The sequence below is a fragment of the Mirounga leonina genome, unplaced genomic scaffold, assembly GCF_011800145.1.
Source record: "Mirounga leonina isolate KUSES-001 unplaced genomic scaffold, KU_Mleo_1.0 Mir_170, whole genome shotgun sequence".
NCBI lineage: Eukaryota > Metazoa > Chordata > Mammalia > Carnivora > Phocidae > Mirounga > Mirounga leonina.
This window is the reverse complement of record NW_023270433.1, coordinates 3,431,968-3,493,053: the sequence shown is the minus strand read 5'-3', so window position 1 is coordinate 3,493,053 and position 61,086 is coordinate 3,431,968. Positions and strand designations below refer to the sequence as shown.

Genomic DNA, 61,086 nt, shown 5'->3' with positions numbered 1-61,086 from the left:
GAGAGGTGATAGGGGGCAGTCCTCAGGGCTAACAGAGGTGATGAGCACCAGGAATCTGCTCCTGAAAACAGAGGCCAGCTGCACAAAGAAAAGAATGGAGACACCCATGCTCAGCACATCCTCTAGAAAAATCTACTCCTGAAAAGTGATAAAAAGTAAGTATATGCTAGACTTAATGCAGCGTGAGTTCTAATGGCCCATACACACTGATTCCTAGAAACAACGAAGAGTAAATCATACAATGTCACTGGGGGGTTGTGACACCACTTTTCTGACCCAATGACAGCGTTTCAGCCAATGTCTCCAGGGCCTCCAGGCTTTCCCAAGGGTCTCTGTGATCCTCTGACCCTTACTTTGTCCTCTTTGGGCAGCTCTGTCCTGTCATCTTCCTTGTCTCCTGCCTCTTCTGGGGCCCTTTGTCTAAAAGGGAGACACCTCTACTGGTCTGCATGGTCTTGTGAGTGAGGCTCCCACCAATAAATCAACGCACTTTGCTGCTTTTCTCCTGTTGACCTGTCTTTGTCAATTTCCAGACCCAGAGAGGGACCTTGAGAGGGTTGAGGAAAACTTTCTCCTCTCCTGCAGCACTGGTGGGGAGCAGGGTGGGGAAGTCAGGACAACCCATCCCATCTTCCTGGCCTTGGTTAAAACTGACCTCTGCTGGGAAGCAGCACAGGGCTGTTCATGGCTGGGGAGCCAGGGAGAGGCACGTGGAACATGTAGGAGCTCCTTGACCCGAGACGGGGGACCTGGCCCCAGTGACAAGTCCAGGGCGTGATGATGAAGATTACATTGGAAGCATCCTGACCATCAGACCTTCCCCACGCCAGGCTTCATGATTGCTGCTCCTTGTAGTTACCTACTGTTGTCTCAATGACTTTTCTGAACTACCTTTGTCAAGTCTGTGTTCTTTGCTGTGTGCGGCCACTGAATCCCTGTGCTGTTAACTCAGTGGTCCGCCAGTGGCTGGACAGAGAGGTCACCCGTGTTTCCGAGCTATGGGCTACAGATTGGAGGTCCCCACAACCTCCTCCTCAGAGTCGAATCATCTGCTCGAGTGACTCATGGAACTCAGAGAAACATGTTACTTACTAGATGACCAGTTCATTAAAAGGACAGAACTCAGGGCCAGGCGGATGGAAGCAATGAGCAGGGCAAGGTGGATAGCAGAGGCTCGGAGCTCCCCTGCTCTCTGAGTGAAAGAGGCCTTTACCCACCTCCCCTCTGACCTTTGTCTATACTTCCTAACTGCTGACGTCCTTCCTTCGGGCTCATCTGTGAACTCAAGTGAAACACCCGGCAGGCACCAAAATGACCCCTTGAGATTTCACCGCTGCCTGACGCCAGCAAGACCTGGCATGATTGACCCCAAGACAATGCTAGAAAGGAACCTACTGCCCCCTGCACAACCCACACACCCTTCTCCTAGATTTTCCTTACATAACAACCCAGGCGTGTTTTCAGCACCTGGAGATCATGCCAGTCCGCCGCCTTCCCGTGCCAGCCCCACTGAGATACATACTTTCCTGTGTCACCCCACTCGTCTCTCTGCCTTTGGATTCGGGACTCTGTGAATAGTGCAATGTAGCAAGTCAGGTACAGTTCTTTCCTCCCCAGGGGTCACTGTTGCTCCTCTCACGGCAGTTCTGTGGGCTTGGGGACTCATCTGAACTAACTTTGTCAAATCTGTAATCCTTGTCGTGTGTGGCCCTGGAAGTGTCTGTTCTGTGAATATAATGGTCTACTGTGGATTGGGCGAGATTTCCTTAAACATCTGGAAACCAACCCCCGAATAAAGCAACTTCCAGCTTTGCAGACAGGGAGCAGGGCTCTGGGTGTGTGTCAGGATCCACCTTCGGCACCAGCCAGGCTGTGTAGGACTCTGCCTTGGCCTTCACTTCCTATTCGCAGAGTCTGACAATCACCCGAGGGGAGAGCCTGGGGCCTTCTCAGGTGGGCCCCGAGCATGCACCCAGCCCGTGCATGCTGGGTGCGTGCAGTGTCCTCGGGGTTCGGGAATAGATCAGAGCTTCCAGGCCCTTCTTCCCTAAAGCTCCTCAAAACTCGGCCTTAATTCCAGTGATTCTGCTTGGTTTCTACTTGCCCCAACTGTCCTCTATTGCCCTAGGCAGCAGAGACTCAATATGCCTTTAAATGTTTTGGACATTGAATGCCCTCCAAGAGCCACCTCACTACTGGGAGAGTGGGTGGCAAGCAAGAAGTCACAGAGGACTCCAAAGGTCTGGACTTGGTGTTTCCCTCTCCTGAGATGGGGACACCTGTGGGAGGAGCAGGTGACCGGCTAGTGGGAAGAGCAGGTACCTGACGTGGACAGATGGGATAGGTGAGGCCTAAGGCCCTGGGCGGAGATGTCAGCATCTGGATTGAACAGGTCTTCAAAGCTACAGATTGGCTAGGATCAATGAGGCCCTAGGGGCAGTGTCCGGGGACCCTTCAGGCTGAGGATGAAGATGACAGGAGCAGAGGGGACTGAGGAGGCTCGGCTTAGACAGGAGAGGGTGGGCTGAGCCACTCCATTTGGGGAAAAGTGGGTCAGGTCCAGGCTAATGGGGACAAACCTTGAGGCCATTGGGTGCCACGTGAAAGAAGCCAGTCCCTAAAGGACCGATACTGGAGGATCCCACTTGCAGGACCGAGAGCACTCCGACTCTTTGAGGTGGAAGGAGTTGGTGGGTCCCAGGGCTGGGGAGGGGGAATGGGGGGTTAGTGTCTTGTGGGGAGAGGTTCAGTTTGGGATGATGAAAAAGTTATAGTGATGGATGGAGGTGGCAGGTGCAGAACAGTGAATGTACTGATTGCCACTGAATTCTACACTTCAGCGTGCTTACCTGTATCAGTCGGATGTCTATCTCCTTACAACAACAAGGAAAGTAGTGAGTCCGGAGGACGGGGCCATCGCGTGTCCCAGGAAGGCCCAGGAACAGGGATCCTGTATCTTAGCTCTCGCTCTCACGCTCTGCCCCTTGCTGGGAGACGGAGCTCACAGGAGGCACTCAGTAAATGCCTGCTGAGATGCCATGCAGGCCGATGAGAGCATAAGTGCACTGGGTGGGCACTGAGGGACCCCAACAGGACAGGCATCCAGATGAGCGAGCGCCCACATTTCACAAACACCAGCACGGGAAGAGCCACTTAAAAGCAAGGCAGGGGGTGCTTGGGTAGCTGGGTCGGTCAAGCGTCTGCCTTCCACTGAGGTCATGATCCCAGGGTCCTGGGATCGAGCCCCAAATCGGGCTCCCTGCTCAGGGGGAGCGTGCTTCTCCCTCTCCCATTCCACTGCTTGTGCTCTGTCAAATAAATAAATAAATCTTAAAAAAAATAAAATGTTTGCTCAGCATTGACACAGAAAAACATCCGACATAAGAGTTGGAGGCCTTCACAGCTGCAAATGACGCACAAGTGATCCAAACGCACCAACCACAAAGAGAGGAACTTGGACCCCCAGGCAGGCCTCCTGTGAGGGGGGGCGCTGGGGGCCCTGAACACGGCCGTGTGGGCAGTGCTGGGCTCCACCGTCTCCCTCGAGGGGACAGAGGTAGGAATCTGCTCTGACGGCTCTGCTCGGGGTGGCACCACCTGACAGAGTCGGGGTCAGCCCCTTACGAGTCCCGGATGTCTCGGTGATTCTTGGGCACAGCCACGAATCTCAGCTTTGTCATGACCCGGGGCCAGCCCAGCAGCTGCGGGTCCCACAGGTACTCTGGGGACAGCACCTTGGTGGGCTTGGAGTAGAGAAGGTACCTGTTCAGGTGGCTCTTGTCGTGCCACACGGCCTCGATCCCACTGGCCCAGTCGACCACCATCGCCTGGTGACAGGCTGAGGTCAGTCGGGAACCTCCACCACTGAACCCCCAGAAAAGCCTCCTGCGTAGTAAAAGTCACTCTGGGCCCTGGGGATGGCCCCTGGGACCACGTCCAGCACTCGTAGCTGAAGTCCTCACGGGCTGCCCTGTAGAAACCGGGGTGCAGGGTGCCGAAGAGGGGGGCAGAATCTCCACCCCCACGTGGTCGCTGAACTTCATGTCCACTACATGCACACCAGGTAGTCCAACTTGCGGAGGGAGAGCCGCTGCGAGAAGTTGCTGATCATCTCCATGCGGTGCACGGACACATCCTGCCAGCACGGGGCTCCGGGGACCTCGAAGACCACCACCCTCCGGCCCTCCCAGAGCGGCACACGGGGCACGGCAGCCGGCCAGCCGGTGAAGACGTAGTAGGTGACCCTGTGTCCCACCGTGAACTGCTTCTCCGCCATCTGCAGGAACAGCTCCAGGAAGACCACGTAGCTACAGGGACGGGGGACAGGGCGGGAGGAGGGTCACTGCCAGAGGCTGGCGGCAGGACCCCAGAGCTCGGGGCCGTGCTCGTGTGCACCTTCATCATGGGGGCAGGCCCTGGGCTGCTTTAAGCCACAGCCACCCTCCTGGCCTGTCCTGAGCATGTCTGCCGGCGGGGCCTCCCTCCCTTCCATTCCCAGAGATGGGGGCCATCAGCACCCCATCTTACAAACGGGAGCCCGAGGCTTGGGAGGGTGGAAATCCGTGCAGCCCCACAGTCAGCATGCTGGAGCCAGGAACTCTCCCCCTGTGCTGAGCTCCCGGGCAAACCCTGCAGGTGCCCTCCCCCGGCCGCCCCCTGCAGGTCCTGTCCCCACCTGCCAGGAGTGGAGCACCTTTGGGCACAGCCGTCGTTTCTGTGCCCTACAGACCGGGTAGAAGAAGCAGGGCCGGCCACCTGCCCCTCTTGCTTTGAGTGGACTGTCGCTGGTCCCTACAGCTGGCTCCACCCTCTGGAGGGTCCCCCCTTGAAGGCTACTGGGCCTCTTGCTGACAAGGTCCTCAGTCAACCACTGGTATTCCTAGGAGGGGTCACCTGGAACTCCCCCAACCAGGAATCAGGTACAGCCCGGGGGCAGGGAAGGGGAAAGAAGAGGGGGGTTGCTTAGGCCCCAGCCTTGAATCCAAGCGGGTAAGCTTCCGGATCCAGGTCTACATCTCCCCCTCCCCCAGCCCAACCCCCTCACATGGCTGGTGCCCCTGTGAGCGGTCTACCTGCCCCCCACAGTGGGGACAGCAGCTCCCCCATCGTCAGGCAAGTGTGGTGAGCCCCTCTGAGACTGGTTTTTTTGAGCGGGCACTGAGGCTACTTCCCTGGGCCTGCCCCACACCTGGCAGCTTAGTCAAGGGCTCACACGGGGAAGGCGGGCACTGCCTTGAAACGGGACAGGCACACAGCCCGCAGGCCCGAGTCAGATCACCAGGGGCAAGGCCAGGCCCAGCCGTTGTGAGTGTGGGTTCACGGCTGCTTCCCTCCGAGGATGCTGTCGGCAAGGGCTCCTTCATGCAAGCCCAGCACCTGCCCACGCCCCGGGGCCGCGGTCCCGGCCCAGAGGGGGACGCGTGAGGACCGCCTGTGCAGAGAGCGCTGGGACAGGGCTGGCCGCGGACCCTGGGCAGTGAGGGTCTGGTTGGTGATTTCAGTCCCTGGTCTCCAGGAACTGGAGGACGACTCTGAGGCGACCTGGGCCCTTCTTAGTCCCCGCACAAGGGGCCGAATGCCTCCCTCGCGATGGCCTGGGAAAAGGGTTGCACAGGCCTCAGGGCCATCCTGCGGGCCTCGGCTGAGCTCTGTGGGGGAAGGAAGCTCCGCCTGCCGCAGGCCCTGACCCCCGGGCTTTCGTGCCCCCACGGCAATCCTGAGAGCCGATGCTGTCACCAACCCCAGCTTCCAGAGACTCCGAGGGGCCAGGCCACTTGCCAGCAGAGTGCCCAGGGCACTCCCAGGTCTGCTGGAGTCCCAGGGCCTCACTGCTCAGCTCCCTCTCAGGGGCCTGGGCTCTGGCACCGAGTGCTGTCTGACCTGGCTGTGCCCTCATGAGCCTCATCTTGTAAGGGACACACAGGAGGGGCCAGCTCGACAGGCATCGCCTCGCTACCAATCCACAGCGCACACGTGTCCCCCCCTTCCACTTCTCTGGTGGGGGGGCTCCCCAGTAGCCCGGATGTTGGGGTGCTCTGCCCCTTGACTCATCAGGAGAGCGGCCTGGGGTCAGGGCTGTGTCTGTCCGAGGGTGGTGGCAGCAGGCCGGAGCTGTCACCCTCTGTGATGTGCAGCCTCCTGAGAGGGGGCCAGGGGCTGCCCCCTCACTGGGCCCACAAGAGCCCAGTAAGACTGCTGAAAGCATGCACTTTCACATTAATCCCCAGGACGGGGGTCCCCTCACTCTGTGCTCAACACACACACACACACACACACACACCTTGATGTCCCCCGTCTCTCCTGCCTCCCAGTCCCCACACTCTGTCATCTCATCTACTTACTTTTTGATAGCAAACACCGGTAGTCCGATGGTGAAGTTCCAGAGCTAGAACTGCTCATTCAGGATGTCAGTGTTGCAGGTCCCTTCCCAGATGATGGGGGCCAGCCAAGAGGTGAGGACAAGGACATCGTTCCTCCTGGGACACAAGAGAGCAGCACGGCAAATGCGAGCTGGGAGGAGGGTGAGCGCACCAAGGGCCCTGGTGCTCACCAGCCCCCCGGGACCTCCCCCTCCCCCCCATGCCTTCAGGGACCCACCAGGTGCACCCTCCTTCCAGAAGGACTTCACACTTGCAAGAAACCCAAACGCAAACCTGTGCAAATCCCTCCCAGCTCTAAGCAAACCTGGTCCCTGCTGGACCTCAGAGTGGGAGCTGGGATTTCCCAGCAAGGCCAGGGGGCCCTCCCCCGGGAGGGAGCAAGCCCCCCTTACACATTCTTTGGGGGGCAAGGGACAGAAAGCAGGAAATGCAAGGCACAGGAGAAAAGGACAGAATAATCTGTGGGCCCCAAATCCAGATCTCAGAAACAGGGAGAGGAAAAGAATCTGGCAATCGTGCACCCGCTGAGTTTTCAATCAGCCCGCCCTTCCGTGTCTACCTTAAATTTCCCTAAGTTTGAGAAAGGGAGGGGAAGAGAGGGAAGGGGAGGGGGGGAGACTTCAGTGAATGTGCTCACACGGGTGTTAGCACCTTGGGCTGGGGGTAAAGCATCCTGAAAATCACACAGCGTGATGTGAGTTTGCAGGGATGTGGCTGCGCCCAGTCAGTGGGGCTGGGGAGCTGCTGCAGGTGCCTGAGCTTCTGGGTCCTTCCAGGAGGAACCGTCCCCACAGGCTGCACCCCCGTGTCTGCACGCGCTCCTGAGCTGAGACCAAGCAGCTGCTGGTTCCAGACCGTGTTGGCACCTGAGGCCCCTCCCACCCAGGGGGGCTCCCTCCCCAGGCTCTGCACCCAGCTGCTTGCTCTTGAGGGTCTAACAAATCCTGTGCGGTGGTGCAGGTGCTGTGGGTCCTCTGAAGCCACTTCATCAAGGGCCACGCAGCCCTGTGTGTCTTGGAGACACTGATCACGGAACCGCCGAACAGGCTGAGAAAGAGCACAGGCCGAGGGCAGGCCCCAGCCGGGGTCTCAGGCCAGAGCCAGCGTCCACCCGCAAAATGGGAGGACGCCTTCAAGCTGCCCCTGAGCCCGGTACCGTCCGTCTACACTCACGGGACAGGCCTGGGCCAGAACTGCCCAGCTGAGCCTAGTCACCCCCAGGATATGGGGAGATGTGGGGGTCAGTGGCTGGGACGTCTCACACCATGAACTGGGCGGTTTGTGACCCACAGCAGGTGGCTGACTCTAGGGGAACAGACCCCAGAGGGGCTCGTAGGTTTGTCCCGGAAAGATCACTCTGGCTCCAGGAGGAGGATGGGCTCTGTGCAGCAGAGGACAGGGAGACATCTTGGAAGCTGCCGGAAAGATGGCGGGGCCTCCCCTAGAGCAGGGCAGGGAGCGCAGATACTCCATGGGGACAGACAGGTACCTAGAGGCAGGAGAGGCAGGCCTGTTCGGAGCAGTGTGGGGGGCGGGGGGGGGAGGCAAGGAGGATTGCCAGGCTTCCAGGTTGGGCTGGGGGAAGGCGAGGCCTTTCCCTAAATCAGGGACTTGAGAGAAGGAGCGGGGCAGGAGCAGGGGGTCACGGTGGGACAAACAGTTGACCCTGGAGGCAGGAGATGGGAGGTCAGAGGAGAGGTCGAGGCTGAAGCCAGACAGGTAGGGGTCCGTCCTCCCAGGGGACTCGTCATGGAAGTGGCCTGGCCACTCTGGGCAGAGTGGGGTGGAAGAGACTGAGGCTCAGATCACCGATGCGTCAGCCCAGGTGCGGGGCCAGCCCGTGAAGCAGCCCCCGCTGCCCCCCGGCACACAGCCAGTCCCCGAGGCTGTCAGGCATCGTGACCCTGCCTTCACCCCACTTACCCGGCCCCCGCTTCCCTGACCCCTAGCATCACGCTTCTCAGGCTCCGGCAGCCAGGGCTGTGGAAAGAGCCACCAAAGGCCACTGCTGAGGAGGGTGGGCCAGGGATGGCTGTCCGTCCATCCCCGTGCAAAGCAGGAGCAGGGCCCCCCGCGGGGAGCCCAGAGCTCCGTGGCGCAGCTGCAGGGGCTTGGGCAGGGCCGGGGGCAATTGTCCCCAGAGCCCGGGGACTCATCCCATCCACAGAGGTGGCAGGAGGGCGTCACTGCGAACAGTGCTCCACGTAAGCTCCCCACGCAGCCGGGGGGGCCCTGTGTGGACAGCACAGCTGAGGCTGACCCAGGGAGCGGGTCCAGCCGTGTCCCCAGCCCCCAGGAGAGCAGCCGCGGGCCTTTACTCCATAGTTCTAGAATCTTCTCCCTCTGGAAGCTAACAGCACGGCAGCTCCCCACAAGGTGGGGTTCAGTGGGAGGGTGTGTGTGGAGGGGCAGCTCATCAGTCCTGTCATGACGATGGGGGTGCTGGCGTGGGGGACAGCTCTGTTCCCTGCTGCCACGGCTGCGTGCAAGGTCCGGCCGGGGGTCCACGTTTCTTCCCCGAAGAGGACCCAGACGAGCGTTATCAGGAGGAAGGCCATGGGGCGAAGTGAGCAGCATTGTGTTCTTCCTGGAAAACAGCCGTGGGACCCGGGTCACTCCACTCTGCTCCTCCCAACCTGCCCACCTCCCTCGCGTGTGATTCACATCAGCTCCCATGGAGGCTGCCTCCCCCTGGCAGGTGCTTTGAGCATCCCGCCGGCATCTGGACGACCTGATCAACACTGGCTTCTCTCTCACTCGCAGGGAGGGGGGCAGGGCGTTCCTCCCTCGCAGCACATCGCCCGGGCGTCCCCACGGATCCTAGAGGTAGGCAGGCCTCCCCAGGGCCTCTTTCCACCGAGCACCCCCTTTCCTTGGAGTCTGAAATGACGGCGCTGAAATGAGCACTAGAGGACCGCACTGAAGATAGGACAACGTGCACAAACATGCACACACCTCGCAGCCTGGCCCCAAAACACACGAGGCAAACACGGGCACGACTGAAGGGAGAAATGGTCCATCCTACAGGTATAGTTGGAGATTTCAAAATCCTACTTCGCCGTCAATAATGGAAGTGGTACTTAGACAAGCAGCAGATACAGAAGCTTGGACAACACCGCCGACCGATGAGACCGCCTGACAGCACCCACAACACTCAGTGCAGCAAACAGCAAAATGCACACCGTCCTCAGCGGGACACGGAACATCCTGCAAGGTGCAGCAAGTGCTCGGTCACAAAACAAGGAGCGATGCATTGAAGAGGATCGCTCTCACACAAAGCGCGCCCTCCGACCACAGGGAGCGAGATAAGAAGGGCAGTGACAAGGCACTTTGGGAACCCCACAAACACGTGCGAACGAAGCAGCAGGCCTCTCAATGACCGGCGGGTCCAAGAGGTATCTTCTGAGCTGCATGGAAAGGAGAGTACCACATGCCAACATTCATGGGATGGAGCCAAAGCCATGTTTGAGGGAAACTTAGACTGTAAATGCCTGGATACGAATAGAAAAAATCTCAAGTCGGTGCTTAAGTTTTGACCCTAAGAAACTACAAGACCCAGAAAGGGGACAACACAGTGAAACCGAAGGCGAGTTCTTCAGGAAGAGCAACACAAGTGGATAAAGCTTAGCTGACTGACCAAATTTAGAAGGTGGGGGGGGACAGAGAGAGGGAAGGGGAGAGACACAAAGCCTATAAAATCAGGAATGGAAGAGGAGGACTGACACCAGAATAATACAAAGACTAAAAGCATTTTAAGGGAACACTAGTAACAACTGCTTGCCGACAGTTGAGAGAGCTTAGATACGACGCAGGCATCCTTGAAAGACACACACTGGAAAACTTTCATTTTTTAAAAAATTTTAAAAGATTTTATTTATTTATTTACTTATTTATTTGAGAGAGTGAGCACGGGTGGGAGGAGGGGCAGAGGGAGAAGCAGATTCTCTGCTGAATGGGGAGCCCAACCCTGGATTCGATCCCAGGACCCCGAGACCATGACCTGACCTGATGGCAGACACTTAACCGATGGAGCCACCCAGGCGTCCCTGGAAACCTTTTACAAAAAAACACAGGACTATGTTTTTGTGACATTAGGACAAGCAGAGATTTCTTACATATGACACCAAAAGCACAATCAATAAAAGAAAAACTGATTACGTAGAGTCCATCAAAATTAAAACTCTTGCCTTCAAAAACAGCATGAAGAAAGTTCAACGACAAGCCATAAATCAAGAAAAAATATTTGCAAATCTTGTATCTAACAGGGACCAGGAATCCCAAATTAAGGAACTCTTAATACTCAACAAAGGAGACAAATACTCCAATTTCTTAAAAGGCAAGCATTTTTTTTTAAAGATTTTATTTATTTATTTGAGACAGAGAGAATGAGAGAGAGCACATGAGAGCGGGGAGGGTCAGAGGGAGAAGCAGACTCCCTGCCGAGCAGGGAGCCCGGTGTGGGACTCGATCCAGGGACTCCAGGATCATGACCTGAGCCGAAGGCAGTCGCTTAACCAACTGAGCCACCCAGGCGCCCAAAAGGCAAGCATTTTTTACTGACCTTTCACCAAACACATTCACATGGATAATTAGCACATGGAAAGGTGCTCAACGTCTTTAGTCATTAGGTGAAGCAAATCAAAACCTCGGGGAGATACCACTTTCTATTCACAAATATGGCTAGAACAACAAGGGTTGGTGAGGATGTGGAGAAACAGAAACCCTCCTACGCTGCAGGTGGAGGCGTCAAATGGCAAAGCCACGTTGCAAGAGAGTTGGGTAGTCTGAAAATGTGAAACATACAATTACCATATGATCCAGCGACGTCACAACTAGGTGTCCACCCAAGAGAAATGAAAACATACGTCCACACAAACACTTGTACGCCACGTTCACTGCAGTGTTGTTCACAAAACTACAAAGAAGAAACGACCAAAATGTCCACCCACTGAAGAGTGGATAAGCAAACCATGGTACGTCCATACAGTGGAAATACTCAGCAAGAAAAATAAACATGGATAACACGCTCCGACATGGATGTACCTTGAAAACATTTGTTCAAAGAGAAAGGAGTCAGATGCAAGAGATCACATATTCTAAGACTCCACTGATACGAAAAGTCCAGAAGAGGTAAAGCTATGGGGACAGAAAGTGGTTGCTCCAGGTGGGTTGGAACAGGGAGGGACTGCAGATGGGCACCGGGGAATTCTGGGGAACATTCCAAGATCGATGACACAACTCTGTAAACGGACTAAAAATAATTGAGTAGTGCAATTAAAACAGGTGAATGTTATGGTATATAAGTAATACTCTCATAAAGCTATTAAAAATAAGTGTCACCAGACAAGCACCTGGATGACTCAGTAGGTTAAGTGTCTGACTCTTGGTTTCAGCTCAGGTCATGGGCTCAGTGGGGAGTTAGCTTAAGGATTCTCTCTCCCTCTCTTTCTGCCAATCCCCCCTCAAATAAATAAATCTAGAAAAAAAAAAAAAAAAAAACAGTAAGTGCCATCAATAGGAGAACACTGGCCCCTAAGCTCAAGGAAGAGAAACACTAGGTGCGTTCGGAGTCAGGCTCAGTCCAGACTGAAGGGAGGTTAGGCTCGTAATTCTGTGACCAGTCGGCTCCTGAGAGACATGCCACAAGGAGAGGAGAGCCAGAGCCTGGAGCCATGCCATTTTCCAGAACTCTTGGACATGGTTCTGTCTGTCCTCCACGGTGCAGGGTCTGAGGGTGAAGGAGTCAAGCACCTCGCGGGAGCCACCCACAGAGCAGCCCGGTCACCGCACACCCAGCTGACCGTCTGCCACCTTGACTGCCCTCTCCAAGGCCCTCCAGGACCCCTTCCTGCCTCTCTCTCAGACTGGCTCCTTTCCCAGCCCTTCTCTCCCCTAACATGCCCAGCTGATAATGGGGGTGCCTTCCCCCAAGCCGGGTCCTCTCCTGGCACGCCTGTCCCCCAGATTTTCACACACTGGGGGCTCCCCATTCGTGTCTCCGAGGTCACCTCCTCACCTGGTGTCCTCCCCAACACTAGGCCTCCTGGTACTTATCAAATCTTTAAAAATATCGGTTGAATGAATAAATGAACAGATGAAGGGATGTAGGGAATCTGAGAATGGGGATTGTTTGCCAGGTTTCTCAAAAGACCTGAACTCAATCTTCAGGTTTGCATGGGGTCAGTCATGGGCCAGATGTCACTGGAACCACAGGGGTATGGAGACCAACGACAGAGCCCCTGCTCCTCAAGAGTCCCAGAGCAGGTAGAACACTGGTCCCTGTGGCCTGAGGTCAACCAAGACAGCGCAGTACTCTGTGAAATGGGGTTCAGGAGTGAACGATCAAGAAAGAATTCTTGAGATGTGTTTGGCTCAAAAAGGGTAGTTTTATTAAAGCACGGGGGTAGGACCCGAGGGTAGAAAGAGCTGCACTGGGGTCATGAGGAGAGACTGATTCTATACGTTCAGGTTGGGGGGTGTAATGGATAGTGTAAGTCACCAAGGAATTTGGAAGCAAGGTTTCCAGGACCTTGAGGGGCTAGCTGCGGTTAGGAAAAGGTCACTTACTCCTGTCCAGTAAAACCTTAGTCGTGAGACCCTTCAGAGGTATGTCAACGGTCATATGCTTGGGGGATGACTGCTAACTCGTACTGTGGGGGGATAGAGATAAAGGAAGTTTCCAAGGGGATTTTTACAGGATCCTGGGGGTCAGACTAATGTCAAACTAAGGCTGCCTTCTGCCTCTAGCAAGTATGAACATTGGGGCAGCTAAACTCCAGAGGAAGGTCACTCTGCCTGTCTCAAGGGCTTGTCGATGGGCTATGAGTTGTAAGGAAGTTTGATTTTTTTTCTCTATTTCTTTTGCCACCGCAAGTACCAGAGGCATGAGGGACAGCCCGTGGGGAGACACGTGAGTTCTTGCCTTGACTGGAGTGCCGGATCCGCAGGTGTCCACATGGGTCACAACTTACTAAGCTGCACACTTTGTGTGTGGTTTATTGTGTCAATGCTGAGCAAGAATTTTTCGAGAAAAAAAGGAACAAACTACGATAAAGGAGGCTGAGGGCAGAACCAGGAAGGACGGGCTGCAGCTGAAGAGACCTGGATCCCAGTCTCCAGTCTGGCCCTTCCTGCCTTATGACCCGGGAGGGCGACCCTGATCTCCTTAAACCAGTTTTGCCCTGGTAAAATGAGAAGCACACTCACCACCCGGCTTTCCTGAAGGTCAGTGACAGGAGCAGAGCCCCAGCTTACAGTAAACAGGAACAAATCGGGAGTGATTTCCGGGACAGCGGGCCTGAGCACCACACCCCACAACAGCTCTTTCCAGAGACTCCCGGGGCCTCGACCTCCTCCCCCAACCTCGGTGAGGCCTCTGCTCTACCTTAAGCCCCCAAACACTTGCCTGCCCTAGGACGCAGGTGCTCGCAGTCTGGAAGTTAGAGCACCGCGAGCCCGGGGGCCACCACGCCTCGGCCACAGGCGGGCTTTCCGCATCTGAGCCCGCGTTCTCCCGTGTTCTGCGCCCAGGCTTCAGTCCTGGGGGGTGGCCCCCACTGCGCCCCCTCGCAGCTGCCCACCCCAGCCCTGGCCGCACTGCCCCTCGCCCAGCCCCGAGCACCCCAGTGCAGGGAGAGGCCGCGGCGGGTGCACAGGGGGCGTCGGCAGGGCCCCCGCCCTCCGCTGGACCGGGACGCCAACCCCAAGGATGCCCGCGGCCACCAGGCCTGCCACCCAGCACGCGGGTCCTAGCAAGCCCCCGACCTCCCACTGCAGCCTGTGGCTGGGACGCCCCCTGCAGGCCCTCAGGCGCGCTGCTCGTCATCCCCGCGGGGCCCCTCCTGCTGGGGGACCCATGGACCACCCCTCACCGGCCTGCGTCTGCGGCACGTTGGCCATGGCCCCGGGGCCCACGGAGACCTCCTCGCCTACTCTTGGTGCTGCCAGGGCCCCAGCCCCTCCGCGACCTTGCAACCTCGCGCCCTGGCTTCCCGGGGTCGGACTGGGGCGGCTCCGGCGGGCCCGACTCCCCAGCGCCCCACTGAGCGAGGGGAGCGAGAACCAGGGTCCGGAGAGGAAATCTCTGGGTGCCTGAGGACCCCACCAGGTGGAGGGAAGGGGCTTCCCGGCCCCGCCCGTGAGCACCAGCCCGGGTCCCCCGTCCCGCGCCCCATGCCGGGTCCCCTGCTCGGCCAGCGCACTGTCGGGACGTAACTCGTAACCCGGGGCCTGGGCAGACCCGCGCCCCGCGCCCCGCCCCACCGCCGCCTGCAGCAGCGCGACCCCCTGGCGGCCTGGCGATCCCGCCCGAGGTCAAGTACCTCATTCACCGCCTTGGCCCTGGGCCCCTTCGCCCCCTGGTGGAAGCTGGCTGAGCGCTCCTTGGTGCCACCAGGGCTGCACCCCAGGATGGCTGGGCTACCACATGGGGTCCCCGCCCCGGGGGGCTGGAAGGGACATTCTGAGGGCTGGCGGGATACCCACAATAACCCACTCCTCTCCAGCTAGTACCTGGCAGGCACTGTTCCAGAGGGATCTTTCTAGTCTGCAGGGCACCTGTGGTGGGTGCTATGGTGATCCTCCTTCTACAGGTGAGGAAGCTGAGGCTCAGGGAGGGGAAGCACACCTGGGGGGAGACTCACGTGCCCTCCTGCCTCGCTCAGTCCTGGAATTCCTGTTCCTTACTCCCCCGCCTCTACTCAGTTCAGCCAGATTCTTTCCTCTCGGAATGTCACTTCCCCTTTGCTCTATCAGGGAGCAGTGTCCCCCAGAAGCCCAGTATCCTGGGCTTGATGCTCCTTTTTCTCACTCTTAGGTTCCTACATCAGCCCCGCGCCCCTTCCCTGCCTCCAGGCAGATGATGACATTTCCCTTGGCTTTGGCCCCGCTGACCTTAGCAGGTGGCACATCACTAAAGCTCTCAAATTCTGTAGAGACACCTGCACACAGCCTCAGCTGATCTGCGCTGTGTCCTCAGCCCCGTCCCACCTTCCCCGGCTATGAGGTAAGGAGGGAAAATACAAATGCAGCCCTCCAGCGGTGGCTCACGAGGGAAACTGGGACACCAAAACGACTCAGACACAGTGGGACAGGGTCGCTGGTCATCTGGAGGGTATGGTGGCAAGCAGAAGCTGAGGACACTGTGGTCCAAGACTGATGGCCGCCTTGCACACGCCAGCCCAGGCTCGAGAAGACCACTGAAGAGCTCGCTCAGCATGGACACATCAGAGGGAATAAAAGGACATTCCACACCCATGTGTCAGACGAGGATTTAAGAAGAGTTCACTACAATGAGGGCTCCTAGGTGAGACACTAAAATACCCAAATGCCACCCGAGAGTGATCCCAGACCTGGAAACAAAGACCCCAAAGTCTCATTGCACGAAGAATACACAATGAGTAAAAGCAGGAAGCAGAAGAGATGGGGGCCAATGATTCAACTGGCAATGCAGGGGAAAAGAAAGAGTCACAGTGAGTGCAGGTGAGGATGCAAAGGGTCACAGCAGAAGTATTAGTATGACTGAACTAGAAAGCTCAACAGTTAAGGTGAAACAGAAAACAGGATATAAGATGGCAAGAATAAGCCTGAAATGTACTGATGATCCCAAGTGTGAAGAGGTTAAATTCCCCTGGTAAAAGATGCACAGATTGTGTGACATGCTTTTTAAAGAAAAATAACTACATGACAGCTCGAAAAACATTAGCAAGGAGTCAAAATATTATAGGAGAAGGTCAATCAAGAAAAGCAGGTGTGTGGGGACCCTGGGTGGCTCAGTCTGTTCAGCGTCCGACTCTCGATTTCCGCTCAGGTCATGATCTCGGCGTCCTGAGAGGATCTCCACACTCAGCAGGGACTCTGCTCAGTTTTTCTGTGTGCCTCAGACTGCTCTGAAAAAATAAAACCTATGAAAACAAAAAAGGCAGTAGACATGGAGCATTTGAACAGAAAGGCTGGTTTAATCCATGCTACAGTAGAATAATGTCCCCCACAAAATAGAGGTTCATGTCCTAACCCCTGGCACCAGTGAACACGACTTGGTGTGGAATAGGGTCTTTGTAGGTGCAATCAAGACACAAATTAAAGTGAGGTCAGACCGGAGGAGAGTGAGCTGTTAACCCAGTATGACTGATGGGCTCACAAGCAGAGGGGAGAGGCACAGAGGACTGCAGCCGCAGAGAGATGGAGCGGAGAAGCTGCGAGCCAAGGAAGGCTAAATGTGGGTGGTCACCACTGGATGCTGGAAGACACAGGGAGGGTTCTTGTAGAATCTCAGAAGGAGCGCGGCCCTGCCAACACCAGCATCTCTGACTTCCAGCCTCCAGGACTGGGAGAAAACAAATTTCCTTTGTTTTCAGCCACTCGCCTTCTGGTACTTGGTTATAATGGTCATCAGACACGAATCCAATCCCAATATTTAGTGTGCTGTTACTGACACACAGGGAGAGACTTGGTCCTCTTAATTGGTATCTCATCTACATCCAATAAACACACCGAATATGTTCGGCCATCGCAATACACCCTTAATCACCTATAGCTGGATGAAAACTATGTCCATCACCTCCAAAAAGTCCCCTCCTGCCCCTTGTCCAGACAACTACTGCCACCTTCCTCCGTGGCAGCCACTGTCTAGGATCAGTCACTATAGAGGGGTATTGCCCCTGCTTGGATAGGACACCCGGAATCCGACAGCCTGTGTGCTCTTGGGTCTGGTCTCCGGCTCAGCATGATGTTTTGGAGACTCATCCAAGTTCCTCATGCATCTACAGTCCATTTCTTCTCTGTGCTGAGGAGTTTTCCACTGTGTGAATGCTCTGCTTTGCTTGTCTGCTCTTCTCTTGGTAGATATCTGAATTGTTTCCAGTTTGGGGCTTTATCAACAATGCTGATAGAAATGTTCCTGTACAAGTCTTTTGTGGACATGTGTTTTCAGTTCTCTTGGGCAAATACCTGAGAGTGAAACTGAGGGTTTACAGGGTAGGTGTATATTAACTTTCTAAGAAATTGCCAAACATTCTCCAAACTTTGTACCATTTTGCATACATTCTTTGCAACTGCCCATAATAATGTTTTGAATGATCCATCAGGAAGCCATAAAAGAAGTTCAACAACTCCCTAGAGCTGAAACTGTGCACTCGCTTGATTCTTGCTACGAAACTATACATCCACAAACACACAACTAAAGGATAGCAACAGGAATCACAACCAACTATTGCAAGTTTTCAGATTTCTTCTAAATACTTTTGAGTTAAAGAGGAAATAAAAGCAGAGTATTTAGAAAGGAGTGACAATGTGGACATTGGCTAGAAACACCCAGGACCACAACTTACTTGCGCTGTACTCAGAGGGAAAGTCAAAACCACATGCTTTTCTGAGAAACAAGAAGCATTCCCAACAAACGACTCTGTTAACAGATAATCTTTGATACTCATGCAAAAAGATCAGAATGAAGGAGATAGCACAAATAAACAGCATTAGAGATAAGGCGGTCTGATTTTAGATTATGTAGATTGAAAGTTACTGTAAAGCGAAAATCCTCTTCTTTTTGCCAACAAATTTGAAAGTCAACGTGAAGTGGACAACTTTCCAAGAGAATGTAAATGATCAAACTTGACTCAAGAAGTAGAAACTTGAACATGACTCTTGAAGGAACTGCATGTACCAGAGAAAGAATGAGAAGAACCCACCAGGTATTACCGCCATAGATGACAGTAGGTTCCACAGGCTTTTTGAGCAAGAACAAAAACCTCAAGATGATTCAAATATCCCAGAGCATAGAAAATAAGGTTCTGTATCCAATCTCCCAGACTCTCTGGACCACGATGGCAAAGTCTCCCGATGAGATCCCAAACGACTGCCATAGATGGGTCATCCTGGTGACTACAGACAGAAGAAAGAAGAAACCAAGATGGTGGAGTAATGCAGCATGACCAAGCAGGGTCAATCCCAGATCTGTGAGAGTAACAAAGTCCAGAAATAAGGACTTTGCATTTATAAGTCACTTACATTAGCAGTAAGAGAAAGGTTAGATGATTCTCACAGTAGACTACAAAAAGACTTGACCCAACTCAAAATCCACTCCTGATTTAAGGGAAAAAACTACAGTTCTCATTTAGCAAGACCAGAGGGAAACAGTCTCAACGTACCAAGAGAGGGTACTGGGCAACAACTACAGGAACAGTCTCCTGCGCTGAATCTCCAGCGACATTCCACTTCAAGTAAGAAAGACAGCAGGGCCAGCCCGGGCCAGCAATGGAGACTCCGCGGGGCACTGACTGTGGGTGACTCTGGCTGGACACGGTCTGGGGAGCTAGTCTTGAATTGTTATTTCATTTAAGACCAAGGGAGTGTAAACTGTCTGCACCAGAGGGGGGGGATGCTCAAGGCAACGTGTTCCAAGGCATGAGAACAACAGACAAGAACAGGGAGAGAGAAAATGAGCCGAAAGTGAAAGAAATGGGGAAACTCCGATTGTTTGTTTTCAATCTCAAGAGCCAGTTTCTTCAACAAGCAATTTTTGAAGGAAGTGTTAAGAGTTAGTTGGACAGTTAGGTAGTCAGGCCCAGGGTCCCCAACATGAAAATACGGAGTTGGGACAGCTAAGATAAAACAGCACTAACATCCTGTTTTGCAGCTCAGATAGGACCACACTAACATTCTGCTTCGCAGCCTTTGCAGAAATGACTTCTGCAAAACGTCCTAAAATAAGGCAATTAACCACAAGGCATTTGTCCCTATCATGGGTAAGGGGCAGTGAAGACATAAGCCCTCAGATGTCAGCAAAAAAAGATCATCAACACATTGATATTAACCTAATAGGTAGACAGATACAGGATCAAAGCCCTGATTTGCAGGACTCAGCATGCCCTGGTTGCTTAAGATAGTTTTGCAAAAGAGCTCATAAAAACCCCTAAACTTAGAAACTCCAGGGAAACCCTCTCAGGCCCCCCTCCCATTTGGGCCCCCCTCCCTCTCTGGGAGCTTTACACTCTTGCTCAATAAACTTTGCTTTGCTGCCCACCACTCTTCATCTGGTCTACCTCTTCATTCTTCGAAGCGGCAAGACCAAGAACTGCGGGCACTAAAGGCAGAGAATTCCTGCAACAGAAGGATCTTGTGTGTTGTGTTCTGTGAGCTCTCACCTGCTTGGGAAGGGCCAGACGGGCACACAGGGAGGATGGCCTGCAGAGATGGGGGCAGTTTTGGGGGCACGCACCAGCCCTCAAGGAGCACCCATGGCCGCAAGCAAAACCCCAGGTGCTGGGGGAGAGTAAGCGGCAGTCTCCATCCCAGCCTCAGAAGAACCAGCCCTGCCTTGTGAGCCTGCGGGTGGACGGGAGGGGCGCTCTGGGCACCACTGCTCAGCTCAGCACAATTCTGATGAAAACTCCAACCAGGGGTACCTGGCTGGCTCAGTCGGTTAAGTGTCTGACTCTTGATTTCGGCTCAGGTCATGATCTCAGGGTCATGAGATCGAGCCCCCAGTCAGTCTCCACAGTGGGCATGGAGCCTGCTTAAGATTCTCTCCATCTGTCCTACCCCCAACTCTCGCCTGCGTGCTCTCTCTCTCTCTCTCTCAAAAACATAAATAAATAAATGAAATTATATTAAAACTCCAGCTGGCTCCTTTCTGTAATTTGACAGAAGATTTAAAAGTGAGATGGAAATGCAACAGGCCAAGAGCAATCAAAATACTCTTAAAGAATCAGGTGGGAGGACTTGCCGGACCAGATAGCAAGATTTGATTATGGGCCTAGAGTAACGAAGATGGTGTGTTATCACCACAAGGACAGACCAATAGACAAACCCAGGCACCTGGGGACAGTTGACAGTAGGAGGCTGAAGATTGTGCAAGTCAGGGAAAAGAACTTTCCCGGAAGTTTTCAAACATGTTTTCAATAAGTGGTGCTCAGATAATCATTATCCAGAGAAAGGAAAATTAAATCAAATCCTTACATTAAAAGCACACACAAGTCATTATCAGTAGATTAAAGACCTAAGTGTGAGGCAAAAACATAAAGCTTTGGACACTATCTTCTAACATAAGACACTATCTTCATGATTTCAAAGCAGGAGATGAGTTCTTAAATTTACCTATGTTAAAAGAGTTGAAGTAGCAACATACAAACTAGAAGAAGAGATTTTTAGCATGTGTCTGAAAAAAGTACTAACACCCAAAACACAAAACAAACTCCCCAAAACCCATAAGAAAAAGACAAACAACCCAGAGCAACAAGCTATCATACACCCAAACCAAACCCAGAAAAGTGCTTTCAGGCTGGGCCTCTCCCATTGTCTGGGTACAGGGTACACCAGGTGTTTAGGGGTCATGTTTTGAGAGTCTCTGGGCATAAGGCACTGTGGTAGGTACTGACCTATAAGAAGAAGAAATCTTAGCTTCTGCCCTCAGGAGCTCACATTGTAATGAGCAAGACCAATGGGCAATGTGAGCAGAATGGCAGCAGATCTGGCCAAAGGAATACACTAAGTGCTTTATAGGGATGCAGAGCGAAGAGCAGTGCATTTCAATAGGAGGAGGAAGACACAATCAAAGAAACCTTCCAGGGGAAGGTGAACTTGTGGGCACCATGAAGGATGAGCCCAGGTTCAATACAAGGAAGAGTGGTGGGAGCCTCTCCAGAAGAGGAAACCGAGGCCCAGGGACTCATCCATAGCATCAAATCTTTGGTTGATCCCTTGCCCAGGGGAAGACCTGCTAAAGCTGCAGCCTTGGATGGAGATCTCCTGGGCCCCGGGCTCTTCAGTTCCGGATTTCCGCATGATTCTTGGGCACCGCCACGTAGCGCAGTTTCCTGAGGAAAGGAGGCCTCTGCAGCATCTGTTCATCCCACAGGTACTCTGGGGACAGCACCTTGGTGGGCTTGTGGTAGAGAAGGTACTTGTTCAGGTGGCTCTCGTCGTGCCACACAGCCTCGATCCCGTTGGCCCGGTCGACCACCATCGCCTGGTGACAGGCCGTGGTCAGCTGGAGAACCTCGACCACCGAACCCCCAAAAAAGCCTCCTGCATAATAAAAGTCACCCTCGTCTCTCGGAATGTAGGCCTGGGACTGTGGACGGCGCTCGTAGGTGAAGGCCTCGCGGGCCGCCCTGTAGAAACCGGGGTGCAGGGTGCCGAAGAGGGGGGACAGGATCTCCACACCCACGTGGTCGCTGAACTTCATGTCCACGTCCATACACACCAGGTAGTCCACCTCGAGGAGGAAGCGCTGCTGCGAGAAGTTGCTAATCATCTCCATGCGGTGCATGGACACATCCTGCCAGCGCGAATAGTTTCGGACCTCCAGGACCACCAGCTGTCTCCCTTCTGCGAGGGGCACCCTGGGCACATCGGTGGGCCGGTCAGTGAAGACATAGTAGGTGACCCTGTGTCCCACCATGAAGTGCTTCTCTGCCGTCTGCAGGAACAGCTCCAGGAAGACCACGTATCTAAGGCCAAGAACAAGCATCCCAGGAAAGGGAGGGTGGGCATTAAACAGAATCAGACAGCAGCAGAAAAACAGACTTGGGTAAAACCAGCTTCTAATACCATGCCACGCCTTGAAGACATCATGCTAAGTGAAATAAGCCAATGGTGAAAGTCAAGCACTGCCTGATTCCACTTCAAGGGGGTCTCTAGAATGGGCAAATTCAGAGAAACAGACACCAGAGGCTGGGGGGGGGGGGTGCCATGGGCAGCTAGTGTCTAACGGGCACAGAGCTTCAGTTTTGCAAGAGGAAAATGCTTGTGAAGATGGGCAGCCCCTATGGTGACACAACAATGCAAATTGGTAACACTACGGAACTCTGCATTGAAATAGTTAAGATGGTAAATATTATGTGCATTTTACTACAATGAAAAATCAAAACAGAAAAATAAAAACCATAGCCAATCTACTAGCTAAAGACAGTGTATCAACTGGATAGTAAGGGAAGGCATTCAGATTGCTTGGTATGGAGCACTTAGCCTCAACCATAAGGTATTTTCTTAATCCATGAGGTTGGCAAAAATTCAAATGATGGGTAATATCTAAAGGTTGATCTCTCCCAACTCATGACCCTCCAATGGCTTCTTCTCCTTAAGAAAAAAGAAAAAAGCAAATCAAGATCCTACAGTGGTCTACCAGACCCCACAAGATCTGCCTCTGACCTCATCTCCTCCCCTCTGTCCTCCATCTTTTTGCCTGGGCAGGCATCTCTTTGATGTTCCTGACACAGGCCAGGCATGCTCCTCTGGGCCTTTGCACTTCCTATTCTCTCAGGCTGGGATCCTTTCCCTGCAATGCTCACCCCTACAGTAGCTCCCATCCTTTGACTAATGCCCAGAACTATCCGTGCCCTATAGCTCCTCCTGCTGGCACCAGCAGAGGCTAGCTGGTGTAAAAACACAGCAAGCTGTGCACTTGACCCGTATATTTATCTGGGTGGAAATCAGAACTCAAGAAGAAGGAGCAAATAAATACACAAATAAATATGAAAAGAAACCACTGACACAGCCTTAATTCTTTTAGAGCCCAAATCACCATCGAACATATTTTATAATTGAGTTTTACTTGTTCTTCTGTCTTTCCCCACTTGAATAAAGCTCAGCAGACACAGGGCCTTTCCGTGGTTTGGGAACTGCCTTATCCCTTTGTCCACACATAGTAAGTGTTTAGTAAAGACCTTTGTAACAAACAAGTAAGGGAATACTTCCGGGTGTGGTTAAGGGTAAGGGAAGGCAGATACTCTCATTTGCCACTAACGAAAATATCCATTTTTACAATCCTTTCAGAGGGCATATGAGAAAATATATCAAAACGTTAAAGATTTATATATTTATTTATTATTTATTTGTGGGGGGAGCAAACTCCCCACTGAGCACAGAGCCCGACATGGGGCTTGATCCCACAACCCTGAGATCATGACCCGAGCCAAAATCGAGACTGACTGAGCCACCAATATATCAAAACTTTAAATGTGTACGTTCCTTTCCCAATTCCACTTCCAGGACTCTACCCCACAGACCTCCTCATATGTCTGCACAAAGACCCAAGTATAAAAGTTTACAGGCAGTGCACATCACAAAATGGTGTGGAGCATGGGAGCTGCCGACCTTCCATATATTGTGGGTGGGGGTGTAAAATGCTACAACTAACTTGCGAAAATGTCACATTGTTTTACAAAACTATATATGTATCTGACCTAGGACAGAGCAATTCCACTCCTGGATGTTTAATCAAGAAAAAATAGGAGGAGCAAGATGGCAGAGGAGTGGGAGACCTAAATTTTGTCTGGTCCCAGGAATTCAGCTAGATAGGGGTCAAACCATTCTGAACACCTATGAACTCAAAAGGAGATCGAAGGAAAGAATAGCAGCAACTCTCTGAACAGAAAAGCGACCATTTCCGTAGGACTTGCGGAGAAGTGAATCCGAGGCGATATTTGGATATTCAGGAAGATAGACCTCGGGGGGAGGGAGCCTCCATCAGCCGGCTGCTGGCTACCGGCAAGTGACAGAGCCCCAGAGCACAAAATCGGAACTTGTAGAAGTCTGCTCCGCTGAGGGACGTCACTCCAGTGGCTAAGCGGGGGGTGGAACCCTCCCTGGGACAGTGTGGTCTCAGGACCCTCGGGGTCACAGAAAGACCGGGGGTGCCGGAGTGCGGCAGAGCTCCCAGGTATCAGAGCAGGGAAGCCGGCTATAGAGATGGAGCCGAGGGGTGGGCTCTCAGCTCGGGGTTGCCATAAACCGTGATCCGTGGCATAGTCGGGCCACTGCTCCTCCAGCAGGGACCCAACAAGTGGCAGATCCGGGGAGACTCCCCTTCCTCCCCCGGGAGGAGCGGCGCCAGAGCGCAACCCAGGGATCTGCTGGGTTTGGAGACTCCACATGGGGTCGGGTGCCAGAGATAGAAACGCTTGGTCACAGGCCGGGTGAGCACGGAGTGCGGCCGGAGACCAGGGAGACGGGAGTGACGGACTGCTTTTCTCTGGGGGTGCACTGAGGAGTGGGGCCCCAAGTTCTCGGCTCCTCTGGGGCGGAGATTGGGAGGCCGCCATTGTCACTCTTGTCCTCCAAAGCTGTACGAAAAGCTTGCAGGGAACAAAAGCTCCTGAGAGCAAACCTGAGCGGATGACTTAAAACAGACTGGGCAAGGGCGGGGCAATTCCACCTCCGGCACAGACATTTGGGAACCACGGCAACAGGTCCCTCCCCCAGAAGATCAGCGAGAACAGCCAGCCAAGACCAAGTTTACCAATCAGTGACAACAGCAAAACCCCAGCATTAGGGGAATGCTGCACATAGAATTCATGGCTTTTTACCCCATGATTCTTTAGTCTTTCAAACTTAATTTTTTAAATTTTATTTTTTCTTTTTCTATTTTTTTTTGAATTTTTCTTTTTCCCTTTTTCAAGCTACATCTTATCAATTCCTTTTTTAAAAATCTTTCTTAATTTTCAATTTTAGAGTCACATTCTATCCCTTCATTGTAGTTTATTTTTTGTGTATATATAAGTTTTTCTCTCTTTAAAATTTTAGGAGACAGTTTCTTCCAATAGAACAAAATATACCCTAAATCTTTAGTATATGGCCTTGTTCTAGTTTCCTGCCTTATCACATTCTCTCCCTTTTTAAAAAAATTTTTCTTCTTTCTTTTTTCAACCAACTTTTTTTTTTTTAGATTTTTATTTATTTATTTATTTGAGAGAGAGAGAATGAGAGACAGAGAGCATGAGAGGGAGGAGGGTCAGAGGGAGAAGCAGATTCCCTGCTGAGCAGGGAGCCCGACGCGGGGCTCGATCCCGGGACTCCAGGATCATGACCTGAGCTGAAAGCAGCCGCTTAACCAACTGAGCCACCCAGGTGCCCCATTCAACCAACTTCTTATCGATTCCTTTTATAAAATCTTTTATAATTTTCATCTTTACAGTCATATTCCATCCCTTCATCGTATTTACCTTATTTTTGTACATATGTAAGTTTTACTTTCTTTAAAATTTTGGGAGGCACTTTCTTCTAACAGACCAAAATATGCCCAAAATCTAGTCTGTGGCTCTGATCTATTCACCAGCCCGATCATATTCTCTCTCTCTCTCTCTCTTTTTTTTTTTGCATTCCCTTTCTTTTCCCCCCGGTTTCAGGTCTCTTCTGATTTGTTCAGTGTATATTTTTCTGGAGTCGATGTTACCCTTTTAGCATTTTGTTCCCTCATTCATCTATTCTCCTCTGGACAAAATGACAAGATGGAAAAACTCACCTCAAAAAAAAAGAACAAGAGGCAGTACCGACTGCCAGGGACCTAATAATCAATACGGATATTAGTAAGATGTCAGAACTAGAGTTCAGAATGATGATTATAAAAAACTAGATGGGGGCGCCTGGGTGGCTCAGTAGGTTAAGCGACTGCCTTCAGCTCAGGTCATGATCCTGGAGTCCCGGGATCGAGTCCCGCATCGGGCTCCCTGCTCGGCAGGGAGTCTGCTTCTCCCTCTCCCACTCCCCGTTTGTGTTTCCTCTCTCGCTGTGTCTTTCTCTGTCAAATAAATAAATAAAATCTTAAAAAAAAAAAAAAACTAGATGGGTTTTGAAAAAAACATGGAAGATACTAGAGAATTCCTTTCTGGAGAAATAAAAGAACTAAAATCTTTTTAGTTGAAATCAAAAAGGCTACTAATGAGGTGCAATCAAAAATGGAGGCTCTAACTGCTAGGATAAATGAGGCAGAACAGAGAATTAATGATATAGAAGACCAAATTATGGAGAAAAAAGAAGCTGAGAAAAAGAGAGATAAACAACTACTGGATCACAAGGGCAGAATTCAAGAGATAAGCGATACCATAAGACGAAACAATATTAGAATAATTGGGATCCCAGAAGAAGAAGAAAGAGACAGAGGGGCAGAAGGTATATTGGAGCAAATTATAGTGGAGACTTCCCTAATTTGGGGAAGGAAACAGGCATCAAAATCCAGGAGGCACAGAGAACCCCCCTCAAAATCAATAAAAATAGGTCAACACCCCAACATCTAATAGTAAAATTTACAAGTCTCAGAGACAAAGAGAAAATCCTGAAAGCAGCTCGGGATTGTAGGTTACAAGAGGTCTGTAACCTACAATGGTAGAAACATTAGATTGGCAGCAAACCTATCTATCCACAGAGACCTGGCAGGCCAGAAAGGACTGGCATGATATATTCAGAGCACTAAAGGAGAAAAATACATAGCCAAGAATGCTATATCCAACTAGGCTGTCATTGAAAATAGAAGGAGAGATAAAAAGCTTCCAGGACAAACAAAAGCTAAAAGAATTTGCAAACACCAAACCAGCCCTACAGGAAATATTGAAAGGGGTCCTCTAAGCAAAGAGAGAGCCTGAAAGTAACATAGACTGGAAAGGAATAGAGACAATATACAGTAACAGTCACCTTACAGGCAATACACTGGCACTAAATTCATATCTTTCAATAGTTACCCTGAATGTAAATGGGCTAAATGCCCCAATCAAAAGATACAAGGTATCAGATTGGATTAAAAAACAAGACCTATCGGTATGCTGCCTGCAAGAGACTCATTTGAGACCCAAAGACACCTCAAGATTGAAAGTGAGAGGGTGGAAAACCATTTACCATGCTAATGGACAACAAAAGAAAGCTGGGTGGCAATCCTTATATCAGACAAATTAGTTTTTAAACCAAAGACCATAATAAGAGATGAGGAAGGACACTGTATTCTACTTAAAGGGTCTATCCAACAAGAAGATCTAACAATTGTAAATATCTATGCCCCTAACATGGGAGCAGCCAATTAGATAAGGCAATTAATAATAAAATCAAAGAAACACATTGACAACAACACAATAATAGTAACAACACCCTCACTGAAATGGACAGATCATCCAAGCAAAAGAATAACAAGGAAATAAAGGCTTAAAATGACACACTGGACCAGATGGACTTCACAGATATATTCAGAACATTCCATCCCAAAGCAACAGAATACACATTCTTCTCTAGTGCCCATGGAACATTCTCCAGAATAGATCACGTCCTAGGTCACAAATCAGGTCTCAACTGGTACCAAAAGATTGGGATCATTCTCTACATATTTTCGGGCCACAAGGCTTTGAAACTAGAACTCAATCACAAGAGGAAAGTCGGAAAGAACCTAAATATCTGGAGGCAAAAGAGCATCCTACTAAAGAATAAATGGGTCAACCAGGAAATTAAGTAAGAATTTAAAAAATTCATGGAAACAAATGAAAATGAAAACACAACTGTTCAAATCTTTGGGATGCAGCAAAGTTGGTCCTAAGAGGAAAGTATATAACAATACAAGCCTTTCTCAAGAAATAAGAAAGGTCTCAAATATACAACCTAACCCTACACCTAAAGGAGCTGCAGAAAGAAGAGCAAATAAAGCCTAAACCCAGCAGGGGAAGAGAAATAATAAAGATTAGAGCAGAAGTCAATGAAATAGAAACCAAAAGAACAGTAGAACAGATCAATGAAACTAGGACCTGGTTCTTTGAAAGAGTTAATAAGATTGATAAACCCCTGGCCAGACTTATCAAAAAGAAAAGAGAAATGACCCAAATAAATAAAATCATGAATGAAAGAGGAGCGATCACAACCAACACCAAAGAAATACAGACAATTATAACAACATATTATGAGCAACTATATGCCAGCAAATTAGACAATCTGGAAGAAATGGATGCATTCTTAGAGAAGTATAAACTACCAAAACTTAACCAGGAAGAAATAGAAAACCTGAACAGACCCATAACCAGTAAGGAAATTGAAGCAGTCATCAAAAATCTCCCAACAAACAAGAGCCCAGGGCCAGATGGCTTTTGCACAGCAAAGGAAACAGTCAACAAAACCAAAAGACAACTGACAGAATGGGAGAAGATATTTGCAAATGACATATCAAGTAAAGGGCTAGTATCCCAAATCTATAAAACATTTATCAAACTCAACACCCAAAGAACAAATAATCCAATCAAGAAATGGGCAGAGGGCGCCTGGGTGGCTCAGTTGGTTAAGCGACTGCCTTCAGCTCAGGTCATGATCCTGGAGTCCCAGGATCGAGTCCCGCATCGGGCTCCCTGCTTGGCGGGGAGTCTGCTTCTCCCTCTGACCCTCCTCCCTCTCATGCTCTCTGTCTCTCATTCTCTGTCTCTCAAATAAATGAATAAAATCTTTAAAAAAAAAAAAAGAAATGGGCAGAAGACATGAACAGACATTTCTGCAAAGAAGACATCCAAATGGCCAACAGACACATGAAAAAGTGTTCAACATCACTCGGCATCAGGGAAATACAAATCAAAACCTCAATGAGATACCACCTCACACAAGTCAGAATGGCTAAAATCAACAAGTCAGGAAACAACAAATGTTGGTGAGGATGCAGAGAAAGGGGAACCCTCCTACACTGTTGGTGGGAATGCAAGCTGGTGCAGCCACTCTGGAAAACAGTATGGAGGTTCCTCCAGAAGTTGATAACAGAGCTACCCTACAACCCAGCGATTGCACTACTGGGTATTTACCCCAAAGGTACAAACGTAGTGATCCGAAGGGGTACATGCACCCCAATGTTTATAGCAGCAATGTCCACAATAGCCAAACTATGGAAAGAGCCAAGATGTCCATCAACAGATGAATGGCTAAAGAAGATGTGGTGTATATATATACAATGGAATATTATGCAGCCATAAAAAAATGAAATCTTGCCATTTGCAATGACACAGATGGAACTAGAGGGTATTATGCTAAGCAAAATAAATCAATCAGAGAAAGCCAAGTATCATATGATCTCACTGATATCAGGAATTTGAGAAACAAGACAGAAGATCATAGGGAAAGGGAGGAAAAAAGGAAACAAGATGAAATCAGAGAGGGAGACAAACCATAAGAGACTCTTAATCTCAGGAAACAAACTGAGCGTTGCTGGAGTGGTGGGGGTGGGAGGGATGGCGTGGCTGGCTGATGGACACTGGGGAGGGTATGTGCTATGGTGAGCACTGTGAATTGTGTAAGACTGATGAATCACAGACCTGTACTTCTGAAACAAATAATACATTATACGTTAAAAAAAAAAAAAGAAGAAGAAGAAGAAGAAGAAGAAGAAGATAGTAGGAAGGGAAAAATGGAGGGGGGGAATCGGAGGAGGAGATGAACCATAAAAGACTATGGACTCTGAGAAGCAGACTGAGGGTTTTAGAGGGGAGGGGGTGGGGGGATGGGTTAGCCCAGTGATGGGTATTAAGCAGGGCACGTATTGCATGGAGCACTGGGTGTTGTACGCAAGCAATGAATCATGGAACGCTACATCAAAAACTAATGATGTGATATATGCTGACTAACATAACATAACGAAATAAAATAAAAAAAAAAGAAAAAACATACTGTACTTACACAAAAGGTTTGTTCAACAGAATTCATATTTACTCATAATATCCAAAACCTGGAAACAGGGGTCTGTTGAAAGGAAACTGGATTAACCAACTAGAGTATGCCCATATGATGGAATGCTAAGCAACAAAAAGAGCTACTCATTCATGCAGAATCACGGATAAATCTCCAATGATGATTCTTAGTGAGAAAAGACAAGACCAAACAGTATGTAATTTACAATTCCAGTAGGCAAAAATAATCTTAGAGTGGAAAAAAATCAGAACAGTGATGCAGGAGCTGAAGGAGGGAGAGGCTTGGCTGGAAAGGGGCACGGTAGAACTTTATGGGGTAGTGGGAATGTCCTATGAGTAGAAAAGGATTCTGCTTACACAACTATATGCATTTGCCAAAACTCAGCAAATGTTCGTATGCACATTTTACCTAGGAAGAAGAAAAAGCATAAACACATCTTGAACTCTAGTTGATGATCGTGTGCTGATGTCCCAGATTTACTTTCGTATATATCAAAAGCAATAGGAACTGATAGATGGACAGAAGGATGACCAGATGGGTAGATTAGTGATCATGCCAGTTTAATAAAATGTTAATCGTGAAGCTTATGGACTTCCCATGAAGCTCATGGGAAACCCTGAAAAAAAATAGTGTATGCATTATGGGAATCCCAAAAGGACAAAAAGGGAAAGGGACAGAAAATATATTTAAAGCAATAATGGTTGAAAACTTCCCAAATGAGAGCCATGGACATCCAGATTCATAAGGCTCAAAGGACCCCAAATAATTTGAACCTGAAAAGGGCTACAGAGAGATTATAATTATATAATTATATAATCTCTCTGTATTATATGAAATTATAATTAAATTGCCAAAAGTCAAAGACAAGGAGGGTGCCTAGCTGGCTCAGTTGGAAGAGCATGGGACTCTTGATCTTGGGGTCATGAGTTTGAGCCCCACGTGGGGTATAGAGATGATTAAAAAAATAATAAACTTAAAAAAAGTCAAAGACAAGGAGAAAAAGTTCAAAGTAGCAAGAAAAGTAAGTCATCACATATAAGGTAATCCCTCTCATAAGACTATGGGAATATTTCTCAACAAAACTTTGTAGGCTAGGAGAGAGTGAGATAATATATTCAAAATATTGGGGCACTGGGATGGCTCAGTCGGTTGGGTGTCTGACTCTTGATTTCAATGCATGTCATGATCTCAGGGTTGTGGGATCAAGCCCCTCATCCAACCTGCTTATTTTTCTCTCTCTCCCTCCTCCCCTCCCTTCCCACTCATGTGCATGCTCTCTCTCTCTGAAAAATATAAACAAAAATTAAAATATTGAAAGAATACTACCCCAGAAAAGCTGATTTTCAGAAATGGAGAGATAAAACCGTTCCTAAACAAAAGCTGAGGGGGTTCATCAGCATCAGACATGCCTTACAAGAAAAGCTACAGGGCATCCAACTCTTCCAGCAGAAACAAAAGGGTTCCAATTAATATTATAAGAACATACTAATACATTTATACAGTTCACTGGTAATGGTAAACATAGAGTCAAAGTCAGATTCTCTAATGTTGTAATGGCAGTGCATAAGTCACTTACCACTCTAGTTCAACAGTTACATATAAAAACTAACCAGAACTACAATAATTTGTTCACGTAAAGACAATATTTAAAAATACGTAAATTGTAGCATCAGTCACCTAATGTGAGGGATAGAGGATGAAAAGTATAGTTTATGTAAGCTACTGAAGTCAGGTTGTTATCAGCTTCACATAGGGGGTTACTAATAGAAGATAGTTTGTAGAAGCCGTAGTAACCACAGAGGGAAAGCCTGAAATAGACACAAAAAAGATCATGATAAAGGCGTCAAAGCTAAAGATGAGAAGTGAGCAACAAAGGTCCACAGGTAGAAAACAGTGAGCATAATGGCATAGTAAGTCCTTACCTCTCAATAATTACCTTAGACGTTTTTAAATGTAAAAGGATTCTCCAGTCGAGAGACACTGAATGGTTAAATGGATAAATATTTTTTCAAAGATCCAACAATATTCTGCCTGGGAGAGACTCACTCTAGCTTTAGAGACACAGGAAGAGCAAAGAAAGAGAAAAGGATATTTCAAGCAAACAGTGGCCAAAAAACGGGGGGTAACTATAGTTATATCAGACAAAGCAGGCTTTAAGCAAAAATGATCAAAAGAGACAAAGAAGGTTATTATATAATGATAAAGGGCTCAATCCATTAAGAAGAAATAACAATTGTAAATATTTATGCACCCAATGTCGGAGCACCTAACTCATAAAGCAAATACTAACAAAACAAAAAGGAGGAATAAGCAACAATACAATATTGATTGGGGACTTTAATAACCCACTCTCGAAAATGGACAGATCATCCAGACAGAGAATCGGTAAGGAAACAGCGTGTTTGAACAACACTACAGACCAAACGGACCTAACACATATACGTAGAGCGTTCCATCCAACAGCAGCAGAGCACACGTTCTTCTCAAAGGCACATGGAACATTTTCTAGGGTAGATCGTGTGTTAGGCCACAAGACAAATCTTAGCAAACTCAAGAAGTTGAAATTATACCAAAGAAAATACTCAAATGGCCAACAGGTCCATGAAAAGGTGCTCAACATCACTCGTCATCAGAGAAATGCACATCAAACCCACGATGAGATGTCACCTCACACGTGTTAAGAGGCTAGTGTCAGAAAGACAAGCGGTAACAAGTGCTGGTGAGCATGTGGAAAAAAGGGACCATTTGTGCACCTTTGGGAGGGAAGGCAAACTGGTGCAGCCGCTGTGGAAGACAGTAGGGAGACCCCTCCAAAGGTAAAAACAGAACTGCCCTGGGGCGCCTGGGTGACTCCGCTGGTCAAGCATCTGACTTTTGGTTTGGGCTCAGGTCATGCTCTCATGGTGGGGAGACTGAGCCCCCACACTGGGCTCTGTGCTCAGCAGGGACCCTACTTGGGATTCTCTCTCCCTCTGCCCCTCCCCTGCTCACATTCTCTCTTTCTCTCAATTAAATAAATAAAATCTTAAAAAAAAAAAATAGAACTATCCTATGATCCAGCAACCCCACTTCTGGAGGCACAGAAAGTGATAGATGATGGAGACAGGGACAGAAAACTAAATCAGTATCTTTTTTTTTTTTTTTAAGATTTTTTATTTATTTGAGAGAGAGGGAATGAGAGACAGAGAACATGAGAGCGGGGAGGGTCAGAGTGAGAAGCAGACTCCCCACCGAGCAGGGAGCCCGATGTGGGACTCGATCCCGGGACTCCAGGATCATGACCTGAGCCGAAGGCAGTCGCTTAACCAACTGAGCCCCCCAGGCGCCCCAAACTGAATCAGTATCTTGAAGAGATACCTGCACTCCCACGTTCACCGCAGCATCACTTACAGGAGCCGAGACACAAAACCACCTAAGTGTCCATCAACAGATGACGAGATAAACAAAGCATGAGGTATATATTTCTCGGCCATAAAAGAGAAAGGAACCCTGCCATTGCAGCAACATGCTTGAAACCTGAGGCCATTATGCTACGTGAGACAGTCAGACAGAGACAGGTGAACGCAGTACAATCTCACTTACATGTGGACTCTAAGAAAACCTGAATCCATAGCAGCAGAGAACAGGTAAGTGGTTAACCAGAGGCAAGACGTGCAGGACTGGGGAAATGGGTGAGGGGGTCAGACGTACAAACTTCCAGATGGAAGATAAATAAGCTCTGGGAATGAGACACGCAGCATGGTGACGTTAGTTAACGTACCGTGTGTACAACCATCACATCATTACGTTGTACACGGTACGCTTGTACGATGTCATGTGTCCATTATGCCAATAACTGGGGCGAATGAGGGGAAAAAAGAAAGAACAACGTCAGCGGCAGGATGTAGGTGGTGGGCATACACACGGTCACTGTACAATTCTGGCGACTTGGCTGCACAGTTGAAAACTTTCGTGATAAAACGTTACTTGTAAGGGTGCTGCGTAGGCAGCTCTACAAACAGCCCAAGCAGGGAATGAAGCCTCTGGAATAAGAGCGGGCAGCCGTTCAAGAGAACGAGGAAGGTCCACAGGCGTCAGTGTGCAAAGGTGTCCAAGACTCCGTGCGTGAAGATGCAGATTTGGTACATAAAATACAAGCCAGTTGTCAAACCAAACAAGCCAACCCCGAGGCCATCAGTGCAACCTGGAGATTTCAGATCCAGCTCTGCCACATGCTGAACCCGCCATGGCTACTAGGAAAGGAAGCCTCAGGCGGCGTCTCTGGGAACAGGTCAGGGCAACGGAGCACCTGCCTCAGGGCTGCGGTGGGGTCCGGCTGCTGGCCCGGCGGCTGGCCCCCGTCAGTGGTCAGTGGAGGCTGCATGGCTCTCAAAGGTCCGTACACTGACGTCTGGAGCAGGTGACTCTCGGCTGTGGGGCTGCTATTTTGAGCAGGGGTGTGCCTAGTGGCCCCCTGCAAATCCCACCAAGTTCACCTGCACACCAAGCTACCCATGCCTCCCCACCACCCCGAGAGCACCTCATCCTGGAAAAGAGCGACACCTAGTGACAAGTGCCCCCCTCCCGGCACTGCGGGTGGGCTTCCTGGTTTCCCCTGGGCCAGTGCCCCTCTTCAGCATCGCTGCCCAGACCTTACTTACTTTTTGATGGCAAACACGGTCAGCCCGATGGTGGCATTTTGGAATTGCGCGTCCAGAATGGTAGAGTCAAAGACTCCGTCCCAGATGATGGGAGCAAACCAGGGGGTCATGACCAGCACGTCGGCCCTCCTGGGGAAAACGAGGCACACCGTGTTAGAGCGGGGCGTGGACACGTGGGCCACGGAAGGGAAGCATTTGTCCAAAGGCTCACAGTCTGGGAGCAGCAGAGCGAGAAGCAGACAGGATGCCAGACTCCCCATCCGGTGCTCTTTGCTCCATCAGCTCAGCACCTGAGCCCTGACACTCCCATTCCCTCGCTGCCCTCGCTTCGAGTGTCTCCTCCCCACCAGCCGGGCGCTGGGCCCACGGACACTCCTTCTAGGAGGCCACCAGCGCTGTTTCCCGGGAGGAGCTCTAGCTCAGTGAGGCAAGAACTAAGCCCCTTTCCAGCAAGCGGGATATTTTACATTTGGGGGGATATTTTACATTTGGGGGGACTAAGTGCTTTAAATCCAGTGTGTTTCCCACTGACAGCACATCTCACTCCAGAGTGGTCACATGTCGAGTGCTCGTGGCCTCCCGTGGCTGGTGGCTCTAGAACTTCAAGGAGATGCGCGTTCTGGTTTCAGAAACGACAGCATTTCCAGCTCTCCTGGCAGGGAGGTATGGCCTGGGCTGGATCCCGACCTGTCCCGCCCCAGTTGCGGGGCCTCAGGCAAGTACCTCCACTTCTCTGAGCCTCAGTTTCCCTGCTTGTACAACGAGGGCTGATCAGAGAGGCCTCTGGGTGACCTTGCTGTCTGAGGCCACAGATACGGGCTGCCACTGGGTCTTGGGCAGAACAAGCAGGAGGCGGGGGCGCTGGCTCCGGAGGCCTGACTGTGGGCACCGGCTCAGAACCGTGGTCCCTGTGACATCAGCAGCCGCAGAAAGACCTCGGGGCCAAGCCAGCCCAGACCGCTGTCGTCCGTCCCCATGAAGAGATAAGAGAGGCTTCTGTGCCTTCTATGGACATCCGTGGCCCCCGGGACCAAGAGTCAGAGGCGCCCTCCGTGGCGCCAGACCCATTAAAAATGAGCCCGGTCACGGCAAGATGGTGAAAGAAGGAAGAGAAAAGGCACAGAAAGGTTGCAGCCCTGGACAGGAGCGAGAGAAAGGAAAACCTGAGGCCTCGGGGACAGGGAGCCACCACGGGCCGAGGCAGGGACTTGCGCACTCACGTGGGCTTGAGGACCTGGGCCTTGGCGTAAACCATCCTGCAGAGGAGATGTGCGTCAGGGAGAAGTGAGTGGAGACTTCTCAGAGCCCCTTAGTCTGTGCCCACAGCTGCAAGGTGCCGTCCTCCCCATCAGGTTGGCCGGCTCTGCCAGGAGCCCGCACCCAGCCTCAGGGCGCCCGCCGCCCCCCTCCTGCCCACCTCCCTCCCTCCCTCCCCCCTTCCTGCCTGTCCGCCTGCCCACTTCCCTTCCTTCCTGCCTGCCTCCCTCCCTCTCTCCTCCCTTCCTTCCTTCCTGCCTGCCTCCCTCCTTCCTCCCCTCCTTCCTACCTCCCTCCCTTCCTCCATGCTTCCTTCCTGCCTGCCTGCCTGTCCGCCTGCCCACCTCACTTCCTTCCTGCTTACCTCCCTCCCTCCCCCCTTCCTTCCTACCTCCCTCCCTTCCTCCCTGCTTCCTTTCTGCCTGCCTATCTCCCTCCCTCCCTCTACCCTTCCTGCCTGTCTGCCTGCCCATCTCACTTCCTTCATGCCTACCTCCCTCCTTTCCTCCCTGCTTCCTTCCTGCCTGCCCACCTTACTTACTTCCTGCCTGCCTCCCTCCCATCCTCCTCCCTTCCTTCTCACCTGCCTTTCTCCCTCACTACCCCCTTCCTTCCTGCCTGCCTCCTTCCCTCCCCCCGTTCCTTCCTTTGCGCCTGCCTCCCCTCCCTCCCCCCTTCCTTCCTCCATCCATCATTGTTCACTAACAGACATCCATGGAGCATGCCCACCCAGCCCTGAGGATGCTGCAAGCTTCCCAATGATAAACTGATGAGGCAGTTCCAAGCAAAGGAAAGGGGGTCACCCCTCATGGTCTGTGACAACTGCTGAGGATCTAGACACCCCACATCTCCTTCTTCTCTCCCTGTTCGCTCTAAGTCCTCACGTGGGTCTACCTCATTGTGACTAAGGTCCCGTCCCGTGTCCTGCTGTTATTTGGGGGGGTGGGAGGATGAGGGTTGGCCCACAACTACCCCATCCAGCCCCTACTCTGTGCCAGGATGTACCTCGCCGCCCACCCCCACCCCGCCTACCGGCAGCCTCCTTTGTCCCCCATGCCCTCCCTGGCCACATGGTCCAGTTTTCCACTGAGCTGAGGGCTGAGGAGGTGGGACTGAGTCCACCACAGGTACCACACCTGAGCTGAGGCAGCCACAAAGCCTGAGGTCAAGTGGAAAGCCCCTGTGACCCCCACCATCAAACGTCTCCCCCTGTTCTTCTTTGACCCTCATTACTCTCCTCTCCCCGGACCCCTTGTTCTTCCCTCCCTGTGAACCAGCCTTGGGAGGGGCGGAGGGATGCGGAAGCGGAGGGGAGAGGCACATGTTCACTTGCTTGGAAAGAGGCACAGAAACAGCCCAAAGAGGCGTCCCCCATACCTGGGTACCTCAGGTACTCTGCAGGTGCCCAGGTGGCAGTTGCTTCCACTGAGGGAGAGAAACAGAGTGCTCAGAGCCCGGGGCCGGGTCCTGGGAGAAACGTTGCCCTGCCACACAGGCAGGACTCCTCCAGGGCCACCCACACACAGCCCCTGCGGAGGAAAGCTCCTCATGTGATTCAAAGCTTGGGCCGTGTGGCCAGGCGAGTAGAGCAGGGGTCCGACACAGGACAGAGAAACCTGGACACACTGGCCATGTCTGGGAGCTTGGGGCACAGCTCCGCCTAAGGGGCATTTCACACCGGCGGGTGACAATATCCTGGGGAGAGCCCCTCTCTGCAGGGAGGAGGTGTGGAGACCAGAGGGCAGGAGCCAGGGCCACCCAGGTGGGCCCTGGGATCCCAAGGGAGCTCTGGCAACACCCCCCGCCAGGGCCCTCCCATCCGGGGGAGCCCAGCTCCCCGCCCCTTACCTGAACTGCTTTGTCTCAAGCATCTGCTGTGGGACCACGCAGCGGTCATCCTGGCTGCAGAGAGGAAAGGTTCCATCTGAGTCACTTCATGAAAAGTAGCGACTGCTAACAAAGTGCCGGGTCCTCAAGAGGGAGCGCCCCAGGCAAAGGTGAGTCCCCCATCCCTGCTGACCCCAACCAGTCCTGGGGAAGGGAGGAGCGGAGGTAGGCTCCCGGAGGAAGCTTGGTGGGGCCGTCCTCCATCTTGCAGGCCAGGAAGGCCAGTCTTGGCGAGTGGAGAGCCAGGAGTGAAAGCCATGACCTCAGTGGCAGGCTGTCCCTTTGGCCCTGCGGGGCGGGGCCGGGGGCGGGGGGAACGTCACTGCTGCTGGAGGGAATTAGTCATGCCAGCATGGCCCCACGAGCCACCTGTCCGTCCAACCAGCTGGACAGAGGGAGGAGAGCTGGGGTCAGGATCTGGCTCTCAGGCTGTGCCCCGCCACACTGGCTAGGAGATCTCATCTCACCTGTTTGCAGGCTGGCCAGAGAGGCCTGGCCCTGGAAGAAATTAGCTCTGAGAGGACAAGTGGGCCTCCCCCAGCCTGGGCCCTCCTGGAATCAGAGGGCACCCCATCCCCAGTTGGCCCCATCAAAGCAGCTGAAGGAAACCCGGAACCAGCGCCACGCGCCATCCCTCCCCGAGGCCCGGCCTTGCCATGCAGCCTGCTGGGCAGTCCGTCACCTCTGCGAACGTGTCCTCTCCAACAGAGGTCACAGCTCTGCCTTGTCCTTGGCAAGGTTTGAGAAAGCACAGTAGAGGGAGGAGCTTGGAGTCACCCTGGGAACTGAGTATCTCTTTGGCTATAATTATCTCCAGTTCAATACATACGTGTATTTCTACTTCTGTTCTAGATCTTTCTAGAAGGAACCACCCTGACTCCAAAGACTCCGCCATTACCTTTGAGACTCTCTTCTCTGCCCCCATCCGGGAATCAGGCTGAAAACATTGCTGGGGGACAAACAAGAGTGTGAAGTTGAGTCTTCGCTGGGCAGGAGGACAGACAAGCTGAGACTTTAACACACATATTCCGATCCTTTTGGCCTCTGGCTCCTGAGAAAATAGACATGGGGCCCAACCAGAGCCCCGCTGCCCCCTCCCCATCCCTGCCAGGCAACCGGACCATTGTAACACAATCTCATCACCATAGTAACCAATAGCGTGGACGGGGACCCCGGCATCAGATTCACCTAGATGCGGTTCCAGACCCCCTGCACAGCCCTGAGCAGTGAGGAGGGGTGTGTGTAGAAATCTCTCTTCCTAACAAGCTCCCCGGGTGATCTGCGGACACGCTGAAGTCCAGAGCCCTGCCTCCTTCCTGTTTTCTAACAACGCTGTCACATAGAGAACAGAAGCTGAAGGGCAGGTCACAAGCTCCGTGGCTCGCTTGCTGAGCGTCAGAGCAGGGAGGAAACCACAGTCTTACCTGTGGCTCGACCGCTCACTCAGTGAATACTGGGGACACGGTGGGGGGGTGTGATGTAACGCTGACTAGCTCTCCTGCCCTACCCTCCCCTGCCCTGACTTCCCCCATCCAAGCACTGCTGGTCCCAGAATAAGCACCCCCTCCTCCAGGAAGCTTCTGTGTGTCCCTGTGAAGTGGTCTCCTCCTGCAGCGTGGGTGGGATTTGGGTTAGGGTGTGAGCATCTAACCTCAGCCCCTCCACATTGCCACCTTCGGGACAGGGACAGTGCCTGAATCGCCTCGGGGTCCCAGGTACCCAGGCTGGAGCCTCACAGGTGTGTAGGGAGCGAACGCATGAGCAAGACAGGGGTGAATGCATGAATGCAGCTGAGCTGATGGTGCCAGCACAGGGGAACCCACGGGGAGAACACGGGAGGCTGCATCCCCCACGACCTTGCCCACCTCCTCATGACCTCATCGGCTCTCAGACTGCAGCAACCCACGTATGCGGATACCTCACATTCCCTCTTTCCACGCAGACCGCTCCCTGGAGGTCCACAGGCTCCTCAAACTCAAATCGTCCAGAACAGACTTCACGTCATGGCCCCTCCCCGGCTTCACCCCTGTAGGTACCACCTCTCCTGGTGACACCACTCTCCAGCAGGCACTGGTGAGGAAGGAGGGGCCCCGATGGGCACAGACCAGACAGAAGAGGTGTCGACAGCCCTAGGAGCCTGGCGGCAGAACCCTGGGGAGCCAAAAACGCGATGTGGCTAAGTCTGGGGCTCCGTCTGTGGGGGACTTCTTCCTCTTGCCAAATTAGAAGGTAATTTTGCCCATCAATGAATTCTGTCCTAGGACTTATCCTGGTTTGTGTCAATTAAAACAAAACAAAACAAAAGGCAGCAAGAGATTTTTTAAATCACTCTTTGCACATTGAGGTCATCTTTTAAAATTTAAATGTTCATTTGAAGAAAGAGCTCCTATTGTGAGCTTTTGAAAAGTGCCGAAGGTGCTCATATAGGCTTACTCACATCAGGATGGGATTTTTAAGTTATACTCAAACAAAACATGTAAAAATTCTACATCCACAAAAATTTTATGAAAGGAGCACGTGAGGAGGCAACGTCCAAGGGGAAAAATAATCTGCTCTAAAAGAAAATTTATACCAAGAAGAAAATAATCAGATGAATCTTTTGGGTTCTGAATATTTATCAGTCTAAAAAAATTAAAAAGGCAATCCAAGGTATGTCAAAATGAGGGGAAAAGAAGATAAAATGAGATGTAAACACAGAACAATGCAGAGGAAGAGGGTGCTGGATGAGTAAGTCAAAAGAACCACGGGATCTAGATCGAGAATAGAGTCCAGAACCCCGACCCCTGACCCCTGACCCCCGAACGCCAACCTCCCACACCAGACCCCTCACGCCCAACCCCAGAGCCGTCGGGCCGCCACTCTGGGCACCTGAGTGTAACAGACGGTCGGGCCAGACGGGGTGAGGGGCTTCAGACTGGGTCACAGCGGGAAGCTGCAGGGCACGGTGACAGGGGGCTCCACATACTCGAAGGCATGACACGGAAGGTGCCACAGACTCTCGGCGCTCCCTGGGGTCCTTATGATACGAGGAAGAATACTTTCACGCAAGGTGAGGACACGTTCTCAGAATCAGACTTTGGGACGGGCTGCGTTCAGAGAACGGCGTTCTCCTGCTGCACAAAGGCAGGTGGAGCCGGGCTCATCTACGGGACAGCCCGTGGAGCCAGCTCAGCCCCGTGGCCCACAGCACGACACAGGCAAGCTCTGGAGTGGGGCCGGGCCCCGGGAGGCCAGCACGGCAGCTGCCTCTGCAGGTCGGCAGCCCCCACGTAGTGGGCAGAGACCACCTGCAATGTCACGCCCCGCCCCAGCCCCCGTCTCTGCTCCATATATAAGGGGCTGCACTTGTTGCTTAGAGCAGACTTGCTCTGTGAAGCCCCGGCCGTCTCCAACTCTGGGAGGTCAAGGGGGGTCTTCCACCCAGGAGATCCAGGAAACCCTGTATCCACTCGCGTGACAGCCTATCCCCTGCCTACTCCCCCTTCCAGACCTGACACTGTTTAGGACAGGGGGCTGTCCCATTGACAGCGACATGTCCACACCCCCCACCCACCCCTGGAGCACCAGGCTCAGTAAACACCTGCCTAGGTCAATGTGTTGATTTGTCCAACCGCACAAGAACATCGTTTTCCAAATTATGCACTGGCTGGACTGTCAGCCCTGAGATGAGATGCACAGGAGCCTGGGAAGTGGGTTTGGAAGGGTCTGCATCTTGACCTGGCCACTTCCTACCTTGGAATCTGGGTGTCACCTGGACCTCTGGAGCCTCAGTTTCTCAGGGGATAATAATGCATATCTTATAGGTTGTCGAGAGAAGGTACAAGAATGTCCATCAGCATTTTGCTCAGTGCCTAGCGCAGAATAAAAATCCAATAAATGGAAGCTCCTTCTAACAAATTTCTTTTTTTTTTTTTTTTTTTTAGAAAGACAGAGTGTGAGTGGTGTGGAGAGGGACGGGGGAGAGGGAGAGAGAATCTCAAGCAGACTCCCCACTGAGCGTGGATCCCTACATGAGGCTCGATCTCATGACCCTGAGATCATGACCCTGAGATCATGACCTGAGCCGAAACCAAGAGTCAGACCCTTAGCCGATGGGGCCGCTCAGGCACCCCACTAACAAATTTCTTTACAAAGGTCATCAGTGAAAACGTGTATAGCTCTAAAACTTAACCACTAACCGCAAATGCCTTCTTGTGGTCTGAACTATATATTCAAACAGTCAGCATCCACCGCGAAGTGGAGGCTAGGGACAATTTCACCCTGTGGGGTAAGACCTGCTGAACTGAAAAAGTATCCACTTGATTCTATTTTTTTAAGGGGACGAAATTTTACTACGTTTGTTTTAAAACATAAACTTTACTGTTTCTTTAAAATTAAGGAAATGCGGTTAAAAAAGGAAAAAAGGTGTTATCGTCAAATACGCCATAATAAATTCCACCCTGCCATCGGGACCCCAGGACCACTCCCCATCCGGTGCCCTTTGCATCTTACCTGAAGAAGCCCAGGAGAGCAGCAAAGAGCAGGGACCTGCACAGCCAGAAGTTGGCACTCTTTCTGCAGAAACCTGTGGAGAGGAAGCCTCAGTTATTCAGGGCTGGGTTACCTAAATCACTTTGCTGAGGCCAAAACTGAGTCCTGGCCAGGGATGGGCCGGGCGGGGTCCTGGCACTTTCCACTTCACTTTCTGAGTCCCCCGTTCTTTTTTTTTTTTTTTTTAATTATTATTTATTTATTTGAGAGAGAGAGAATGAGAGAGAGCACATGAGAGGGGTTAGGGTCAGAGGGAGAAGCAGACTCCCTGCTGAGCAGGGAGCCCGATGCGGGACTCGATCCCGGGACTCCAGGATCATGACCTGAGCCGAAGGCAGTCGCTTAACGAACTGAGCCACCCAGGCGCCCTGAGTCCCCCGTTCTGACACAGAGCAGGTTGGCCCAGGTGAAGCTGAAGGTCCCATCAGCTCACTGGTTGGGTTGGCCATGTGCAGGGAGCTCTCTTGTGATCCCGGATGCAAAGCACGAATGTCACATGCACTCTGGACAGGAAAGGAGGAAACACCGAGGCGGCTGGCACGGTGGGGCTAGAGGGCCACACACAGAGAACACAAGAAGGAGAGGCAGGAGGGGCATACCTTTGTTAATAGTTTATAGATTTAATGGTAATTCGTATCTCCTCTTATCCATACCAAGTCCTTTTCTCTGCTTCCCTTATTTTGCTCTTCTTTTCCTTATTGAATGGGGATGTCTAATTTACTTGTTTTTATTTCTTGTTTTCTAACCTAAAAAATTAAATCAGTTTATTTCTGGGGTGCCTGGGTGGCTCAGTCGGATAAGCATCTGCCTTAGGCTCAGGTCATGATCCCAGGGTCCTGGAATCGAGTCCCACGTTGGGCTCCTGGCTCTGTAGAGAGTGTGCTTCTCCCTCGCCCTCTGCCCCTCCCCCCTGCTCATACTCTCTCTCAAATAAATATAGTATCTTAAAAAATCAGCTCATTTCTCTGAGCACTGCATCAGCTGCAACCCACCGACTCTGAAGCCCCTGTCTGCTTGCTTTCTTCCCAGTTGTTGAGAGATTTTTAAAAATCACTGGAGGGTAGCAGTTTTTATTGTATTATTATTATTATTTGCTATAATTTGAAAATGTTAATGTTGCCTGCAGCATTCTTGTTTTATTTAGTGTATTAAGATTTATTTTATAATGAGCTAATTTGTGACCACTCCGTGAGTATTTGAAAATTTATACGGTCTACTCTCAGTATACACGTCACACCTGCATGGGCGAATCTGTCACTTCAGATTTCGGAATTATTCTGTGTCGGGCTCATCCAAATGAACTGACAGAAATAGCTAGAAGCTCATTTAGCCCTTCTCCCTTGCATTTTACGTTAATGATGTGCTGTTTGATGGACAGATAGTCCCATCTACCCAGCTCCGTTGAGAATGCCGCTTGTTGTCATAAGAAGCCGGCTGTTTCTCAACCATGGCTCCCGTCCCTGAAGTCAGTGGCGACAGGGACCATGAGCGCAGCCTAGAGATTCTTTGCATTCATTGGGTTTCCTTGTGAACCTTTTGGTTGTGAGTCCATCTGCCTCACATCGCTGTAAAGTGTGTTTCTTATTCACATTACTGAGTTCAGGCTTGCTTTGTGGTCCAGGTGGAAACTCCTTGCCTTTGATAAGGGAATAGAATGGATTATCAGTTATGGCCACAATATTTACTTAGTCCTGTGAAGTTCTTCCTGTTTGTTTTTTACAGCTTTGAAGGACCTTTAGCTTTGGTTGGTGTTCTTTGGTGTGTTTTTCAATACTTTGGAATTTCTCTTTGCACTTTCTTAATGCTTTATTCCATTTTACTTCCCTACATGTTTTGTCTATGCCTCTCAGAGGTGTGTAAAATTTTAGGAGTGTTTATTCTTTCATATCCTGCTTCTAATATTATTTCTGTGATGACTTATTTTTCTTCCACTCTTTCCATGGGCTTGTCTGATTTTTTTAAATGATTTTATTTTTAAGTAACCTCTACGCGCAATGTGGGGCTTGAACTCACAAACCTGAGATCAGGAGTCACATGCTCCACAGACTGAACGAGGCAGGCTCCCCTTGCCTGATATTTTTCAATCCTTCTGTTGACTCACTATCTCCTCAATAAGGTCGTTTTTCTACTTTGGGCTTTGGGCTTTCTTTATAGAGGTGATTGCTTTTTTTATATTTTTAGTTCTTAAATATTTGAGAAAATTCACTGGCAAAAAGCATTTTGGCGTGGGTTCTTCAAGTGCACCTGCTACCGGCTCTTTGCTTCTTTGTATCGTGTGGTATTACACAGCTCTCATGCGAATTCCCACTTTGAAACTCATTGAAGATAAGGTTCTTCCCCGCCCAGGTATCTGCCCCAGTGTCAATGACGCAGGATGAAACATAATTATCTTTCAGAGCAACAGGATTTTCCTTATGGCCCGAGGCTGGATGTGCAACCTTCAGCTTTTATATCCCTGAGTCAGAGAGAAAGGAAGCTGTAGGAATGTTCTCAAAGCAACGTCCCTGTCACCACAGCCCCCACCACAGAGGAGTTCCAGCCAGGGTGGTGGAGTCTTTGTCCCCTCGCCATACTCTGCTTCCCAGAACCAAACTCCCAGCAGGCTCCAGCTGCCACACTTCCCCTCACCTTCTCGGGGCTAGCACAGGCTTTGTATTTGCATCGTGGAGAAGGGGACTTATCAGTCCTCCCAGAGATCTACAACCAAGGACAGCCCCTCCTCACTTCATTCTCCTCCCATCCAATCCCTGCTGGCTTCCGCACCGTCAACTGTTGTATGGGTTGGGACATCAATGCCTCCTCCTTACAACTAAGGTGGGCTTGTCTTCTATTTTCCTAGTTGGCTTTGGTGCTTTCTGAGAGAAGAAATACCAGCTTTATGCTGACATCATCAAGTTGGGTGTGTCATAATCTCTTAATCCCTTCTGCTTAGATCAACAGTTGTCATTTACAGCTTGCAGTTAAGAGCCGTGATTGACATAGAAATCTGTGCCAGGAGTGGTGGCAGGCAGCCTCTCCTCGGGAAGCATCGGCCTCTTCAAAGCATCCTGGCTCTTCCTCTGGGCACTGACTAGGCTGCATTTCTGTGCCCAATGAAAGTAGGTGCAGCTATGTGACTTGTTTTGGCCAGTGAAATGTAAGAACGTGTGGTGCTTGCAGACAAAAGCTTTCAGATCCAATGTTTTTAGTCTGCCTGTTTTCCTAACTGATAAACTTTACCACTGAGAGCAGTTTCAGGTTCTCAGCAAAACTGCAAGGAGCCAGCGTCCTCATCCTCACGGCCATCTCGCTTTCCTGTCTCTAGACCTACAAGCAGAGTCAGACCCCAGCAGGCCCCAAGTACCCAATTACAAGGTCAAAGTAGGAAGGTTCAACTAAGTAAACAAACATTTGCTGCTCTACATCCAAAATTATCAAGGAAATATGTGGGAACTGATCCGGGAAGTACCTGGCCAGAAGGCGGGATGCAATGTCAGACTGGCTTGCATCTGGAGTCAAGATTCAGTGGGCCAGCTAGGGAACTAGGAAGAATTCAGTGATTTCCTCTGTTGCCCAAACAAAACCCGGAGTCACTGAGGTCCACACTAAAGTAAGTGAAGCTTCCGGAAATCCCCTGGAATAACAGAAAGGTAAGAAACCCCAATGGAGCGGTAGGCTTGTTGGAGGAGCCTTACCATGTTACCTGCTCATCCACCAACAGATGGCCAGGGGCAGATCCAGAAGACACACCTTTGCCACATGCAGGGCTCAGACATCCTGGAAAAGCAGCACGGTGGCTCTTCTCTGAACCTGGAACGCTGGTAGGAGACCATAACTGAGCTCCCAGGGCCAACACAGGTGTCACAACCCAAGAGCAGAGAACACGCAGCAAAGTGTTATTTCCACAGGCCATGTATGCAAGCTTCCTGTGACTTCCTGCCAGACTAGTGCAGTGAACTGGATGGGACGACCCACCGGGGTCTGGAGACCCCTCTCTCTGACCCCCAACCCCAGGTCTGGTGAACAGAAGCCTCACTTGAGCTACCTGATTGGTCACAGCCCCTCACTGAATTTCTAAACATGCATTAGTTCAAGTCCTGGGGCCCCAAACACAAAGGAAGGCTGGCTGGGATCCTTCTTCTGAGCCCCACCCAAAGAGCCAGGGCCAAAAGGAGACTACTGCTGACCTTAAAACCGCCGGTACTTGACCAACAAAATGGGTTTATTTGGGAATAGCATAGAATTGCAATTCAGGACATACAAGCTAAGTAAAACCACAGACAACTCCAACAAAGAAAGAAGTGTTATTTTATGAGAAAGTTAGAAGGGGCTGTCCTGAACCGACGTCCACTGGGCAAGAGCAGGAGTTCAGGGCGAGGGCAGTTTCTCAATGGCTGAGTTGCTGGAGTCGTGGATTTCTCACAGGAGATGAAGCGTCCATCCTTCTGTTGGGTCTGTAGTCCTGATTCTCTCCTGTGGAGGATACTTCTGCTGGGGTGTGTGACGGTTCTTTCTGGAACTGACTCTGGGTGACACAGTGCACGAGAGCTCCTCTTTCTGGCCTCCTGACTCTGTTTTAGTGAGCTTTCCCTGTATTACTTTTCATACTACCACAATCTTTGGGACTGTTGGAACCCCAGTTCCTGTGCAGGAGGGGTTCTGGTTAGGGCAATCTTCATCCGTTTCCCTCTGCCCGAGCGGGGGGTACCTTTGAAACTGGGGCCTACCACCATTTGGTTCTGGAAATGTTTTCTTCTCTATTGTCCATGTGCTATCGTCCACTAATGCCCCTGGATGAGCTGCTTGTGTTGCCCCCCTACCCCAGAACACATCATGTGCCGCCCTGCCCCACACACCAGCAGCCCTGAAGCTCTGGGCCAAGGAGGGGGTGACTGGCCAGGCCTGGGGAGGCCGAGAAGGTGATTCAGGGCATTTTCAGTGCTGACACTTGGGAGTTAGGTTCCATCTCCCACAATGACACACAGGTAACTCAGAAGTATGTTTTTAAACTTCTGAATATGAAACTTCTACAATCACGCCTCAACTATAACAACTAGATCATGCCGTGGCCAGACAACACCCCTGGTAGGACACCGATTCCTTGAAACGGAAACCTTGCTTCATGGACCAGGCGGTCAGTTCTCGTTGCTGCTCCAGATGCAGGTGGAGAGTCTGCACCTTGTTTCCAGACACACCGCTCTGTGTCCTTAGACAAGCTCATCAACTCTCATCTAGACCTTCCGTATCCACCGGAGTTCTGCCGGGTGTTTCTAGGCCTAAGAGAGGCACCAGAAATCCTCTGCTCTTGTCTGTGAGCAGATTTCCCCTGGGAGACTTGCAGCTCCATCACTGGGGGCGTCAGAATCACTCTGCCTGCAGGGGGCGCGGAGCCCCTCCATCCCGCAGTGATCTACTTTCCCCTCCGCAGTGCTGTTTATCCTCAGGTCCACTCTGTCCGGTACAGCCACGCCAGCCTTTCTGTTACGGTGTGTTTCTTAACTGGAACTCAGTCAAAACAGTTATTGACGGCTTTACTGAATTATTACTCAGGAGCCATGAAATCCCCCCCGGGGTCCTGTGCATCTGCAGCGGGTCTGCCTGCCCGCAGGTGTGCGTGGAATTCCACCTCCTCACTGGGCATCTTCCATCGCCTCACTGAGTCCTAGCTTCTAGCCTTCCTTGTCTCCTGCCTTCTCCTGGACTGACGTCCTCCAGCCCACCCCGTCTCCCCCTTCCTCCCAGCATGGCGCACACTGTGCTGAACTTCCAACCCACATCTCTTTTTTTCCACTAAAGATTTATTTTAGAGAAACAGCAGGAGCAGGAAGAGCAGAGGGAAAGCAAGACAGAATTTCAAGCAGACTCCACGCTAAGGGTGGAGCCTGATGTGGGGCTCCATCAGAAGACCCTGAGTTCAGGATCTGAGCCAAAACCAAGAGTCAGGTGCGCTTGAATCTCTGAGCCCCTGAGGCAGCCTCCAGCAGGCATCTTAACTCTTTTCAGGCGGGTGTTTACCTTAAGCTCTAATTTTTGCTCCTCTTACAAATCAACTCAGGATAACTCCCAGTCACACCCAAGGTTGGCTCCACCCTCTGCCAGTCACCTGAGGCCAATGCCACCTTGGACTGGGCTACAGCAATTCTGAGTTTCCTTCTTTCCAGGTGAGTTTTGGACTGACCTGGATAGTCCCAAAGGCCATTCTTTCCCGGCTCCTGTCAAGCCAGGAGGAGGAGGAGGAGCCAGTGAAGTGCCCCCACCGGAACCCTCACGCCCTCCACACATCCCTCACCCTGCAAACTTCTGGGGAGCCCTGCGGCCTCCCAAGAGAAGGCTGGAACCTGGACCCGGTCACCTCTTTCCAGGCTCTGAAGATCTATTTCTCCATTCTCAACAGCGCTCCCTTTCTTTCTTACATGGGAGCGGAGCCCTCACAACCAGCTTGCAGGGTGAGCCCACGGAACCCCCCACCACTTCCGAGGAGCCTAGACCACAAAGACTGAGCTCCTGGCCGCGGTCACACGAGGTGGGAGCGCAGTCCCAGGTCAGGGACAGGTCTGGGCGCCCGGGCTACAGGCCCTCACGCCAGGCCGGCCCGCTCCAGGTCCTGGGGCAGGATCCGGCCCTTCTTGCGGGCCTTCTCTAGGCGCCGCTCAGCCCGGGCCACCTTCTTCTTGCGCAGGTTCTGCCGCCGCTTGTCCTGCCGCCGCTGCATCTTCTCAACCACTTGGGCCGTGCGCTTCTCCCACCTGCGCTTCCGCTGCTCATGCCGCTTCTCCTTGCGCTTCAGGGCCTCCTGCAGCAGGTGCTCGTCGTCACGGATGCGCACGCCCTCGGCCTTGTACAGCAGGTTGGTCCACTGCATCTTGCTCTCCAGCTCCCGCGCCTTCCCCTCATCCCGGTCCCGCAGCTCTTCCAGCCGAGCCTGCCGTGCCTGCAGGCGCTCCAGCAGCTGCCGGTAGTTCCGGCCCGTCAGCGGCGCCAGGTTCCCCTTCAGCTTCTGCCTCTTCTCCTTCCGGCGCTGGGCCCTGCTGGCTGCTTGCTCCTCGGTCACCTCCACCTCAGAAGTAAGGGTTGCAACCCAGGTGAATTACAGCTTTACGGTGCCTTTCCCTCGAACGCTCACAAGCACCCCCGTGGGCAGGCACTGGTCGCTACCCCACTCTGCAGACTGGCAGTTGTGGGCCAGAGGTCACACAGCCAGCCAGGGGTAGAGCCCGGGTCCCCACGCTCCATGGCTGTGTCCGCCCCTCACCTTATTGAAGAGCAGCCCCGGCTGCACCTCCTCGTGGGGCTGCTCATGGGGCAGCTCATGGGGTGGCTTGGCAGCCTCCGCAGCCTTTGCCACCTTCTCCTTTGCCCTCAACTCCCTTCGTTTCCTCTTTTTCCGGTCCCGCTCCTGCTTTCTCCGCCGTCTCTTCTCCAAAGCGGCAGGAGACAGCTCCGTGTTGTGTCCCTGGAGGAAGGGAGCAAAAATTCATGTATAAGGGGGCGCCTGGGTGGCTCAGTCGTTAAGCGTCTGCCTTCGGCTCAGGTCATGATCCTGGGGTCCTGGGATCGAGCCCCGCATCGGGCTCCCCGCTCCGCGGGAGGCCTGCTTCTCCCTCTCTCACTTCCCCTGCTTGTGTTCCCTCTCAGGCTGTGTCTCTCTGTCAAATAAATAAATAAAATCTTAAAAAAAAAAAAAAAAAAAAATTCATGTATAAGGTCCTTCCAATTTGCGGGGCCCCGGTCTGGGATGTGGAATCAGGGCAGGAAAGCAGGTGAGGAGACTGCTGAGCAGGACAAGCTGCCCACTGACTTCAGTGTTCCTCTGTGAAATGATCTATCACCTAGAACACAAGGGACCCCCAAAGGGACAAGAGAACCCCTGAGTTCATGGTTTCCAGTCCCCAGGCGCATTACACCAGGGCACTTTACAAACACGGTTCCTCTACCTTTCTAATGCTTCCACAGGGAACATGTCCTGCATCACTTCATAGATGAAAACAACAGGCTTAGCCAAAGCCACCAACTAGAACGTGGCATGAGGTCAGAATGACCCAGTGCCTGTGCTGACCATGGCACCATTCTGCTGGTGACATCCCTGACCCCTTCCTTCTAGAGGCTAACAAGAGAACCCTAGACCAGGCTGACCCAGACCTGTGTGCAGAAGGACCAGGCCCGGAGCTTGGACCACTCCTTAGGAATGACCCCCGGGCTTATCCCCAGGCAGATGCACAAAGAAGTTGGGGGACCGTCCCCACCCAGCAAGAGGGCCAGGGCATGTCCCCAGTGAAGGGCAGGTGGTGGCTGAGTGGGAGAACTACAATGCTAGCACAAACAGCCCAAGCCGGTTCAGGTCTGGTGCTCCCTGTGCAGATCACCTCATCTCAGGTCCTCGCCTAACTTACAGGGCTGTCATGACACTTCGGGGGACAGAAGTGCTGCCTGGTATGTTCAGCAAAGGCAGCTTTCCAGAGAGAGGAGGCTGAGCCTCTTTCGAGGGCACAAGGAATCTGCAGCCCAGCACAGATCATACAAGGCAGGTGACTCTGGGAACGCAGGCTCCCCGAGAAGCCACAAACCACACCTGATCTCTTGCCAAACAAAGCTGCCAAGGCCCCGGCAGGACCCGCTACAGGGGTGGGAAAAGCAGCTGACGTCCCTCCGGTCAGCCCTACAATGGCTGGCAGAGCTGGGAGCCAACCCCACAAAGAGCACCAAGGCACCTTCTCCTCCAGGCAGAGCAGGGAAACCACTGCAGGAAACCACACTGCTCCCTGAACCCCAGCGGCCTCCCCACTCACCTGGCCCCGGGCCTCCCGCATTTTTTCATGTAGCCGCTGCCGCACAACATCCAGGGCAAACAGGGAGTCAAGTTCTGTGACCAGAGTATCTGTAAGGTAGGAAGTGGAGAGCTGAGAAGAAAACCCCTCCCTGATCGTCCCGTCCCTTTTCCCAAGGCCCAGCTTCAAAGCCTGAACCTCCACACGCTGCCCCCACCCCACGACCGCCAGGTGGCCACTTGTCCACCTGCAGGGCAGTTCCAGTAAATTCTACTCCACCTCTTCAGGCTGGAATGGCCCCTAAGACATCCTCCAGAACAGAACACCCCTGTGCAAAAGGACCAAGTGTGACAAAACACTTCCTACAGGTCAAGCCAAACCCATCTCTCATTTCTTCCAACTTCTGCAGCCTGGGTTTCCCTACGTCTCTCCACAGGTCAGTTCTCATGACTCCCCTTCAGACACCTGCGGGCAGTGAGGCTCTGCAGGGCAAGCTGCTCCAGGTCCTCAGGGGGACATGACCTTGCCCCTCACCAGACCCAGTTGCCAAGTGGCCTAGAACCACCGTGTACTTCCAGGGATCTTATCTACCCAAGAGCCCCTGGATCTGTCCCCTGAAAGCTCACTCTATGGAAAGTCTCAAGGTACCCCAGTGTGCCTGGCACCATATTTTCTTAGGACCATGTTTTCACCTGATCTCAGCTGGCCCTGCTCCACATCCCCATCTGCTGGAGATCCCATGGAGCTGAAGGCCTCTCCCTCCTCAGGTACTGCTGGCTTTTTGTTCCTGGAAGATGCTGGAGACTTTTCCCCTAGAGCCTGGGTCTTCAGGTCCACAGCCTTTTCCCGCTCCCGGGATTTCTTCTGCGCTTTCTTCCTCTTCTTTTTTGGGGGCCCAGCAGCTTCTGAGCCTTGAGTTTTGCTGGCTGAAACACAGAATTAAAAAGGGCTGCAGTCCCAACCTTTGCGACCCATTCAACTGGCAGGAAAAGTCTTGCAAAAGCTTTGATCCCAAAAGGAGGCTGGGAAGGACAACCCACCCCTATCTGTAGAGCTCAGACCCACAAACCCTAGAAAGCACATTGGCCACACCTCTCAAAACCCTGAAAAACATCCACACTTGACCCAGCAGTCTGCTTGTGAGAATCCATTCCGGATATGCACAAAAATATGGCCTCAGAGATACTCATCACAATGTCGTCTGAGAGAATAACTAGGAAAACCTAAACACCCATCTACAAGGTCAAGTTAAGGCACTGCTATGGATAAAGTGCTGCTAAATGAGGACGCAGGTTTCATTTTAACGAATCAAGTAAGGTTCACATTTACCGGATAAAACGAGTACACAAAGTAGAGTGTTTTAATACATAAACTATGCTCATGGGGAGAAAACCTGAAAAGACATGAACCTAAATTATAACCGACTACTTAAAAAAACTCACTTAAGTCTTTTAACTTTGTATACCGAACAAGCTTGCTTTGCATAAAAACAAAAGGTCGTTTTTTCTCTAGCTCCCTGCAGCCCCTGCCACTCTCCCCTCCTCCCGGCCCAGGCAGCACTCCCAAGCCCCAGCTCCTGTGAGGTCCGCCTCTGTTTCACTTGTTGTGTATCGACCTCCCAGCCACCCATGCCCCATAAACCCTCACTGCCAGGAGGCATCCCGGTTCCCTGCTTCTCACTGCCCTGCCCACTCTACCGGCTCACCTCCTCCAAGCCCCGCAGGAGCCGCCCGCCCGGTGAGCGGATGGAGCTGGACTCCCGGAACCCCTAGGCTGATGCCCACAACAAGCAAGGAGACAGCGGCAACTTTAAACACCTCTTGTCTGTCTTCCTAGAATCTTACAAGCGTGTTCCGCGCATCTACGCGTCTAACCCAGCCGAAGGCTACAAGGTACAGTGCGGGGGACGCCGGCCGGCCGCAGCGGGCGGTGCAGCAGCCCCCGCCCCAACCAAGTCCCGCCAGGCCCGACCCCGGGCGGCGCATTACCGGACTTGCGTTTCTGCGGCTCCGGGCTGGGCTGACGGCAGATTTTCCTGGCCAGGCCCTGCAGGTAGGCGTCCTTAGCGAGCAGAGAGGCCATGGCCGCAATCTCCGCGGCCCTCCTCGTGGGGCACACACACTACCCCGGCAGCTCCCGCCGCACCACCCACGCCGGAAACCGCGCGTTGCGCAGGCGCCGCCGGCCGAGCGCCGAGCCGCCAGCGCGCGGCGCTCGATTAGCCAGGCTTGGCCCCACCGGAAGAAGCGCGTGGGGCGGGGCGCAAGGCATTGTGGGCTTTGGGCGGGTTCCGTGGTTCCCGGGCGCTGCCCGCGGAGCGGGGAGGAGCTGGTGCCCCCCACCCCCAGCACTGTGCCGCGTCCACTGTAGGCGCTCAGTACCTGGGGGCACCAGGACAGACCCGCCGTGGTTCAGGCCTCGGGGGACTCGAATCCCAAGCGGACCCTGGCGAGAGCATGTCCGCTCAGAGAGGACCGCGCGCCTAGCAGGTGCGGGGCGTGCTCCAAGCGCTGGAAAAAAGCACGCACCAGTGCCCTCGGCAGGTTTGCGTTTCGGTGGTGACGGGCGAAAGCAAGACTCGCACAGGATGAGCCGGGTAATAGGGAGTGCCCCGGAGAAAGGTCCGGGGGGAAAGGGATGTGAGGTGTTGTAGGGAGGATGCTGGGGCGCTCAGGGAAGACCCGCTGGAATCTTTGCTCTGAACAGTGCAATCACAGACTAAGCTTTACAACAAGGCTTCTCCCTTAAGAACCGACGGGGGGTGGGGCGCCTGGGGGGCTCAGTCGCTTGAGCATCTGCCTTCAGCTCAGGTCATGATCCTGGGGTCCTGGGATCGGGCCCCCAGTGGGGCTCCCTGCCCAGCGGGGAGTCTGCTGCTCCCTCTTCTGCTGCTGCGCGCTCTCATTCATTCATTCATTCATACATACGTAATAGATAAATAAAATTAAATACGAAATCTAAAAAAAGAACTCGGGAAGGAAAGGAGTGTTCACCAGCCTGAGGCTGGAGAACCCCGCACCTGGTTCCTTAATTCATAGCAATGGACAGGCTTTGACACAACCCAGAGCCCTTTGAGGGTTGCCTTGGGGTGAGTAGAGAAGGGGGCCTTGCGATACTCATCAGGGGAAGGGAGAGACTGGGGCATGGGTTTATAAATTACAACCTCAAAATATATTTAAGAAGGCTTCTGATGTTCTATCTGAAGCACTAAGGATCTAACTTTCTACCCCTAATCTCTGTCATGAGGTGCCGTTTTGAGGAGAGGATAGCTTCATCGTCTTCCCCCACAGATTTTCAGTGCACGCAGTCTAATCTCTATACAGCACACTCACTGAACCATAAACATGTTCTTTCTGGCACCGTCAGTTTTAACCATCAAAGCCGACGCATTGAGGGACAGGGATGTGAGCCGGGGGGGCTGGGATGATGGGTCCTCTTTCAGCGAGACTTCCGGTCCACACCCAAGTCTGGGGTTCTCTGTCCTGCATCACCATCTCCAGGGAGGTGTTTGAGGCTTTCCTGAGGTCTTTGCTGGACAGGGGGTAGCAGACGCCACAGAGAAGGGAGGAAAAAGTTGAGTTCCGAGTGCAAATCTAGATTTATGGGCCTTAATTTTAAGTTACCTTTTCTGTGAGAGTTGTCTGGAGGGTTGAACCAGCTCATCCTACCTCCTCCCTGAAATCCTGTCCTCACGGGATTTTGGGAACCCCAGATGACAGGCCTTCCTCCTACCTACCTGCTCTCTCCTCTCTGGGCCTCACTTCCCTTTTCTGTCAGCTCTTACTGCACAGTGACCCCCCTCAGGGCTCCTGACTTGGTGCTGACGACTCCCCTGAACTCCAGGCCCACCTCTGGACGTCTGAGACACATCTCCATGAGTATGTGCAGAACCCTGCCTCCCCCCGCTGCCTGCCTTCTGTCTCAGTTAAGGCCACTCCATGCTTCGAGGCTCAGATCTTGATGCCACGCCTCCTCTCATTCCCCGCACCCAGTCCTTGAGCAAATCCTGTTGGCTGTCCCCTAAAAGTATCCCCAGGGGGGAGCACAGTCCGTTGGGCGTCTGTCAGTGTCGCCTTCCCCCAACCCTGCCTCTCTGCCCCTCCCCCGCTCATACCCTCTAAAATGGATACATCTTTCTTTTTTTTTTTTTAAGATTTTATTTATTTGAGAGAGAGAATGAGATAGAGAGCATGAGAGGGGGGAGGGTCAGAGGGAGAAGCAGACTCCCCGCCGAGCAGGGAGCCCGATGCGGGACTCGATCCCGGGACTCCAGGATCATGACCTGAGCCGGAGGCAGTCGCCTAACCGACTGAGCCACCCAGGCGCCCTGGATACATATTTTTAAATAAATAAATAGTGTAACGAGAACTGTACGTCACCCACTCCAGACCACCACCCTGATCCTGTTGTAGATTTCAAAAGACTAGAAGAAATAGTAAGTAAATGCAGTGCAAAATAAAAATAAGTATAACAAGATATTTGGAGAACAACCGGGGAAAGTAGAATGTGTCATGATCCTAGATGCTATTACGGAATGATTGTTCACTTTGGGCCTGATGCTGGCCTTGAGCCATGGAGAGTGTTGGGTTTTCTTAGAGAGGCAAGCTGGCAGGTGTTTAGACATGAGGTGTCACGAGGAGGCCAGCAGCTATTAAATCAGGTAGTTTTTATAAATGAGAGCGCAAGTAAAGGTGCAAAAGGTGAATCCAGAGACAAGTCTGTGTGGGTGTTCTTTATGTGACCTTTATGCCTTCATCAGGGGTTTGAACGGTAAAACACTTGCGATACAAAGGTGGTATGACTGAGGACCACCCAGGGTTTAGCGACGTGGAGGCCACTGGGGACCCTAATACATGTAGCTCGGCTGGGGTCATGGAGACAAAACCTGCAGGAAGCTGGCTCAGAGGAGAGCTGCCAACAGCCCGTTTCTCCCGTGAGTTCGTTGTGCTGCCGGGGCATGGGCTGGAGAGGAAGAGGTGGCGGAGAGCTGCCTCGCTTTAGGAGGAACAACTTCATTTTCCAACGGGAGCAGTGGCCCAGCCCAGGAGAGCGTAACACCGATGGTGCAGAGATCTTGCTGCTTGGGTGTTTGGAAATTGAAGACACTCGAAACCCCACCATCGGGTTTGGTCGACTCCAGGATTTTCCCCACATGGGCTTCCATTGGTTTTAATCCCTTTTTCCGTCGTTAGTGTTAAGTACAAGTTATTCCTGCAATTAAGGTGTTTCGGGAAGAGCTCATCACCTAGTTTCTCAATGGGAAAACAACTTCCCCAGACCACGCCAGGAAACCAGGACCAGACCCAGGACTGGGCCCCATGCTCCCACTTCTGTGGTGCCTCTGCTTGGCTATGGGGGTGTGGGGGTGGTGGTCTCTGGGACCCAGCATAATTCAGCATGTGTCCCTCCCTGTCCTTGAGACTGGATTGTGGGCTGTCACCTCCCCCACATACCGACCGATGTCTCCCTCATGAGGAGATAAGGCATGCTGGTGACAGGGCATGGGGTTGAAGTCCCAGTTCTCCTGGTGTGACACCCCCCTCCCCACCACCCTTGTGAGCCTGGTGCTGAGGCATCAGGCCCAGCATTCCCTGTGGGTTGAGTCCTGACTTCTGCGGCTTCATTTCCCAGCTCAGTGACCGCGGACACACCACTTCAGCCCCTTCCAAGCCTGCGGCCACTCCTCCCAGTAGTGCAGGCAACTACAGCACAGATTCCAGGTGCGGTGAGGACAAGAGGGACCAGAAGTGCAGGCACCCGGACCTTAGAACATGCAGCAATGGCAACAGTTTTTCATTCTATCACCAAATATTAAGGACTTTCTAGATCCCAGGCAGTTCTAGGCAATGGCAATGCAGCCACAGCCCCAAACTGACCAAGTCCCTGCCCAAGCCCAAGGCTGTCCAGGCAGAGCCTAGGAGCTGCTCTCCCAACAGCCGCTGGGAAACCAAGGGTGGTCCCAGAGTGGGCCAAGATTAGCAAGAAAGAGCCAACCAATGCAAAAGGGCAGTGCTGTCTTTATTCAACTGTCTTATTACAAAACTACCAGAACATAAATGGCAGAATTAGGAAGGTTCCAGTCCTGGCTTCGGCGAGAGCAGGCAGCATCTCTCTCCCTGCCACAGCCCTGTGGGGACAGTCACTAGTGCAGGGACCCTTAGGACAAGGCAGTAGGTGTAGCTCTGCACAGAGGGCCTGGCCTGAGAGGGGGAGTCTGGACTTGGCTAATATTGTCCACTCTGAGCACCATCCTGCAGCTTTTAAATAGCAGGACATCTTCCTGCCCCACTACCGGGGCCTCAACAAGACTGTCCAGGAACCTTCTGCCCAGGAGGCCAGGAGGGTTGTGAACAGAGGTGACCACTCAGAGGGAGATGGGCCACCTTGGAAACGGCTGGGGGAGCTACTTCTCCCCAACACTCCTGGCAGGGGGTGGGGGGGCAGCTGTCCCTGGGCTAAAGTTCTCAAGGGGAAGCAAGGCTGAGAGGAGCAAAGCTGTGGCGAGCCCGGAAGGGACACCAGACTTCCTAAGAACCTAGGGGTGTGGGGAGGGGAGCCCTGGGAGGCTCAGGCGTGCTCCGTGGAGCCGGGGCCGGGGCCACTGGCATGGGAGTGGGCCGGGGCCGCAGCCTGCAGGGGGCCAGCGCTGGGCTCCGGGGACGCCAGCACAAGGGCCGAGAGGCCATCAGCAGAGTCTGTGTCGAGGTCCAGCCTCCAGTACGCTTCGCACAGAGGCAGGTCATTAGCTTCGCAAAGACTTGAGCTTTTCCACCACCAGAAACCCAGGGAGAGACAGGAGCAGGCAGAGACGGACGGAAGCCGGGGCGGGGCGCGGGGACGGGGAAGCAAGATAGAAGCAGAGTTAAGAAAACAGACCACACCCCAAACCTGCCTTTCCCCTCTTCTTCTCTGTGCTGACCCCTCTCCACGCAGGCCTGGCTAAGGGGGGGCGGCGTGTGGGGCTGCCCTTGCTTCAGGGTCCAATACAGCATCCTACAGGAGGTGCCCTTCAGGACCAGCCACCAGCAGGCTGTGTGACCTTGGCAGGTCCCTCTGACTGACCAAGTGTATCTCCCAACTGACAGCCACAAGGCTGAGCCAGCCCATGCCACCGCCTCCTATCCTGGCTCCAGAGCTCGCTATGGTCTCTCAACAGTCACTACACTTTGCGAGGACCCCAATAGCAGAGACCCTGTCTTGTTTTTGGGTTCTCTGCCCCGCAGGGACTCTGCCTGAATCGGGGACAGAACCAGGAGCCCTGGTGTTCTGTGCTGCACCACTCTACCAGCTGTGTGGCCGACAGGCCCGCAGGCCCCCTGAACTCAAGTCTCCCTGCCTCTAACACAAGTCAGCAGTGTTGGCCTGCCGAGGCACGGGAAGACCGGGGTGAGGATGCAGGTGAGGAGTATGACTCACTAGGGCTGTCCAGGGGTGACTAGAGCTCAGAGGTCCCACAACTATCTGACCCCAACCTCCCTCCCTCCCTTGCTTCTTCTGCCTTCAGTGGTTTGGGCACAGAGCGGCATCCCAAGGAGAGCAGAGGGCAAGAGGTAGAGAAAGAGCGAGTCACGAGCAGAGAGCGGGCGAGTGTGGACACCGGCATGCGGGGCATGGCAACCTGTGTTGGGGGCTTTGGGGGAGGGGCACAAAGCCTGGCAGCCGTGACTCAACTGAGCCCTGGCCTTACACAGGTATTTGCACACGAGGGAGGAACTCAGCCTCTCAAGGCACCAGGGACAGCAAGGACCCCCCGTGGGTGAACCAGAGACTGGCACGGCAGGACGCGGGAAGCCTGGCACTCAGGCCCCTGGGTTCCCTGCAGTCTTGTCAAAGTGACTTTGGGTGGGTTCCTCACCACCACCCCTAACCCGGCCCTCAACCTCGAGAGGCAGGGCTAAATTGTTGTCCTGTAACCACTCAGTCCACAAGCCCGGTCCTTGGGGGCAGCAGGAAACAAACATAGGGACGTGAAGGGATTCTGCAAAAATCCGCGGGGCTGTGAACCATGTCCCTGGCATGGTCTGAGACACAGACAGCACCCCCACCCCAGGGACCCCCTCCAGACCCTCTCTGAAGGCCTAGTGTGTACGAGGTGCTTGCCGCCATGTCTGCTGAGCCGATGGGTATCAGCGACCAGAGGTGGCCCCAGAACCCTCTGGGAAAGTCTAGAACCACTCTGGCTGGACAGTGGCACTGTCCCTTCCCGTAGAGGCCAAGATGGCCAGGGACAGTGAGGGCTGGCATTGAGTACAGGGCAGGGAAACCAAGGCCCAGACCACAGACCATGCTGGCTCTGGGCATCTGTGGCTCAGCACGGCCTCCACAGGGCAGAAAGGAGCATCTGAAAAAGCCACCACAGGAAGGACACGTTTGTCTGGGCAATGGCATGGGGGGGCACCACTCCGTTTGAACAGAAACTTGACTTTCTGAGCTAATGGGGACAGAGATATAAGGCCTTCCTGTCTCCCGCTTCAGTTCCCCCGTGTATATTACACCTGGACTCTGATTTTTCAGGACCCCTTGGGCTCAAACGACACAGGTTTCAGGATTCCAAGTGGTGCACGTGGGCTGGGGTGACAGGTCTTGCCCACTGCCGTATCCCTGGGGCCCAGCATGGGCCTAACATGTAGGCAGGCTCTGGTCTGTGAACCAGGCTGAGCTGAACAGGAACTCAGTGGTCTGGGTACCCCAGGCCCAGCTCTCAAGGCCATCCTCTGCTCGGGTTTCTTCCTCCTTCCCACCCCCACACCACCATGGACCCTGACACACACGCTGAAGATTCGGGGATACCCACATGGAACGGCATCTCTAGGCAAGCACTGGCATCCTGCACATTCAGGGCATGAGCCTGGGCTGCCAAGAGAAGCTAGCCCAGGCCTGGCTGGAACGTTTAAATATTGACTAAAAAACTAAGAGAAGCACGCAGGCCCAGAATGAGGCAATGGACAGCCCCAGCAGGAATGCTGGCTCTGCCCTCCGCTCTGGGGCTTGGCCCACCCAAACCCTGAAGTTCTGTGACTTTCATCCTGCTGCCCAGGGCCTGGCAGGCGGCGTAAATTGTCCATCAATCGCTCTGACCGTGAGCTCTGCTCTGAAACCCAGGCACGTGTCTGTGCTGCCAAGACCAGGAAGGATTTGCAAAAACAGGGCCTTCGGGGCCGCAGGCCGGGCCCGGGCCCCCAGCTGTGCTCTGTGCAGGGTCCAGCCCTATCGGTACCTGGACGAGTAATATTCCTCCTCCAGCTCGTACAGGTCGATGGAGATCTCGTCCCGCAGGGCAATGAGCTTCCGGTCACACTCCTCCTGCAGGGCTCGCAGCTGCTGGTTGCGCTGGTCGATGGCCTCGTTCACCGACGGGAAGTCATTGAGGATGAGGAACTGCTTGAGGTCAGACACCAGTTTCATCAGGGACTCACCAGCTCGGACCTGAGGCCATCAGAACCAGGGCAGGCGTGCTGAGGAAGCTGCCGCGGCCCCGCCTCCATTTCCTTGTCTGTCAGGTGGGACCACAGCACTGACCTTCACAGGGTCGTCGTGCAGTGAGAGAACCGAAAGGGACCCACGGGAGGACAGGGTCCGTGGCCCCCACCCATGGACGTGCTTCCAAGGCAGGTGCCGCCAGCTTCCCAGCCTCCCCACCCCCCCACTGGCTGCCGCTGCAGGGGTACGGACCCTCCCTTACACAGATTATGCTTCGCAAAGCCTCAAGCCCCACAGATAACACTACTGTCCCATGTAACGCCTGCCCGTGCACCTAATTGGGAGCAGCAAGCAGGCCAGTTGGGCAGGATTCCTCTGGGGCTTTTCCTATGTGTTCGCACCCGTGGGCACACATCCATGGGAACATTTGGCTGATGTGCTTGTTCTGGGACATCAAAAGCGATGAAAACGCACATCTTGGTTTGTTCGGCAATTTGCTTTCGCTCTCATAACGAATCTCTGGGAGCGGTCTCGTCGGCAAGGAAGGGTCAACCCCTTTCTAACCATCACACAGCACTCTCCGTGATGGATGTGGCCGACCATCTGCCGCCCCTTGCGCAGGTGCCAGACAGCCCTCCTCTCGAGGGGAGTCTCCTGAGAAGTGGTCTGCCCACTCGCCCCCCCACCCCCCCTCAAAGGTGGGACCACAGGGCTCCTGCAGCCCTGGGCCCTGCCCTCCACCGAGTGACTCACAATGTTGGCAGCTCGAACGTGCATCTCGTAGTTGTCCTGCTCGCCCTGAGTGGCCCTCGACACTTGTGT

The 61,086-nt window shown here is 52.5% G+C and overlaps 3 protein-coding genes and 1 pseudogene across 5 annotated transcripts in view; all 4 read right to left on the bottom strand.

Moving 5' to 3' along the window:
• Nucleotides 1-3,424: 3,424 nt before the first annotated feature.
• On the bottom strand, nt 3,425-8,332 carry LOC118018102 (annotated as a pseudogene).
• An 11,591-nt stretch (nt 8,333-19,923) lies between these two features.
• On the bottom strand, nt 19,924-37,478 carry LOC118017553 (histo-blood group ABO system transferase 1-like). The gene is made up of 4 exons (XM_035015522.1): nt 37,061-37,478; nt 35,647-35,682; nt 34,427-34,555; nt 19,924-21,826 (listed from the first exon to the last, which is right to left on the bottom strand). Exons 1-4 carry the CDS (start codon nt 37,231-37,233, stop codon nt 21,139-21,141), a joined length of 1,026 nt encoding a protein of 341 aa, XP_034871413.1. The 5' UTR covers nt 37,234-37,478; the 3' UTR covers nt 19,924-21,138.
• An 8,802-nt stretch (nt 37,479-46,280) lies between these two features.
• SURF6 (surfeit 6) lies at nt 46,281-53,008 on the bottom strand. Its single transcript, XM_035015521.1, has 5 exons — nt 52,833-53,008; nt 51,537-51,770; nt 50,866-50,954; nt 49,332-49,532; nt 46,281-49,136 (listed from the first exon to the last, which is right to left on the bottom strand). The coding sequence occupies exons 1-5, from the start codon at nt 52,924-52,926 to the stop codon at nt 48,657-48,659; spliced, it is 1,098 nt and encodes a 365-aa protein (XP_034871412.1). The 5' UTR covers nt 52,927-53,008; the 3' UTR covers nt 46,281-48,656.
• A 2,591-nt stretch (nt 53,009-55,599) lies between these two features.
• MED22 (mediator complex subunit 22) overlaps nt 55,600-61,086 on the bottom strand; it is a 7,658-nt gene continuing 2,171 nt past the window's right edge. Inside the window, exons 3-5 of one of the 3 annotated variants that reach the window (XM_035015520.1) lie at nt 61,018-61,086; nt 60,062-60,222; nt 55,600-56,055 (exon numbers count right to left, since the gene is read on the bottom strand). The exon at nt 61,018-61,086 is cut by the window's right edge and continues 12 nt beyond it. In XM_035015520.1, coding sequence (XP_034871411.1) covers nt 55,857-56,055; nt 60,062-60,222; nt 61,018-61,086 — 429 coding nt within the window. In that variant the 3' untranslated portion in view covers nt 55,600-55,856. Of the gene's footprint in view, nt 56,056-56,843; nt 57,608-60,061; nt 60,271-61,017 lie in introns of those variants that run through there. The other 2 variants (XM_035015518.1, XM_035015519.1) reach the window with 2 other exon arrangements.

What these genes read in the sequence shown, in the direction of transcription:
- LOC118017553 (XM_035015522.1), bottom strand. Translation starts at nt 37,233, where the DNA reads ATGAGGAGCTTTCCTCCGCAGGGGCTGTGTGTGGGTGGCCCTGGAGGA. An exon ending in AGAGTACCTGAGGTACCCAG is followed by an intron (nt 35,683 to 37,060) that starts GTATGGGGGACG and finishes TCTCCTCTGCAG; the next exon opens with GATGGTTTACGCCAAGGCCC. An exon ending in ACCGTGTTTGCCATCAAAAA is followed by an intron (nt 21,827 to 34,426) that starts GTAAGTAAGGTC and finishes TCTTGGCCTTAG; the next exon opens with ATACGTGGTCTTCCTGGAGC.
- SURF6 (XM_035015521.1), bottom strand. Translation starts at nt 52,926, where the DNA reads ATGGCCTCTCTGCTCGCTAAGGACGCCTACCTGCAGGGCCTGGCCAGG. An exon ending in GCCGCAGAAACGCAAGTCCG is followed by an intron (nt 51,771 to 52,832) that starts GTAATGCGCCGC and finishes TCTGTGTTTCAG; the next exon opens with CCAGCAAAACTCAAGGCTCA. An exon ending in GCAGGGCCAGCTGAGATCAG is followed by an intron (nt 50,955 to 51,536) that starts GTGAAAACATGG and finishes CCTACCTTACAG; the next exon opens with ATACTCTGGTCACAGAACTT.